General features: G+C 32.9%; 2 protein-coding genes and 1 pseudogene across 2 annotated transcripts; all 3 read left to right on the top strand.

Annotated features, from left to right (window-relative positions):
- The first annotated feature begins 34538 nt into the window (after positions 1–34538).
- LOC113401893 (glucose dehydrogenase [FAD, quinone]-like) lies at positions 34539–39735 on the top strand. The gene is made up of 5 exons (XM_064218585.1): positions 34539–34591; positions 34811–34964; positions 36113–36270; positions 37250–37364; positions 38404–39735. The coding sequence occupies exons 1-5, from the start codon at positions 34539–34541 to the stop codon at positions 39733–39735; spliced, it is 1812 nt and encodes a 603-aa protein (XP_064074655.1).
- A 4162-nt stretch (positions 39736–43897) lies between these two features.
- Positions 43898–47781, top strand: LOC113401892 (glucose dehydrogenase [FAD, quinone]-like; annotated as a pseudogene).
- A 1848-nt stretch (positions 47782–49629) lies between these two features.
- LOC113401922 (glucose dehydrogenase [FAD, quinone]-like) lies at positions 49630–68322 on the top strand. The gene is made up of 4 exons (XM_026642000.2): positions 49630–50276; positions 65707–65864; positions 66630–66744; positions 66989–68322. The coding sequence occupies exons 1-4, from the start codon at positions 49662–49664 to the stop codon at positions 68312–68314; spliced, it is 2214 nt and encodes a 737-aa protein (XP_026497785.2). The 5' UTR covers positions 49630–49661; the 3' UTR covers positions 68315–68322.
- Positions 68323–72089: the final 3767 nt, after the last annotated feature.

Here is a 72089-nt window from a genome sequence, read left to right as displayed (position 1 = left end):
ACACATGAGGCAGAATTTCGTTAAAATAAGACACATGCAGGTTTCCTCACGATGTTTTCCTTCACCGCCGAGCACAAGATGAATTATAAACACAAATTAAGCACATGAAAATTCAGTGGTGCTTGCCTGGGCTTGAACCCGCAATCATCGGTTAAGATGCACGCGTTCTAACCACTGGGCCATCTCGGAAATTAATTCGAATTTTAATTGTTATAAATATAAGATAAAAACATAGACGTGCATGCTGTGCGTGATGATAGCGCAAAGATTTACATGTTGTCTAACCATGTAAGAAGTCGCAGGTTCGAACCTGATCCCTAGGCCTATTGTTGTTCCCACTCATACGAGAAGCTTAAATCTCAATTAGGGAGGTAAATAAGGGAATTCCTATATTCTTTTTTTTTTTAAATTCTCAGCACAAATGAAATCGAGAATAGGCGAGAGAATCACGTGTCACAACTGTTTCTTTCTTGAACATTTTTTATCGTAAAATGTCTTACTGTCGAGTGTTGCTACTGTATTAAAAGAGAAACTGAATTGTGTATATTTAAATAGATTTCTCCGTACGCTTATTATATTAGTGAGTTACGTCTATTTTTAACATAATCATTTTTAAACCTTAACAATACTTCCGAATATTTTTGAGGACTTCAATTTGCCTTTGCATCGAATGCAAAAATAAAAATTAAAAAAAAATCGCTAAGTCGTTTTATTCCACATTATCCCATCCCATGGTGGCTTTATTGCAGCAATGTTCAACATATTTATACTGTGAAAACGGGATTGTAGTCTGAGGATTTGCGATGCTTAGTTCCGACGCTTATTGCTTTGAATCAGCTAAATAAACTAGCATGGCCTCCATTTAGCTGTTGAGCCAAATGTTTTGGATTAAATAAGACTTATTCAAAACGCATCGTCTACATAAAATATTAACATCAATCACAGTTTTGGGTAAATACATTGAAATATATAAAGCACAAATTATTATCAAAATTAATAGAGGTTTTGTGCTAACTCGTCTGGGTAGGTACGACTAACTTATTATATATTCTACTGCAAAGTAGCAATGCTTAGTATTGTTGTGTTTTGGCTTAAAAGGTGAGTTATCTGATGTAACTGTAATAGACACAAGGGGCTTAACATCTTAGCCTCAAAGATTCACCAATCTTGGAAGCTAAGATGTTATATTATGATGTTACGCCACCGCGCATCGACGTTGTAATGAATGCCTGTGTGTACATTAATTACATCGTCATGAGGTGGCCCATAAGCCAGTACGCCTAACGAAAACTTGCATGTGTCTAATTTCAACAAAATTCATTCTTCACATGTGTATTCCTCCAACCCGCATTGGAGAAGCGTGGTGGAATATGCAGCAAACTTTCTCCTCAAAGGGAGAGGAGGCCTTAGCCCAGCAGTGGGAAATTTACAAGCTGTTAATGTATGTATAATATGTTTAGGTTTAAGTCATTTTAAATAAAATTTAATTAGGCAGATTTCTCGAAATCCCTTAATATATTTCAATTCATTTTGATATTGCAATATCAAAAAAAAAATCATGTTAAGCAAAAGAGCAAGCGTTGTTATGATTTGATTTAAGTGTAAGAAGGAAAGCGACGAAGATTACTTGTTCATTGTCTGGGATTTACGGACGGTTACTGCTACAAGTTTAATACCAGGAATTAATTTATCGCTACAACCGACTTTTTATGTCTGGCAATATTTTTTATGTGATTTTAAAGATTAATAGAGAGACAATTTCGAGATAAAATGAATTTACGAAATTATTATTTACGATTTTTTAATAATGTTTTAGTTTTAGTTGATTATGTTATAGTATTAAAAATATGAGCGGGTAACCCCGAATAGAGTAGTGGCTGTCGCCTCGAGGAATGGCGGCCGTCATTCGTTTGACAGCTGCCGCCTGAGGTGCACACGTGCTAATCTATTGGCTCTAATCCAATTATAATAAAGTGTTAATTGTGTACCTTTTGTGTAAAATTGTAGAACAATAAAATAATAAGACTTTAGACGATACGAGTGTACTTTTATTTTCGAATTCCTGCCGTTACAACGCCCACTGTGGATAACGACACCCAGGATCGCTATGAGGCCCCTTCTGACGCTTCTTTAAATATATAATTATGACATATTTCCATGACAATCTTCTTCGTATTAGGATATACATGTATATATTTCGCACGTGATATTGGCGAAATAATCTGTACCCTCTTGGCATGAATAAAAGCCAAAATTAAAAAACATATATTTATATATATATTTTTCAGATATTTTTTATGGCATTGGAGACTTACCTGATGGAAAGAGACTACTACCGTATAAATCGAACAGTGGAAGGCTTGCAGGTGCATTGGAGGCCATTAAAGAATATTGAGGCTCTTTTCATGAAGGAAGTTGTATCGGTTCGGATAACCGACGACGAAAACCGGTTCCACAGATTAGTAATGCGAGATAGAAAATACCTTAAAAATCGTGCTGTTGAGGATTCCAGATATCCAGGTGGTGCCGATAAAAAATTGTAATAAACACTGCGTTGAATATTAAAAATCAAATTTTATTCAGTGAGACCTTACAAGCCTTCTTGCATTGTCATTTTGCAAGATTAATTAAATCTTGAACTACAGCCGGCTTAGAATGTACATTCTGAAGAGATTGACCCACAACTCGGATATTGAAGAATTTTATTGTTATATATTTCCTGCATAATAAATTAAAATTATTAATAATTTAAATACTCTTTATAATCCTAAATTACAAAATATATCTTAATTATATTCTTTGATTCAATTAATTGATATAAAAAATTCCGTCTTAATTATTAAATAGCCAAAGGAGAACAATTAATATTAAATTCGTTCAAACAACATTAAGCTCTATAACACCGTTTTACGGTAGCATTTGGAATATTGAATGATAAAACACTCTTTAGTTAACTATCGGACGCAATACACGTAGTACTCCGTCCAAGTTGTAAACTCTGTCTAACTCAAACTTTACTGAATAGTGAATACACGCTCTTTGATTCAACCGTTGTCGTACCTCGGACCATTTAGTTTTAAACTATTCCAATATCGACTAGATTAGTTATCAATAAATCTCATAATGTTAACCATTAACTGATTTCCTTTAAAAAGGACGATGAGAATATTTTTCACCAATTGTATTGTATATCGTTGACTGCCTCAGTGGACTAGTGGCTCACATGGCTCCAGGCTGCTTCAAATAACTAAAATATAATTATCATTGTACATGGAAAATGGTTAAAAAAAAAATATATATTTCCCGCTGAGTTTCTTTCGCCGGTTCTTCTCAGGTCCAAGGTGCTAAATTCCGAACCGGTGGTAGATTTTTGACAATCAATAAGCAAGTGTAAAAACTTCTATATTGAATAAAGATTTTTGACTTTGACTTTGACATAAGGCCACACAACTCGAGGTTCAGGGATCAAGTCCCAGGACAGACCGCTAAAAACTTATTAGGGTTTTCTAATACAAATTTTTACTAACAGCTTATACCCTGAATGTTTAAAGTGTGTATCCGGTCGTATCAGATTTGCCATCCCATTGGATCGTGAGAAAGATGGGATAGAGGATACATGTTTGCGCACACACTGGTGCACATATTATATGTCCTGCGTTGTTGGCTGGTCTGTACTGAGATTGGCGCCCTGGTGAAAATCGTCAGGTCGTTATAAAAATATGAATTAATTTCCAGCGTACGATTCGTCAATTACACCACTATATATTAAAATATTTCTTATATTTTGGTTTGTACGAGTAGCAAGAAATAATACTTATTGTTCACGGGACCTTGATTAAACAGGAAATTTTGTATAATCCTTTCATGATTGAAAAAAGTTTTCTTTGTAATTATACCTTAAAGTTTTATTTGTGTATTGATTATGATTGGTCTTTGGTATTATGACTTTGTGGTCTTAAGTGCAACTAAGTAATTACTTTGGAAATGAATTATATGATATGAATTATTATATAAACGTTGGTACCTACTATTGGTAATAGCTGTAAACTCTTGAATTGTTATTTACTAGAATTTCACCTAAACAAATAACATGCGCATTCATGTCCTCTGTAAAAGTAATTATAAAATACTTATTGTAACAGATTTGTAAAATTTCATTCGATATAGGGAATCTTTAATTGCAGAATACGTAATCAAACCGAGATAAACACTACTATTTTTATATACCTATTTTTATGTTATTTGTGGCAAACGAGCAGGAGGCTCACCTGATGGAAAGTGACTACCACCGCCCAAGGACATCTGCAACACCGGGGGGCTTGCAGCAAGGAGTACGCTCTTTTCTTGAAGGTGAAAAAACCGCCGGCAAAATATACCTAATTTTATTTATACATCGCCTGCTGTATAGAGGATAAACATTACCAAAAGGCCTGCTTGTGTGGCATAAAATGACGTCATATTTTATAACACATCGCAATATTGGGTGAACGGACAAATGGTTCACGTGATGGTTTTAACCATTCCTTACATCTACGACTAAACTTGGGAACTAAGGCATTATGTCCCTCGTGCCTATGATTCGTTGAAGGTACCTACCCAGACACATATTGCACAATGCCCTATGGCCAAGTGTTACCAACCTGTATTGAAGCAGTATAGTGGCTGCTACTTTATTTAAAATTATATCTTGGTAGGTTTCAGCAATGACAAGCTCACATGATTGACAGTAGTTCTTCCATTTTCAAAATCTATAACCAACGATGGCAACATACCATCAGGTAGAATATTTGGCTGTCTACTTCTTTCCTTGTATTGCATTCCTTAAATTTAAAATGATATATTTCCCTTACTTCTAAATTCAAATAAGTCAATTTGAAATCAACTGAATCGTCAATATTTTTCCAGATAGCTTATCTAAAGAAGCTTATAACTTGCGTCCCGGTACAGTCCGGCTACATCCATTTGTCGAATGCGCTATTGTTCGTTGAATAACAAGTTTGCATGAAACATGCTCTCATTGTAAGCCGTGTATGAAAAAATGACAATTAATCACCAACGGAAAGTGTGCTGGGATATGGGAATACGTTCCATTCGTTCCGAGTGAACGAGTGATAAAATTGTACAATGGCCGCCTATTCAGATATTCAAACCGACCTATTTCATGTCTTACTACGCAGTATGCCATGATTTTGTCGTTTCGATAATACTTTGTCACTGTTATTCTTAAATTAAAAAACATTATTTATACCCCTTGTAATATTCACTATACAATTATAAAAAAAAAAAGATCCTTATGAAAACTTAATAGACATCATCAAGGTATACCAATACACACACATACACATACTGTTACACATACACACACACAAGAATACCTTTACTCCAACAAATAAAAATACACTTCATGAGAACGTCAAAACTTTTAGAAATTACAAATTAAAATCGGATAAAATTACTTTAATATTTAAATGAGTAATTGAAAAGAAATATTCCGTAAAGGTTATTATTACAAACTTAATGTATTCATTTGCCTTTAAGCAATTTAGATTGCTTAATTCTTAGCCCTCAAGCTACGATAGCTATTCAATAGAATTCAAATACAGCTATAAACATCAGATGCTGTTAAATGTTGCGTATATTTAACATCTAAACATGTCCACGATACAAACAGCTTGTAACCGTAATTTGAGTTGAATATTCATCCACTCGTGCCGGATATTATGTCATGGATATATCTGTTGGATGGATTAGAATAAATTCCGGGATAATTTCAATTATCTGTTATGTTATGTTGACGCTTCGTTCTAGAACATTGAGCCTCTCGATACTAATCAATATTTAACGTAAGAGCCGCGTTTATGGGGGAAACATCTATTAGTATAGGTTGGGGAAGATTCGTATGCCTTGACGGCAAACGGCATAATAATTATGTCGTGTTTCACTAACGCACTAACTTCTTGGTATGTGTGGCGCGTATACCTACTAAATATTTCGTTGCTTATTTTTTCTTCGTAAAATATATTTATTTTACAAAGAAAACTTTTATATATTTAATTCGTATTTGTTTATTGGTTTTACCTGTATTAGAATATTTGAACTGAAATTCTACAATAGGAATTAACATTCATTAAAATCAGTGTAAGATTGAACAGTTTAGTATTTACGCCAGAATATCTAGATCCGCAACGTGCTAGTACTTCTGTCGTTGTGTGGAATTACATCTTGTAGCGATGGGTCTAGCAATTGTGGACAAGAGGATTAGCTACATACTACTACCGAATTGTAAGGATTACAATATACGACTCAGAGTTTTAGCAAATACCGATATTTGAAGGAATTTCTAAGTACTTTTAAATATAATAGGTAGTATTAACCATTTCTATACATTACCAATGCGCGAACAACTTTGGGAACTATGAATTCTATATCTCTTGGGTTTGTAGTGAAATTCGAAGAATTATTAAAAAAAAAAAATTCGACAGCCATATTAATTTCAAAACGCGGCTGTAAATTAATCAGCATAAACTTCAATTATTGTTATGTCAATGACATGGTTCTTCTCGATTCTTCGACTTCTTTATTTAAAAATAGCGTTTCGAATTATTTTTATCACTTGTGCTTGCCACCCAATATTATATTACTGTTTTTGTGTTTACAATTTTTTCCTTCCATATGTAAAATATGGCCGCAATGTGAAATCCGTTCTCCGATTAGGTCGTATTTAAAATGATTTTTAAAATACTTTAAAAGATTCGTGTCGGACGTCAATCACAATATATGTTTATTTAAATAATATACATATGAAAATTCATTTATTAATACACTATATATACTTTAGGTCTTTTAATATTAGAAATATGTAAACAAGATATTATTAAAGATAAAATGTTTGGTGAATTTAAGTTTGTACCTAGCTTAAGCTATTTTATTTTAACGCAAATTTTGAAGTGATACATTATTATATAATATTTGTTTAATAAAACCTAAGGCGCCTAAATGATCCCGGAACCAATCACTCATAGTTTACACGTCGGTATTGCGAATCACCGTTTTCGTAATTATATTACAGGCTTAAATAATATATTATTTTTTAATTTGACAAGATAATAAGTCATAGGAATAATCCTCACTTGCGTTTTACCAAATGAAAGCTTGTTTAAAATTAATTTAAATATAACGTTTCTAATAAGTACATTTGCACATAAAAAAAAAGACTAGACAATTAAGAATATACATTAGTATCCCGTACATTTAGTCCGTATAATTTAGAACTATTTAAAAATCATACCGCCGTTGGGATCGATATAGAGTTATACAGAAATATTTACAAGTACATCTTATGAATTAATCTTGGTTTCGGTTCCAATATACAAATATTATAATATAATACATATTTTGAAGAAGAGTCTTGTATCACCATTATAATATTTACTAAGTTCTATAACATTAATATAATTATATTCTAAGAATAATGATTACGTAAATTATATGGTTTCAAGAAAATAAAAACGATTATAGTTTCATTCACATATTTTGGTGGTTAGTCTGATTTATTATAATCCTTCGCATATTAATTGTATTAAATTATTACATTTCAAAAACGATTTACGTGATTAGGACCTTCTGACCTGAAAGATTTTTGGATTACCACTAAAGGAGTTTTTCATAGGTACGCCACTCCGAGGTCCGATTCCCGGCCGAGTCGATGTAGAAAAAGTTCATTAGTTTTCTATGTTGTCTGGGGTCTGGGTGCACGTGGTACCGTCGTTACTTCTGATTTCCATAACACAAGTGCTTTAGCTACTTACATTGGGATCAGAGTAATGTATGTGATGTTGTACAATATTTATTTATTTATTTATTTATTATAGGGGTATTTGTATAAGAGTCCGAATTTTTTTAAATTAGAAAGTAAATTTTAAATTTTAAGCGTATCTTTATGTTTTACCCCTAAGGGGTGTAATACACACCAATGTAGTATACAAATAGGACTTAAATTAACGTTATATTTTAAGTTAAACTGTAAATATATTCACCTTCCAGGCGAGCAAAGAAGTGAACAAGTATATGTGCAAATATAAGCACACTCTATCTTCTTTCACGAGTTTACCTGTTTCTCGAGGCAAGAAAGTTTACAGGCTACGGAGACTTTTTCAACAGAAAAACCCAAAAAGTACTCAACGGCTCGAGGTTCATAGTTCAAACCCTGGGTCGACCCTTGGGATCTGAAGCCATATAAGCTACACTGAACGAATTGATATAATAATTACATTAACTCGTACATCTAAACTAATATTATTAATACGAAAGTAACTCTGTTACCTCTTCAGACTTCATCCGCTGGTCTAAATTTAGATGAATTTTGTTATGGGGATAGTCTCAGTCCCGGGGAAGGAGATAGGCTAGTCTTTTAATTCGCCCCTTGAAGGGGTAAAATAGGGGGTGACGTTTTGTGTCCTATAGATAGAGTTTGATAGAAAGAAATAAAAATAAACAAATAAAATTACGACGCAAAAAGTTAATATACTCCATCATACTAATTACTCCGGATTCACAAGTTCTATATTTCTGAAATAAATCATTTACCGTATAATCTCTAATTTTATAGTGAAAAACGGATCAAGTCCATTGTGTATTTTCCAAGATTTACAATATAAAGATTAATCTCTGTAACGATACGAAACATCTGTACCAGCGACTTTTATAAGTATAATATGATACAAAACATACTTTTGCTATAAATTTATTCCCACGTGGGGGAGGATAGCATGCCATCCTTATCACAGATTTGTCTTTGATCTAGCTAGAGTGACCAGACAGACGTCGTAATTAATTTTAATTATTGCATGAGTTGTTTCTTATCTAGACTAATTAAATAGAAACAACTTACGTTAAATAAAAAAAAAAAAATAATTTAATATAAATTTTAAAATTAGAATAATAATATTAATATTATGTATATATATATATAAATATTAAATCATTAATTTTAATTACATTTGAAGTTAAATTTGTATTAGATTTGGAATCTATTCATAGTAAGACCGTATCGTATGCCGTGATGGGAAATAGCTTGACGCTCACTTATGCACCAAGTTGGGTCTCCATAGCCGGTCTCTACTACATTTTGTTTGCGTATACTACTAAGCTGCACCTTCCTACGTACAACTCTTTTATACGTGTGTGTGTCACTTAACTTAGTAATAGCGTGGCCAATTCTGATGATTTTTTAAGTGTCTGTTTTATGGGTCAATGGATGTATTCGATTGGGCCCGATACGCCGTCGACCCGCACGTTCGACAACGCAGTGTTCAAGTACCAGGATTAATTGAACAAAATAAATAACGTTCTTATTAAATTATACATCCACAATTTTATTGGCATGTTCTGCATAACTTGTGTGTGGAACCAGTTTTCGCCGGCGGTTTTTCGGAACCGATACGAGTTGAGAAACTTTAAGCAAAGAGTGCACACATTTCTTAAAGACCGGCAACGCAGCCGCAACGCCAATGGTGTTTCAGATGTCCATGGACGGTGAAATTCAATTCTCATCAAGTGAGCCTCTGCAAGTGAGTCGTTTGCAAAATATACCAATAAAAAATAATTGAAGTCGAGAGGGACAGCTAACTTATAATAAATAATAAGGTAAATAAGTTTATATACATATTTTGCAACACCCCACGTTACGTATTTACTCAAGTTTATGTTATAAAGAGATTAATTATAACTAGTGTATCTCCCACGAAGCTTCGCGTTTATTCAAAAGTTTTTTTATGAAACCTATGACAGGTTTTGTTTTGTTTTGTTTTCATTTCATTGTAAAATGTAAGTCACTACATTTGTTGCCAAAATGATGAAACCTTTTTTGAAGGATTTGATTTAATGTCAAACAGTATAACATTACTTCAGTCATAACTCAAGTTAATCGATAACAATTTACTTTAATTTTGTTAATGTTTTTCATTTTTTTTTTTATACAGTCTTAGAACCGCTCTCTAACCGACAAGTACATATCTCTCTAAAATCTTCTTTAATTTCCTGCAAATCTAGGAATGGAGTTCTTCTAAATGGGACCATAACCGTTCCTTAGTCACTGTGACAAAAATCTGCTTACGCTATTAATATATAAAATATGGATTCAAAGCGAATTCATTACTATTGGTACCAATGTGTAATGGTCTTAGGAACATAGCGTGTGTCCTACATATTCCCTCGTGTAGCGTTACGCGGAGATTATGGTTACGAGTTGGAATTTCACGTTACAATGGCTTCCTATGAAATGAAGGAGGGTTCAACTGTACTTATGTGGAATTTATTTCAGTGGAATACGAAAAGTAAAAAAGTTACAGTACGTGTTTAATTTAAGATTGCATATTATGCTGCTATTTCATTATATGACTTGATCTATTGTTATAAAAATATTTATCAAATATTTCAATGTCATATATATAATTCAAATTATATATGCAAATATTATAACTGCGAAAATAATTTCTGTATGTCTGTCTATGAGTCTGTTACGCCTTCACCACTGAACCGAATGAAATTCGGTATGAAGGCAGCTTGAACCAGCTTTGTTATATCTAACACCTGACAACCAACCTCTAAAACGTGAGTTAAACCATAAACAACAAGGAGTATACAATAAATCAAAGAACCTCTGTTGCAATGCCATAAAAGCAGAAATGTGTGTTCTTATTTTGAATTTATAATTAATTTTTTATTCAACTATATCTGTAGCAATAGTAATATAGTATATTATATAATATGAGAGGGGACCTGTGTTTGTTTTTTGTGAGGCGCACGACCAACGGCTGTAAGTGCTTTTCCAAGGCCTTGAACTCAAGATACCTCCAACTTTAACTTTTTAGATATCGCCCCGACCGGCTTAAACCTAGAACCTGGAGTTATGCGGCGTTATATAGCGAATAGACCAACGATTAAAGAACAAATGTACTATATGTAATTATAGCATATGTGACATAAGATTGTGACATTAGACATCTAATTCTATTTAATCAATTTTAAAACGCACACACTTACACGTGTGTGCATTTTAAAATATGACACACAAACAGAAAAACGCACCCAATAAAATACTAACTAACTTCAAATATTAGTAATGCAAAAATGTATTCTTTTTTTAATATTTACATAAGTGATACATTATTCCAAAATTATTGTTTTGTTTGAAGTTGCAACTGAAATCAAATTACTAAAGTATAGGTATATTCTATGCATTATTCGGTAATTGAGAACAAATTATGAATATACCAGACCATAGCGAACGTTCTTGGAATATGAATTTACTGTACGACTGGAACGGGAGCTACGATTCGCAAATCGATAATCGTTATAATATCGGTATTCGATATTAGACATATCCGAACTGTGGTTACGTTCGTAATTTTATTTCGAATTTATATACGAACTAGTTGTCAACGAATGATCGAAATTCATCCCAACTAATATTATAGCGAAATTTAGTTTGTTGCCAAGTCATTTTTGAATTGGTATATTAAGAAAAACTCGCATGTCAAAAATAAATTAGGCATATTACTCAATACAAGATTATACTGATGACAAAACTGCGTGGACGTGTGTATAAAAATTATAATTGTGAAAAGGAGTAATTATTTAATATCAGGCCGGTTTTTCTCGTTATAATATAATTCGAACCGGTTGTAACTTGACGTAAAGTACTTTTATCCGCCTACATGAATAAAGATTTTATTTTTAGTTTTCGATTTTGATTTTCAATGAAGATGTCAGTGATCAGTTATCAGATCAAATCAAAAAAAACCTAGACTAAACCGCCCTCAGAAACGAATTGCTAATAAAAAAATAAAAATTTACATTTTCGAGTTCTTTCAAAAATCAAGAATAGTCAAAACAAAAAATATATATATTTTCGAGCTTGACATGACGTGTGTTAACTTGTTTAAAATCTCTTTTCTCTTTGATATAATGTATTTGAAGCACGTAATTATATTATATAAAAAGTTTGGGATTCTGCATCCTATATAAACGTTAAATTGATGCGAGCAAGATGCTTTAAAAAGTACAAACAGTTCTCTAACGTATTGAACGTATAGAAATTGAACTAATTTCAATTAAAAAATTCTGATTCATGAATCCTTAAGAATTGTCTGAAGTCAAAGATCAGAAGCATCGCCATGGTTACAAAGAAGAGCTTCAAATATTTGAGTAATATAATTGTAGGCAAGAACCAACGAATTAGTTTTTGTCTAGAAAATTAATTAGGGAGCCTTGATTTACAACCACGTCACACTAATCTTTTGACGAATTCACTCGCCATTTGTAACCACTCGTTTTGAGAGATTAGTGCGACAGAGGACTAGAGCGACTATTGATACGAGCAGTTCGCAAAAGAACTATGAAAATATCAAATTAATTATGATGAGTATCATATTTTAGTGATGCTCTGGTTATAGTCCACGATCTCCGTGGTCGAGTAGTGTTTACACCGGTTTTCATGGCTACGCCACTCCGAGGTCCCGGGTTCGATACCCGGCCGAGTCGATGTAGAAAAAGTTCATTAGTTTTCTATGTTGTCTTGGGTCTGGGTGTTTGTGGTATCGTCGATACTTCTGATTTTCCATAACACAAGGGCATTAGCTACTTACATTGGGATCAGAGTAATCTATGTGATGTTGTCCAATAGTTATAATTTATTTATTATTTATACTTAAATGACTTGATGGTGCAAGGCCTTCTGGGTAGGTACCACTAATTATATATTCTACTGCCAAGCATCAATAACTTGTATTGTTGTGTTCCGGTTTGAAGAATGAGTGAGTCAGTGTAACTATAGGCACAAGGGACCTTACGGTTAAGGGGGCTTACGTTTTTTTTTTTATGTAATAGATTGGCGGATCGGCAAATGGGCTACCTGATGTGAAGAGATCACCGCCGCCCATAGACATTAACGCTGTTAGAAATATTAACCATCCCTTACTTCGCAAATGCGCAACTAACCTTGGGAACTAAATTCTTACCCCCAAGGTGCGCCAATATATGTTACACACCAAAAACCGGCAATATTTTATCAAATATGTGCCATCTGTTGTTAAGTAATCTCCACCGCCCATAGTTATAGGCGCCGGTATTTTTTTAACCGTTCCTTACATCGCCAATGTGCCCTAACAGCAACCTTTGAAGTTAAGATATTATGTACTCTGTATCTGTAGCTACACTCGCTCACCCTTCAAACCGGAACACACTAATACTAAGTTTTGCTATTTGACCTTCGTAGCTTCTTAAGCGGGCTCGCACAAAGCCCTGCCACCAACTAAATTCAGAGGAAATATTATTTTTATTTTCTTTACAAATTGTCCCTAAACCAAGAAGCTCAATGAGACCCCTGTTATGCATACCAGAAGTAAAATACTGTTAATGAAATTACAACAAAAAAAAAAATACAAAAAAGCTAAAAGGACTTAACTCGTTACATACTAAGACTTTAAAAGTGTACTCTCATTCCATCAAAAGAAGTTTCAATTTAAAAAGATATAAATAAAAAAAAAATAGAGCGTGTATCTAAACGATTACGACGTAACCCTGTTAATTCTACAGATACGCTAATACGGGCAAGTACCGTCGTAAAAATGACATATCGTCGCGCATTACGACTGAGTCACATGTGCTGCAGTGGTTTGTTTCGTGTTTACATTTGTTACGTGTGGAGTCGGCTTTATACAGGTATATGAAGTGCTACCATGACTTGAAATATATACTCCATTATTGTTATTCATTTTGACTGTAAGGTCGAATTCCGGTTTGATTCAAAACACTGATATATCCTATTAGGAAAGTTTGACTAACCTTACGAAGATACTTTAATTAGATTGTGCCTTTAAAAATCGTGTAGTCGTTTAATAATTATAGACTAAATAACCCTCTGTTTTTTTTACGTTCAATAATATGATCCGTTGCTACGATACAGTAATACCCCTAAAATAAATTAGTTTGTGGGTTCACCGATATGTCTTGGAGCTAAGATACTTTAATATATAATCCTTCTGTACGTGTAACTGAACTCTTCGTTTGGACTAATATTCATGATATTTCAATCTGAATGGTTTAGATTAAACAAAACAAATAATAATCCTATTTTAAAAACGTACCCAGACGAATATTAAAATGAAAGCGTGCCACCTAGCGGACGCTGGCTATAACTGGCAACTACGTTAAACATCGCGTGATGTCAAGTGGTGTGATTCGGCAGATTCATGGTGTTATCGGTCGTTTGATCGCTGCACACTCATTACCTGTCTCTAAACCGATACAGATTCACTGAACTACAATTACAACTACAACTGAAGTCTATGTGTGAGGAGTCCATTTTTTTTAAACTATTGTAGGTATTGACAAATCGCCCACCTGTTGGCTGGTGTTCAGTAATGCCAAAGACAATTGGCACTGAAAAAAATTATATTCATCTCTTATATCACCAATGCGCCACTAACGCACACTCTTCAGACCGGAACACAAGAATATACTGCTGCTTGCTTATAAATGAGGATTTTTTTTTCGTAAAGCCTAACTGAAAAAATCTTCTAAATTGATATTTAGTAATTGATATAAAACTAATACCAGAGATCATAGAACTAGTTGCGTGTCGGACCTTATTTGAACTTATTCTATTGTCATGAGAAGCGTTAATTTAAAACTCTCATCTAAAGTGAAATATAATCTGCCTTTTCGCGTATCTTTATAAAACTTATTCAACAAAACTGAAGAGACTTATTCCAGAATTTATTAGATAAAAAAACCTAATCGAAATTCACTATAAATATATAATTTATTGACTATAAATTGGTATAAATGTTATTGAATGAATTATTTTAAATACGCCAATTACAGCAGTATTTAATTCAATTAACTTTTATATTACGCTAGTTTACTGGTAAGCTGTTTAAATAATATATGGGTATTACAACTGTAATAAAATTAACTTAAATAATTGTCGATAAAACACAAAATAACAGTATTATGGATACAAATAATAATATTTTTATGTCATACTAGTTTTCGCCCGCGGTTAGTTCACTTTTTAAGGCTCAGTTGTCAGGCAAAAACATTTTGCCACATGTGTAGTCAAATGTGTTTGCCAAAGCACTTTAACTTTAAACGTTCTCCTCAAATGGAGCAGAGGGCTTTGCCCAGCAATGGGCAAATTAACAGACTGTTATTGCTTTACTACTTAGACAATAAAACAAAATTAAAATTTACATCCATCCACGCAAATAAAAGCAATTCAAATAATATACAAATACTACGAGTATAATTTTGATAAAATTAAGTATATATTTTGTTCTAACGAAATGGCTTCCGATGTTCCTTTCGCAAACTTCAAAGACGTTACCGAACTTGCTCACGTACCCAACATCTTGTAAGAGTGATGAGGGAACAAAAAGTCTTAGTTTGATACGAGGAAGTTTTAAGTGCATCTGAGTCGAAGTATGGACACTTATAACATGAACTTAAGAACTATATTTATCGATGAGCTCCTGCCGTTCAGTCTCTCATTTTGTTCGACAGTAACTTGGAGAACATTTAATGGAGATATATTTGTTTAATTTTTCTAATAAACGGTGTAAGCTTGTAATAACAATTTATCTGAGAGATATCCACGAGGCTTAGGAAGAAAAATAAAATGCAACCGAGAAGAAAGATGAAGATGATTACGTCATTGCTTCGCTCTCATTATCAGATCGGACGCTTCTTTGACATGTTTGGAGTCCAAGGAATCCAGGCGTAGGACCGACGGGTCTTCATGCTTACCAAAATACGTAAGCATAGGCACTTTTATTATGCTGATGAGAATAATTCGACGAAGAACCCCAATTATTTTTTTACTGGCTCGACTCAGGAAATTAGGAGCTCGGGATCTGGGGCCTTATAAACTAACCATTAAGTTTTATTTGATACGACAATAAAACATTTTGAATTTAGAACCTGAATAAATGAAACGATAATTATCTTGCTTTGTTATCAGAACAAATAATCTCTAATAAATGTTAAGTAAAGTAGAAACAGCCAATAAATGAGACCTTAAACTTACTCGATTCCATAACAAAACTCAGTGCAATTCCACCGAAATTAACCGTGTAGTTTCATTTTTCCCAACATTTGAACTTGTAATAACGGTACGAAACCACAACGACCGAACGACCACAATTTTATGGACTATGAACAGCGTCGAGCCAAAACTGTTATGGCCCCTTGTAGACGATTTAAATTTCATACTCAGTGTATCCTATTTTAGGGTTCCTTATCTAAAGATTTAATCCTTTTGTCAAGTCTTCATTTAGAAAACAAATCTTTAAAATATAATTTAAGCCTTTAAAATATATAACTACTGTATGGAGGCCGTCGAATTATATTATAGTCATCGGTCGATCCTGATTCTGTTCATAGTAAATATTACTTCTAGTAATTCCTGGTAAATTGTAATTAGTAATTTTTTTAATGAACTTAACTAATTGTTACTCTATTTGTAAATATAAAAATCGTCACCCCTTTGAAAACGAGATTGAATAAAGACATGTACATGTCATAGTTCTATTATTCACTACGTTTATGCAAACTTTAGTTTGGATTAACAAAAATGTTTTTATCATCATCTACATAATCCTTAAAACTTCTTTTATACTTTTAACCGTTTCAAAATAACATACAAAACCCACAGTACGCGTGTACATTGCACTCTTAGTGGAATTTAATATTCGAAACATACTTGTAAGAGCACATGATTTTGTGACCTATTTTCGGGATTCCATACCACCCCAAAACGTATAATTTCTTTACACTTTTTGTTGTATTCAAAAAGAAATCTTACATTTGTTGTAATAAAATTTGAGATTAGTGTTACATAATCACTATTTTAAAATCAAATGAACTTTTAATAAAATAAAAAATCCTTAAAATAAGAATTCGAAAAATATCCTTTTTTTTATATTAAAGCTTTGTTCAGATAGTCGAGCGTTTGTATCACGACGACGCGCGTTGGTACATTCAGATGACGAGAGTAGATCAGACTCTCTTTGTTGAATATAGAATATGGACGTGGAACTTTTGTATTATAAAAAAGTATATTATGTTATAAAAAATCAACAAGTTTAGTTAAGACATTATATACACGTTAATGTCAATTTTATCATTGCTAATATCATCTCTAAATTTTTCAACGCACGTTTTCCTAATGCAGCGGTACATGGCGTTAACACGCGTTCATATATAATATTATAATTTTATACAACATGAATGTCTAGACGCTCAATTTTAAAACGCGCATCAGATTTATTCACCCGTGAAAATAACCTTAAATATAAGATTTAGACGATAATATGAATAGCTTGGAATTATAATAAGGGAACCATGAACAGCACCGGCAGCATTATTCCGAAAAAATATTCGACCTTATTAAAAAAAAAAAAAAAAACTTCCCGCATGGAGAATTCCGCAATTTTGCTACGAAAATGAAAACTTTAATTTCTTATACGAAATAAGTAAAATAAATGTCGCAATTTTCGCCCACTGTATTACACGTTAAAATTTAAAACAAAAGTGTTCCGTAGCTGAGAATGCACAATATGCATCTTTCACACAAGCGTCGGATGTGACATGTTATTTAAGTTTTTGTTGAAATACGAAAATGAAAGTACATCGCATAATAGGAAATCTAGCTGATGATACGTTGAATACATCCATTCGTGATACAGATAATAAAAGGAATACTTTTTAATATGATAATAATTATTCGACTTTCTTCTTGGTCTAACTATTGAACTTTTGACTTATCCCTCGCAGGGTGTAGGTCTTGACACACTGAGCTCAAACCAATGATCGGGCCAATAAAATATCGTTGAGAATGTTATGTCGAGTAATTCTCAGTCGCCTATAGTCTGAATGTCAGCAGTGCTCAACCTCCTTGTAAAGCATGTAATGTCTTTGGACATGCGCCTGAACCCTTTTGTCTATATCAGATACGCCAAATCGGATTATAAGAGCAAGGTAATAAAGATTGCACTTGTATTTGTATATCGTAATGTATCCTAAGTTGTATCGTTTTCCTTAACGGGATAGAGGTACAGAAAGGATATAGAGTAACGCCACCCGCCCCCCTCTCAAATGCTGACGTAATCGCGGGTGGAAAATAGTATCAAATAATTGAATCGTCATCTTAAATCAAAATACTGGCATAGTTTTAAATCGACAGTTGGAATAAAAGTTGATTAAAATCAACTTATTAGATTCGCTTACAACTTTATTGGTTTTATAATTAAATCTAAAATCAAATGTATAACTTATACAATATAATATTAGTTGACAGTCGAATAGAGCTGAGATGTTCCGCTGGTTCCAAATCGTAAAATTAACCGAAGTTTGCTGGTCCAAGTCAGGGCAAACATTGATTTTGACCCGTGCTTGATTTGTATTTATAATTCATCTCGTACTTGGTGATGAAGGAAAACATCGTAAGCCTGCATGTGTCGAATGAGAATCTGGGCCTCAACTCGCATTGGACCAGTATTGTGTCCTAGAACTAGGGACAGGCTATCTTTTACTTTAACTATTTTTTAAATTTACTTTTTTTATGTTGGCAAACGAGCATATGGGTCACCTATTGGTAAGTGGTCACCACCGCCCATAGACAATGGCGTTGTAAGAAATATTAACGATTCCTTACATCGCCAATGCGCCACCAACCTTGGGAACTAAGATGTTTCGTCCCTTGTGCCTGTAGTTACACTGGCACACTCACCCTTCAAAGCGGAACACAACAATAGTGAGTACTGTTGTTTGGCGGTAGAATATCTGATGAGTGTGTGGTACCTACCCAGACGAACTTGCACAAAGCCGTACCACCAAGTTTTCATTAGTGATTTGTTTGAGGCCTATTCTAGAAACTTTATGTATTTATGTTACCTAAATTGTATATAGGTAACATTAAATAAGCCGTTGTACATAATAATGAAATTTAATAAATATTTTTATTATATTTTTTCACAAAAGAGAGACAAAAAATATGTTTAAACTTTAGATGCATTCATGTTGAAAAGAGATAGATTTACATATTCGCAAATAAAAGAGATACTCGTCATGTATAGAACGTTATTTTAGTGTGTGCGTTCGTTTTATATACAATAGATTTACAATTTAAATATTTAGGTATACGGAAGTAAAATTGTAAATCTTGTTCCTGTTCAATGTACTATGCTAAGATTTCGTAACGTGAGCTGAAATTCAAAAGTTGGAAAACTAGTTTCAATATCTGTACTACTGAGTTTCTGAATAACGTTTGCGGAATAGCGTTGACAGAACGGTTTCACGACATCCCAGTGACTACACCTACCATTTGCCCTTACTACTTGTTTAAGATGAAGAAATATTTCGTAATCTCAAAACTTTAATGATGAAATCATTACCATGAAAATACTCCATACAACCAGTACCGATTGATTTGTAAAGTGTTCAAGGGCGAGTAAGACATTTTATTTTCAGGCAAATTATATATGAATATAATTGTGAGCCAGATCACCCAGTGGTTATAACGCGTGCATCTTAACCGATGATTGCAGGTCAAACCCAGGCAAGTACCACTTAATTTGCATGTGATTAATCTGTGTTTATAATTCATCTCGTGCTCGGCGGTGAAGGAAACAGAAAACATCGTTAAGAAACCTGCATGTGTCTAATTTCAACGAAATCCTGCCACATGTGTATTCCACCAAACCGCATTGGAGCAGCGTGGTGGAATATGCTGCAAGCCTTCTCCTCAAAGGGAGAGGAGGCCTTAGCTCAGCAGTGAGAAATTTACAGGCTGCTAATGTTAAAAAAAAAAATGTTAATGATTATGTCATCCAGACCGCCTTCTTTCAAGATGGGCGTTCTCCACCGAGACTAACGAATCACGCAGGAGATATAATGCCGATCTGTAGAGAGATGGAGTGAATATTGAAATTTCGTCCTCCTTATGCTCTGAATGACGTATATACTTAGGGAGATAATAATGGAGTCATACCTCAGCTCGAGGCATAGTCAGTATCGTCGAAAGCGCTTTGGAAAGAAGACTACGGATGAAGCTACTAATAAAAATTATAATGTAACAAAACTATCTAAAGCCTTTGATTATTATTATGTCTAGATAGTCTGGAAAAGCTGAGAAGGCATTGAAAAAAAAGAAAAAAAAAATAGCGGCCAACTGTTGGCCACTGAGTACACTCACACTAGTAAAGTAGTATAATGTTTGGCGATTGACAAGTATAGGTGTCATGCACACTAATATAAAAAAGTCGGCTCGTTTATTTTCGTTCCTCAGCGAAGCTCTATGCTAATATAAAAATAATTTAAGGCTGTAAACGTCCAACTGTTTAGCTAAAGCCTCTTCTTGAGAAGGTTTCGACTTCATTCTAGTATGCTGCTTCGATACGAATTGATGGATCGTTGACAGCGTAGATTGCTATGATTCCATTTTCGTCGAGCAAGATACCATGTGAAACTGCTAAATTTATTTATTAGGCCAAACTGTGAAAATACTATCTAAGTATACTTGGTGGTTAAAACGTAATACATATTTTTTTTTTTATCATAAATAATACGTGTTATACATTTTATTTTTAGTGCCATTTAACTTTATATACTATCATATAATAATACTTAAGTCTGTAATCACTATTTGTAACACGAGATTCAATTGTTGATCTCGTTATCAAACCAGTCACCTGCTTTTGCGGAACTATGTTATAACACACACTGTGAAAGATGCAATAAATAAATTAAATAATAAAAAAAATATTGTTTGTCTCACGAAATATTTTTATTATTTGATATATAATCCATGCACATAGTAAGGGCATTCCAATTCTAAAGAGACCCAGTATAGTTTTCGTCGAACTAGCTTTGTATCTTATTTTGCGTCAATTTTATATGCAATTGAGAACACTGGCCAAGAATATACATTGGACTATTGGAAATATCTAAATAGCTTTTGAACAATAGTTACAGGAATTACATAGAAAGCGTACGAAACTATTTGAAGATTTTAGCGTACGGGTCAAAGAGTGAGTGGCCCAGTGTGATCACAGACACAAGGAATATACATATATATTAGGAATAAGGAAGGAATACGATTCCGCTCGAGTCTATTATTACTAGTGTATTGACAATTAATAAACGAGTTATAAATATATATAAAAAGGTTGCCATCAGGTCAATGACCCATTAGCTCCATTACACATACTATTCAAATAATATAGATACACAAATTTTTTTTTCTATGACAAAAAATTGTACACATTCATTAGGCTCGACCTAATTGTGGGAATTCTAACCGATAAAAATATCATTTAGGTTTTTAAAATCTAATACTAATATTATATATACGAAAGTAACTAATTTGATGAAATTTTGAATGAAACAAGTTTGAAAAAACATAAGTTTTTGTAACGAAAACCTAACGACCAAACTCTACAACGCGAATAAAGCCACAGGTGACAATTACATAAAAACATAATAATCAGCCTGTAAATTTCCCACTGTTGGGCTAAGGCCTCCTCTCCCGTTGAGGAGAAGGTATGGAGCATATTCCACCACGCTGCTCCAATGCGGGTTGGTGGAATACACATGTGGCAGAATTTCGTTGAAATTAGACACATGCAGGTTTCCTCACGATGTTTTCCTTCACCGCCGAGCACGAGATGAATTATAAACAAATTAAGCACATGTAAATTCAGTGGTGCCTGCCTGGGTTTGAACCCGAAATCATCGGTTAAGATGCACGCGTTCTAACCACTGGGCCATCTCGGCTCTAGGTGACAATTAGTATAATATAATATTATGAATACTCTAATCACTTTTTAAATAATAATACTGTTGCGTATAATTTATTTCGCACTTTGTAATCAGCGTAGATTTTTAATGTTAACATAATCTAGATTTCATTTCTCTAGCATATAAGAATAGAATTTTTTTGTAACATGCTTATTGTTGAACTACTACGAAATCATATTGTTCGACAAGGCCGTTCACGCCGCAGCCACCGATCGATTTTTTAACTCGTTGCTTAACTAAGCTATGAAATGGCAAATAATTATTTATATTTTTAAATTGGCATTGTTATAAAAATATTACAAACTAGCAACCAGGCCCGGCTTCGCACGGTTGCAATACTGGTACTAAATATACTACAGAAGGTCTTACAACGTTCACAGTTTTTAAGTTATTAGACAATACAAACCGCTATGTCCCTGCGTTTTAAATCTCTAATATCTTCGAAAATATTCATTTAAATGATATGCTGTAAAGGGCCATATTTATTTATATTAAATGCGCAATGTATTTAAGGTACTTAATTGGATACGGATTAATGTTGTATTGCTTAAAATCGCTTTGAAAATAAGCCATTATTTCTCGTAAAAAGTAAACGATAAAAAATGATTATTGTGGGTTATCCCTAAGAGATAGAGATATATCATCGTCGACTTTTTTGAAGACTTTTTTAAGATATACAATACTGTACTAGATTATTTTGTTCTATATCGTAGGGTTCAGCCAGCGTTTGCAATGTAAGCGCAAACAATTTATTTATTTACGACATCACTTTAGAAACCTCTAAAATTATCTGTGTTTCTCTACTATATTGTACATGTATTATACATATAAACTTCCCTCTTAAATCAATCTATCTATTAAAAAAAATTGCATCAAAATCCGTTGTGTAATTTTAAAGATCAAAGCATACATAGGGACAGACAGCGGTAAGCGACTTTGTTTTATACTACGTAATGACGATAAGGTGCCTTTTAAAAATAGTTTTTAATTGCAGCCAAACAATTAATTCGTATGATTGATGTAATTTCTCTCACTATATAAAATAAACATTGTAATTGCGTATTGCGAGCGACTGGCGATAATACCGAGTAACGTCATCATCTAGTTTTCGTGTCATCCTGTAGAATAAACATATCTTTAAAAATGGACTTCTGACAATAAAGATGGCATACGCCAACTCTATTCATTTTAATATATATATATATATGCTCCATATTAATTAAGGAATTACTAACATTCCTATTTACCCCGTTAAACTCATCACTTGTGTTAGGAGTGGGGACGACAATAGCCCAAGGGGTCAGATCGATCCTGTGACTTTTTACATCGCTAAGCCCGTAAAATAACCATTGCGCTATTGATTCTTAATTTTATTGATCTTTTTTCCTGCATTTGACTGCCGCATACTTGTACCAGAGCAATGTGTAATAAGCTCCAGGCTTTCTCCCTAATAACAAGGGCATCCTTTGAGAGTGTACACACTTTCAAATTCCAGAAAAATCTTCGATGGAAAAACCAAATAACTCTTTATCATACCAACGTCGCCTTTGAACCCGGCACCCCGAGAGCTGTGACCTTATATCTAGCCACTAGACTAGCGGGATAGAACAGTGATAATATCAATACACTTATTATACAAACATATTCGTCACATTATCACTAATGTCGGTATCCAATAAGGAATAGCAAATTACCCAATAATTGAAGATTAGATTGCTTGAAGGCATAGACAGTTGCGGACTTAGTAGTTACGACAGTAATGGAAATTGTATCGATCATTACTGGAATTAATACAAGTTCAAGCGCTTCATTAAATTTAACTTAAAGTATATTAGTAATATCTTTTAAAAAAAATTCAAAGATTCATCAACATGCGACTGAACTATAGAATGCTCTTGTCTTTGATTTTCTACAACAAAAAATAGTTTTTGTTAACTACGTGTCTGATATATGTGAGTCTGACTTAAACGGATGAACCCTTTTTTTTTTAAATAACTTTTTATTTTATGGTATTGTTTGACGGACGAGCAAATGGGTCGCCTGATGGCAAGTGGTCACTACCGCCCATAGACATTGGCGTTATAAGAAATATTAACCATTCCTTACATCGCCAATGCGCCTCTTGTGCCTGTAGTTATACTGGCTCACTCGCCCTTCCAACCGGAACAAAACAATACTAAGTACAGCTGTTTGGCGGTAGAATATCATGACTGACTGACTGACATGACTTGATCGAAAGTGTTCTTAGCTTTCTATTAAAGAAATCTGTAACGCTGTCCGAAGATCATCTACTCTTCTCTCGTTTTTTAAAAAATATATTTAAGATGCTAAAGTATTTATTATTCTTGTATACAAAATAGTTCTGCTAATATGTGTAATGTTATTTAACTTAGTAATACAGATTTATTGGTATATATTGGCACAAACAAATTTGACAATTTAGGTCAAACACAAGCCAACACGGTTTAACAGTATTAAGGTTAATCTTGTATGTAAACGAAGTGACTAAAAAATTAAAAAAGAAAACATGAAAAATTTAAACAGAAATGGGGTATTTCATACGGCACATGTTTTTTTTTATATGTAAAGCATTTAATTACTCATATAATATAATATTTTTTTGTTCTTTTGAATTGAAACACAGATACCAAGAATAACCGATGAGAAAATCAGTAATTAATTTATTCCAGCAATTCACATAATTAATGATAACAAATTACATTTAATTTACACTAAATGATAATCGATTATACTAGCACAGCGCTTTTTTATCTAAATCTATAATAATATCATAAATACGAAAGTAATTTTGTATATCTGTCTGTTGTTGTCTCATGGCCAAGCCTCTGAAGCGAATTAGAAGCAATTTGGTATGGAAGCAAACTATATAGTAATTTATCAAGTAATAAACCCTATTTACCAATTTTTATTTGATATAAGATTTACAAAATTCGTAGGCAAAGTTAAAAATATTTGTGTTTTCCTAATAAAGACACAAATTTCATTTAATATCCGATATTTTTTAAGTGTTTTTTAAATTATTATGTAGCTTAAACTGTCTAACTATCTGATACGTTTAGAAGGTAATCAGAATTAACATCAGAATAATAATTTATTATATACTTCAAGCACCAATTTATACACTTCATTTTCCTCCAACGGATAACTTCGAATAGCTGTCATCGAGTGTCAGAGTTAATGCAGTTAACATTAACTATTGAATGAATGTAATAGCTGAAAGAACGAATGTACGAATAATTGTAACATATCACTTAAAATTTGTATACAATGTTTAAAGACGTGATAGAACAATAAAATACATTGTCTAATTTATAAGCAATACATAAGACACAACTGATGTTGGAAATATTGAATTGTCATAAACTCGTATCGGACAAACTTGTGTGAACTCGTTTCATCTTTATTGGACTAATTCAAACGAGTTTTTTTATTACTTTGTACGATAGAATTCGGAAGTTTCAGTTTTGTTGATCAGTGTTGATATTGTTACGATTTATTGTATAATCGTGTCTATAGACTTCATGCTGAAATATATGTTTTGTAAATAAAAGAAATTCAAATGAACAATCAAACGAAACAAAGATTGAAATGTATTACATTTTTTTTTTTGAACGAAGTTCTTTTACCTGACTTACAAGAAGAGTATATACAAGTAGAGGATTATGCCCAATTTCCCTCTTACTTTTACTCTTTGTCTCTTTCTATTGTAAACGTTTTTATTATTTAAACATTTTTGTGCATATTTCACATTTCACATCTAAGGATTTTAACCAATTTGAACGTAAACATCGCTACGAATGTCTCTTTTGTTTCAAATGATTTTATATATTAACATTTTAATACCTCATGATGAAATGAATCAATGGAAACGATTATTTCGAAACGTTTCAATTTTGGATATTGGACTAGCTCGCTTATATTTGTTTTATTATTTTCCAATGTCCCCATACTTTGACTACAAAGGTACAGCGATATCATTGGGAATAAGAGACGGATACGTGCACATATTTCTCGTTTAACATTTCTCGCCTGGTTTCCCTTAGAGGTAATATTTTTATGTTTTCGGACCGTTCTACTTGTACGAATCCTGGTATAGCTTTCGTGAAAATTTAATCTGATTGTCTAGTCTGTCCGCGCCGTCAACTTTAATGAAGATTTTCATCTTTGATGAAGGTTATGTTAGTACACGTTATTTTGCTTTCAAATGAATAAAACCATTTACTTTCAAGATGTACGAGATGTAAATCACGTCTGGATAGGTACCGCCCAGCCATAATATATAGTCAAATAAAAAAATAATTAGTTGTGTTACGGTTTTCCAAAGACAGCCGGTGTTATAACAAGGACAAGGGACACAATATCTTAGTGCCTCAGGTTGGTTGCGCATTGGCTATGTTAGTAATGGTTAATATTTTGTACTACGCCAATGTCTATGGGCGATGGTGACCACCTACCATCAGGTAGGTCATTTGCCAGTCTTCCTACAACTACATACGTAAGTGTTTTTAAATATATAATATATTTGATTAACCAAAACCAATATTAAACTTTATTCAAGAAGGCATTTCACTTCTACTCATAACGTAATATAAACTCTAGTCTCAAGACTATTGCCTCGTTGATCTAGTGTATAAGGATGCAGATCCTTAGGTTTAGGCTTCAAATTCCAGGTAAAGCCAATAAGTGATATGTGTTCATAAATAGGAAAATAATTTAAACATTTAGCAATTTAAATGTAATTAGTTTGATGAAGTACATAGTAGGTACGAGTATCTTAACAATAAATTTTCAATTTTGCAACAAATCCAGTAACTTCCATAATACGATGTAGAAGTTTGAAGGAGTTATACAGGAAACTTACCCGAGAAATGATACTTATAGATCATCTCGATTAATAAAGAAACTTGTCCACGAAGTACTTCATAAAAGCGAACACTACGTGCTAAAGACTCGGAAGAAAGCTAACATAAAGAATCTTTATTTTTTCTCTCTTAATCTCGAAACCATTTATTTCCAATATTTTTTTAAATATTTATTTGGTGGTAGGGCTTTGAGCAAGTCCGTCTGAAAATCGGAAGCGTATACATTCCCGTGCCTCGAAAGGCATGTAAATCCGTTGATCCTGCGCCTGACCTCTTTCTGGTCGTTTCGAAGTCGTCGTATATATTAAATTATGAGAATAAAGGAATAGGAAGTCCACCAATGTTTGTGAACACACTTATGCACCCAAATATGACCTACGTATTTGGCTGGATTCCCATGAGATTTATTAATCGCTGTGGTCGAGATAAGGCCTTACAAAAACAAATTCTGACATTTATTAGTGTAAATGTATTATTATCATGCTGTGTCTTGACTTCTTTGTAAGACTTTGTGCAAGCCCGTCTTGGTAGGTACCAATCGCTCATCATACTTGGTCTTGGTTGGACATAATAGCTTAGTACTCAAAGTTGGTAACACATTGACGATGTTAGGAGTGGTTACTATTTCTTACAGCACCAATGTCTATGGCTGGCGTTGAATATCAGGTGACCCTTTAGCCAGTCTGCCCTGCCTAATTCATAACAAAATATATAACTACCACGTGCATCGTGGGTATTTGTTAATTGAAGGATAAATAAACAAAGAGAAATTCTTGATTTTTTGGACCACAACTCTCCAATTTTGCGGGATTCTTATTTATTTTGATTAATACACATCTTTATATCAAGCATACTTTTGAACTGTTGTGACTCGTGTTTTTTTAAAAAATTCCATGTGTCCAACTTTACTGACGGAAATATTTCGTTGTTTTAGTAAAGATCTCATATTTCTCTTCTATCTGTATCTGATTCCGAAACTACAACTTTTTTCTTGAAGGTTCTCCACCAAAACAGCTTCTTGCTTCATGTGTCATTTGCTTTCCTTATTCCAGTTGGGAGTATCGACTATTGGCTTTATCATGTCTGTCTTAATAATTACTTGTATTTATCTATATATTAATTGGCTAGTTCTTTAAGTGCTTCATCGATGTTTTATTATCGTTATCAAGAATACTATAACACGTACTTATACTTAATAAAATTAAAAAGCCAAATAAGAAAGCAGTTCTAAACATTTTTTCACTAGTCAAAATGTATATAATTCCTGAGTATTAAATTATATTAATATCATAAAATTTTATTAATAAACTGCATCCGTGCGAAGCCAGGCCAGACCGCCAATGTCCATATAAAAAAAAAACAGTAAATCGCTGTGTTTATATTTTATTTTGAACTTTCGTTATTTACATTTCATACAATCTGAACTGCAATGAACTAAACGTGATGTACAGTCAGTCACACAAATGTCTACTTTTTTAATAATTACTACATAATTAATTGTATTGTCTGACGTTTGTAACAGCTAATGTTTTCTACACTCCATTTTCAACAAAACATTGTATACATTTAACTTGAAACCTACCATATACCGAATAAAATTAACATTCCATTTAACAGAGTATTAATACCTTTATTTAATATTGTCTGAATCCGAAAAACATTTTGTAACCTATAGGTAAATATTTAGAGATATTGTATAAATAATACAAATATTTTGTATTCAATATTTTTTTTTCATATTTGGGAACAAACACCGATAGCTGAATTCTAAATTCATGGTTAGTTTTCGAGGATGATTCTCCGTATCGATAGTAGTCTAGTGGTATGTACGAGTGCATCTTAAGGTCCTGGGTTAAATTATTCCTACACCTCATCTTTTTTTTTATGGGGTAGGTAGGCGAACCAGCAAATAGGCTACCTGATGATAAGAGATCATCATCTACATCCATAGACATTGGCGCTGTTAGAAATAATAACTATCCCTTACTTCGCCAACGCGCCACCAACCTTGGGAACTAAAATGTTATGTCCCTTGTGGTACTGGCTCACTCATCCTTTAAACCGGAACATAACAATACTAAGTATTGCTGCTTGGCGGCAGATTATCTGATGTTTTATGATTATCTGATTACGAGTGGGTGTTACCTACCCAGACGGGTTTGCACAAAACCCTACCACCAAGAAAATCTTCATCTCTCTCTTATTATCATAGTGTTATCGGAATAGAGAGATCGCACATCTTTATTTGAGGACAAATGTGCAACTGCCATTCTGGCAGTAATCAGTCCAAAATACATTGTTTTATTGTTTTTGATCACGACTGTACGTCATAAATGCCATACCTACGTAGTTAATCATTTGTTTTTTCAACATTTGCATAATTTCCCAAAAACAAATAGCATACCGTAAACATTCAGCAGTGCTGTATTGCAGCATATTAATAAGCTTTTATTGAATAATTCAATGACGTCACACTGACAACATGGTCCAATATTTCAATTTTAAATGATAACAAACAAATATATATTTTAAATATTAGGTCCTTACATACGAAATTGGCGTTTTGTACGGGAGGAATATAAAGTCAATTTTTTTTTTGTAAAATATATTTACTTAATCAAAGTATGCACCGTTGTTATCTATGCACTTTTGCCATCTCATCTCATCAAAAAAACCATGAGGTCGAGAATCAAAAAACTCTTTGAAGCCGGTTTGGACTGCCGCATCGGCGTTGAATTTTTTCCTTGTAAGAAGTCCAAATTCTGGAAAAAATGGTAATCTGCTGGAGCAAGCACCGGGGTACGGTGGAGATCGCAAACATTCCGATCGTAGCTCATCTAACTTAGTGGTTGTTCGTTGTGCAGCTTGTGGTCTTGCGTTGTCGTGAAGCAGCAAGAGCCTAGAGCAATTGACCAATCTCGGTTGTACGACAAAACGCTAATTTCATATTTAAGGATCTAATATATAAAGCATTTCATACTGTTGAAGGTAATCATTACAATCTACACCAATAATCTAAATTCGAAATTGATTCTGTCTGTATGTCTGTCTGTTTGTTGTTCTTTTTCAGCCAAACTATTAAACCTAATTTTATGTAATTCGGTATGAAGTACATAGGCTACAACGGCATAAGATAATTTTTACGCCTAACATCCGACGACCAAATCCTGAAAAAAAAAACGGAAACAATTAGTTACATAAAATTATTTTAAACGTGTGTTGGTGGCTGGCTTTTCTTATTTTTTTGTTTGTGTTTGAGTGAATGACGTATGGTTGAGATTGTTGCCGGTACACATCGACTAGGTTCCAAGAGTCTTATAATATAAAAAAAAAATGTAGTAAGCCAGAGCGGGCAGCTACTGGATGACAAAGAGCTAGGAGTTAATAATGGTACATTTCTATATATATATCATATAAATTTTACATAATATATATCGATCACACGTATATGTTATGTTTGGTGAATAAAAGTAACTAAGTATTGCCGATTTTTCTCTGGCTGGCAAGATTACGTCCAGCAGTGGAATAACAGGCTGATCATGATGATGATGATGGTGATGAATCTACATTCTGAGGTGATGATAGCTTTACAATTTAATCTTATATATTAATATAATAAAATTATTTTTATATATTTAATATAATAAAATCTTTTACAAGGAAATCATTATTCTACGAGGATTAAGAGTATTCTGATTTTGATACAATTCGTTTTGATAAATCACTTATTTTAATTAGTTTAGCGATTCAATAACATTGCTAACTAATTTTATTTCCTTATTTTAGCAATACAGACGGGCTCATGAGCCACTAGTAATAACTTATATGTTGTCAAACTTGCCGTCAGCTACTTCAAGTCATCGGACCACCTGGCTGGATGGCGCCATACACAGCGTTTGCGCAACCGTAATCTCCACTCAAGGACTCGTTCCTGAATAGCCCACTGCCTAACTTTAATTGATATTATGTTATCAACACAACAAATTATCAATACAACAATCACAACAAATTAAAACACAGCTTAATTGATGTTTGCAGAAGTATTTTATGCTTATATTAGGTATGACGAGCGATAAGAAGCCACTGTCTTTATAATTAAGCAGCTGTTCCGTGCGGTTTCACCCTCGTGAAACGTTCGTCCGCGTTGATTGTAGCGCGATATTAACCTTAGTAATAGCCTAATATGTTCTTCGAGAATTGGGCTGCCAAATGCAAAGAGAATTTTTATGACACACAATCAAACAAATAAACATCTGCTTCAGCTTTTTATAGTTAGTATAGATTCGAAAATTATCAATCTCTAGATAACAATTAACATGATATGTTTACTTCAAATGACTTTCTTGTGTGCGGGGGTGGAGGAGCAGGAGTTAATAGACTATTACTTGAGTAAATAATAAGCTAATTCTATTCCAAATCAGAGCTAAGTATGCCGTTTTTGTTTTGCGTAACAAACATCCACTATTTTTATAACAAAACAGCATCAATCGTTTCGGATTAAATTTTTTTGTCCGTAATAGAAATTAAATATTTTGCGCTTTACAAAAAACGATTAAATAAATCCGTAATTACGTTTTCCGTTAATTTAAAACATTGTGTATCATAATTAAATTGTTCCGGGAACGATAACTGTGAAAATAAAATTATGCTCGTGGTTCACCGTTATTTGGTTACGGTTGTTACGACTATTGAACGTAAAATGACGACTACAATCAGTTATATTTATTTAAAAAAACGATAACTTTCCTTACGTAACTCGATAATGCCTCAATTACGTCAGTGGCTTGATTGTCTTGTATGGAAATAATAATACATATATTTATAAGTGCAAAAGAACCACCCATAGACATTATAAATTTAATAAAATACTTTTTTACGGGAATTTTTATATAATCATATAACATATTCGGCTTGCAATCTTAATAAAATTGACACTACAAACTATTTATGTATACGAATATTCTTGTTTATATTTTATATAAATATATAACTAAACTGATAACCTCCTTCGTTTCTAAAGTCATCTAATAATAAATCAACGAACACAATATGATTTCATCATAATTCGAACAAGACGTAGTAATCAGGGAAAATCGCTTGTGGTAGTCTATCATTACCGATAAATATTTAGTCAAACCAGCCTTGATTGCGGTTTCTTTTTATTGCAACAGATATTTCGCGTTTGATTATTATCTCTACTATGAGTATCATATGAAAATTCTGAAGTTGAGGATTCTATCCCGGAAACATCGCTGGATTTTCTCGTGATTAACGTTCACGATTTTGCGAAAAAATCATTACAAATGTCGACCCCTGTAATATCATTGTGACTATTATTAGTTCTATATAAGATTTTAAATTAACATGGTTATTTTTATTACTAACAGTATTTAAAACGGGATATTTACCATGTTTTTTATTTTTATTTAGTGTAGCTCGATATTTCGACATTATCTACGAATGTCTTGTTCTCGTGAACACCAAATAAAAATAAAAAACATGGTAAATATCCCGTTTTAAATACTGTTAGTATTATTAGTTCGTTTATTAATCTCTACTTAATAAGGGGGCCATATGTTCCAATTAGGCTTCTTTGGAAGAAAATTAGTCACGAAATATAATATTTTGACACTAACTACGAAGAGTTTAAAATTCCAAGGTCATCGGAAAAATATGCCGATTCAAATGAATCCCAGATCGGATCATTCTCATCTCATTCTATGAAACGTTTGTGATGTAAAAATTCACTTCTAGGTTACAGAGTTACTCGCGCTTTTTTTTTTTAAATTAAATATACCATGACATACTAACACCAGCATTGTCAAATACTTTATAACATCTTGAAGTTATGAAGTATTCCAATTTCATACAAATAAAAAAAAATCAGATACAACGATTATCGGCTACATTCATTTACAATATTAATGGAATTCTACTACTGACAAAAAAAAACTATAGATTTAATTCAGGTTATGGAAATGAGAAACATAAATAAAGGCTTTAAATATTTCGAAACAATTTGTTTATCTGAGGAAAATATAAACATATTTTCTCTTTAATAATAAAGATATTCAATACTAATATCGAATCGTTGGTTAGTAGAATAGGAGAACGGCTAATTGACAACAATTATGTTTCGATTCGATTGCGATATAATTACATTTTGTTAGTAGAATTACATAACATAACATAACATAATCAGCCTGTAAATTTCCCACTGCTGGGCTAAGGCCTCCTCTCCCGTTGAGGAGAAGGTATGGAGCATATTCCACCACGCTGCTCCAATGCGGGTTGGTGGAATACACATGTGGCAGAATTTCGTTGAAATTAGACACATGCAGGTTTCCTCACGATGTTTTCCTTCACCGCCGAGCACGAGATGAATTATAAACACAAATTAAGCACATGTAGAATTGATCCTATTGTATTATAGATGGCTATAATCGGTTGCAAAATGTTAAACAAGCATACATCGCTACATTTCATTATTAAAGCAATCAATAAGATTTGTTACAATTTATTGAATAATATGATATGTCGAACATATGGGCGACATGATGGTGGTCACCACCGCCCATAGATAATGGCGCTGTAAGAAATATTAACCATTCCTTACATCGCCAATGCGCCACCAACCTTGGGAACTAAGATGTTATGCCTGTAGTTACACTGGCTCACTCACCCTTCAAACTGGAACACAAAACTGGAACTGAAAAACTATGAATGCTACAATCGTTTGCTGCTGCTTGCTATTTATATTGCAAGTTAGGTTAAGTTAGAAGATAAGTAGAATGTTATGTTAAGTTATGAAGTTTCTCTTCATGGTGTACTAGTTGCCTTCCACGGATTCGTCGGAGTAGGAGAAGACAGTATATGTTTTTGTACCCCTGACAACCTGTAATATGCAAAATTGCATAATGATCGATAGAGTACTCAAGCTAAAACATAATGTACGTACGGAAAATTTACACATTACATTGTTTTTTACTTAACACATTCAAAAGCGGTTGTTATAAATTTAAGTAATGTATAAAAAAAATTATGTAGCAGATTTTACACAAATAAGTATTAATTGATGCGTTTAGAATGCCTAATGTTTAAGAAAATACCGTAGTTAAGATCAAGTTCTGATTGCGATATTATTAAAAGTACAACAATTACTTACAAGATATTCTATGAAACTGTTGTCTAAATCCGCAATTAGCTATCAATGAGTAACAGTTTCAAGTACTCGTTAGTCTTAATGAGAAATTTTCGCTTTGCCTAGAACTAGATTATATTAAAAGTCATCAATTTACCGGCATTTTTCCTCTAGTGCCAATTTTGCTCAAATTCTGAAGAAATAACTCATAGTAAGTACATATCATCGTTTATAAACACGACAAAAACTTAATATATTTTCAACAAGTAAATGGCACCTTGCGACGTTTACATCGATAAGTATGCCTAATTACAATTTTAATAAATTTATTCATAGCTAATTACTTGTTTAGTAATTATTTTTTAAATAACCTCTTTATATGCATATAAGCAGTTACATTTTACTTATCTACACAATATATATAAACAAAATTATTCACTCGGTGGATATTCACATAATTTGCATAAGTGCTCAGTGAAAATAAATGTCGCAATGGATACGGAACAGATTAATTTATAAAAAGCTTATCAATGTCCATAAAATAATCGCGATTATTTAAAGAGGATAAAATGACTCCTATTTGGAGTCCCAGGGATATAACCACTCCATGTTCTTATCAGCACGTTCCTTTAACAGAATGTTCTCCAACAGGATATATGTTCTTATCCCTACTAACGCAACTTTTCGGCAGCGCATCATACAGTATATCGTACATTGGGGGAAACTTGTATCCCAATCAAACTTTCATGCTATCATCATCAACCTCATTTAACTCTTCGATGACTTATCCGATAAATAATCAATCAAATATGTCACTACCACAAACCAATATTGGCCCAATAAAATATCCAAATTCTTCGAATCAACATCATTCAATAAATTTTGGCAATGGAAGCTTGTTATCCTCTTTAAATCTTTCACCAATCAGACCCAGTGGACAATATGCTGGTTCACAATTGTTTGATTCCAATATGGGCCCAAGAAGACATAAGCATATAGAAGAATATGATTTCATAATCGTCGGTGGTGGATCAGCAGGCTGTGTGCTTGCAAATCGATTGTCAGAAATACGAAAATGGAGAGTAAGTTACGATATTTATTTTGTTTAATTTGATTTTTATAATTAGCAAAAACTTGTTATTGTATTTTTTTAGCGTTTTTAATCTCAATGAATAGCTGCATCCAAGCAAAGGAAACATCTCCTCTTAATTCTGTAAGAACCTCCTTAAAGCTTAGAGCGCTTGAAACTTTTTTAATATTTATTAAAAATATGATCTTAAAATAGCTGGAGTTCAAAAGAGGCTTAAAGAGAAGTTGTTTTTTAACTTATTAACAAGTAGATTTTAGCTATAGGTATTTCAAATTATTAATATCCCCATACCTACTAATAAGGTTGAGTAACACAATTATCTTAGAGATCTCACGATTTATCTGTTTTTAATACACGCGAATCTTATGGAAGGTCGCAGTCTGAGTGCATTTAACTGTAAAAGGAAAAGAAAATATCAAAACAACAGTATGGATGGATATTATGGATTAATCATATATTAGTAATTTAATAAAAATAATATGTCATATGCATTAAAACAGCGTATAGTATTTAAGTATTAACATAATCATTATATTAAAACTACTTCTGAGCAGCCGCTACTGACTCAGATCATTTAGACCAATTTTGTTTGCGTGTACTGTGCAAAAGATTCTTTGAAAACTTAAAATATAACTAATTGAAATCTGTTTTCGTTAAATAGATTGAACATCGTTCAATTATACATCGATCTAGCTTCATTCGTTTTAATAAAAATATATTAAGATTTATTTAGAACTAAACAGATATTATAGTTCATAAAACACAATAACTTAAAAAGTTTTAGTATTTAGAACAGAGACCCCGCAGCGTTGTGGAATATGCTCCAAACCTTCTCCTCAAAGGGAGAGGGGGCCTTAGCCCAGCAGTGGGAAATTTACAGGCTGCTATTGTATGTAATGACCCCGTATCAAACTTTGGATTGTCGTAAGATTCAGCTGGCGAACTTTCTTGTTACGCGCATCCATCAATTGTGAGTTTGAGGGTCTCAATCAGTATGAACAGGAGCACAAGGAAAGCTCTTAGGCAAACCACCAATCGTTAATTGATTACATTTCTGGTTTAAATAATGGGCATGATTCTTGCGTTACATTTATTTAAGACCTATAAATCACTAAGGGCTTATGACTGGATTCATTATAGATACTTTTACTGGAAGCCGGTCCGGAGGAGCCAGATATTACTATGGTACCAAGTTTTGCTTTAGTACTCCAAAGATCTAATATAGACTGGAACTACAGAATTCAACCAGAGAATATGACTTGTAAAGAGGCACCAGGGCATTCATGCAGTTGGCCGAGGTGAGTCTAAATTATATTCTTTACTTGACGTACTTCTTTCATTGAACTCAACAAAACAGACTATCAAGCAGGTCACTTGATAGGATACTGCTTAGTGGTATTTTCAAATCATATACTTGTGCATTAAAACCTCTTTTTATATAAACAATGTTTCAATAGTTGCCTCTTTAGTTAGTTCAAAGAAGCTGACACTAAGGTATTAAGTCCCAAGTCGGACCAATATGAAAGTTGTAGAGTCTTACTGTCGATAAATTCCCAGTAGCATTATTGCCTACAGTCAGTTAAGCCGTAGGTTATACGCAGATGGCTAATCTGCCTCGGAGAACGCCACGGTGACCAAGAGAGCATAATCGTCAAAATCTTTCTGTTAGTATCGGTATTATACGACTACAGATAATAAGAATAGATACAAAAATTAAAAATATGTCTTTTAACTAGCTTTCGGATTATATTTATATAGACTTTTGATTCAAATCAAAATATACTTAATACGACTACGAATTTACGACCATTTTTAAATCGTTATTATAGAGATTTAAACAAAGCTATCATTGGTTCGGAATGTAGATTCAAGCGAGACGTACCAGCTAGAAACGTAGTCACGGTCTCGGCACGGTCGCCGATTATTGGGAAAGTCCTCTGAATAGCTCATACATTATTTTACATGACATGGTGACCATGTTGTGACCTATGTGAAAACGCTCTAAACAGTGTGCCGTCAAAAATTACGCTAGTTATGAATGCTCACTCAGTTAGTTTTTTATACAACAATAAAAAAATATGTCTTACATTGCAGCAGACCATCTGTTGAAGTGGTATGTACGAAATTACAGGCTCAGATATTGGCACTGATTTCAAAGAAAAACTTTATTAAAAAATATACATAATTATATAATGTATATTTAGATGGTGATCTTAAAATCCGACGAAGTCCACTTTAATATTCAATTTAACTAAAAAATCATTTTCGATATTACAGAGGTAGAACAATGGGAGGATCTAGCGCCATTAACTATATGGTATACATGAGGGGAAATCAGCTCGACTACGACGAATGGGCAGAAATGGGCAATCCAGGTTGGAGTTATAATGAGGTGATATATATATATAGTTTTTCTCTTATTCACATTTTATAAAATTATTTCATAACACGTGTAAACGTACAATTACTTTGACAAAAAGAAACACTTAACTAATTTAAAAAAAAATCAACAGAAACAATTACATTCAAAAATATTTTTTATTTTATTTTATTGCCGAGATGGCCCAGTGGTTAGAACGCGTGTGTTAGATTTTTTATAGAGAGTTAATACAATATGCCAGGATATTTTAAGAATAATTTCTATATCTTTATTATTTTATTATATTTTAAGGTTGTAAGACAATAAAAGATTATATGAATAACAATTAACATTTATTTAACCATTATAGCATCTGTAGAAATAGTAATATTATATTATTTAATATTTACATAAAAAAAAAACTCAATTCATATATTATTATCAATAATTTAACAACCAATAACAACAATTATAATTATATCACAAAATTATATCGTACCTTACTCGCTGGTCCAACGGAAAAATAATGCCCCATTAGGAGCTTCCATGACTTATATAAGCCTCACTACAAATCACGTGATTCACAATAATGAACCAAAAAAAGTCAAAGTACCCTCGTATTGAATATCAATGTTATCAATACAATTCAAAAATCATTTAAATCTAATTATTATTACACAATTAATTAAAACATACAATAAATAATGTAAACCTTTTTATAATCATCTAATTATATAATAATTTCTTACTTAATCTATCACGTGCATCTTAACCGATTATTTCGGGTTCAAACCCAGGCAAGCACCACTGAATTACATGTCCTTAATTTGTGTTTATAATTCATCTCGTGCTCGGCGGTGAAGGAAAATATCGGGAGGTAACCTGCATGTGTCTAATTTCAACGAAATTCTGCCACATGTGTATTCCACCAACCCGCATTGGAGCAGCCTGGTGGAATATGCTCCAAACCTTCTACTCAAAGGGAGAGATGGCCTTAACCCAGCAGTGGGAAATTTACAGGCTGCTAATGTAAAATGTATGTAATGTATGAAAGATATTTTATAAATTACAGGTTCTTCCATATTTTAGAAAATCTGAAAATAATCGAAATATAGAAGGGAATGATACTGTTTATCATGGAGTTGGTGGACCTCTTAATGTAGAAAGATATCCGTATACTGATGCAAATACACGTATAATAATAGAAGCTTTTCAAGAAAGAGGACTACCATTAAAAGACTTAACACTACCAGATAATTTAGGAGTCAATTTAGTACAATCTACTTCTTTAAATGGTCGTCGATTTTCAGCAAATACAGCATTCATAAGACCAGTACGCAATGTACGATCTAACCTTGACATTATTGTAAATGCCTATGTAACAAAAGTCATTATTGATCCAATCTCTAAAATAGCTCAAGGTGTAACTTACTTTAAAAATGGTGTTTATGTAAATGTATATGCTAAAAGAGAAGTTATAATTAGTGGAGGATCAATAAATTCTCCAAAATTACTTATGCTCTCTGGCATAGGACCAAAACAACACTTACAAAGCAATAATATACCAGTACTAGCTGATTTGAAAGTCGGTGAAAATTTACAAGAACATCCAACAACGGATGGTCTTTCTATAGCTTTCTCTAATAAGACCACTCCAACGTTTAATTCTTCTCAAGTATTGAATGAAATTAGTAACTATAGAAAACAAAACATTTTTAACGGCGGACCTTTATCTACCACAAGTGCTGTTAATGCCATCGCATTTATTAAAACCAAATACGCTTCTGTTAATGCACCAGACATTCAATTTCATTTTGATGGCAGAAATATAGAAGAGTTCTATGCAGATACTCAAACATATATTCAAACAAGTATATTTCCACTGTCATTCAACAATGGTGTTTCAATTAGACCGATTTTACTTTCACCAAAAAGTAGAGGATATATACTATTAAATCAGACAGATCCAGTGTTCGGACAACCTTTGATATATTCTGGTTTTTTTACAGTTAAAGAGGATTTAGATACTCTAATTGAAGGAGTTAGATTTTCTGTAACTTTAGAACAAACAGAGGCATTTAAACGTAATGGCGCTAGTATAGTTAAAACTCAACTTAAGGGTTGCGAAGAATACGCTTGGGGATCATATGACTACTTTGCATGTTTATTTACTCATTACACGGGCATACTTTTTCATCCGGCTGGAACTTGTAAAATGGGACCATCGTGGGATAACGATGCTGTCGTTGATTCAAGATTGCGAGTGTATGGGATTAAACATTTACGAGTTGTTGATGCATCTATAATGCCTAAAGTAGTAAGAGGAAACACAAACGCACCTGTTATAATGATTGGTGAAAAGGCATCGGATATGATAAAAGAAGATTGGATGACCAACGTTTAATGTCTTAAAAAATACAATTACTGATTTTTTTTGAAGTGACAATTTTAAGTGGAGATGTTCGGTATTGAGTAATGCGCAACGCTTTATATCTGTAAGAATCTTTGTACCATATACTAAGTTCAGATTTTTTTTATTTGACGACGATATATTTTTTCGAGTTAATAAATAATTAAATTAAATCATCATTTTATTTTATATGACCAATGAAAATCTATAAAATTAATTTTAGGAGAATATAAGAATTATTAATATCAAGTCTTTAAATATATACAAATATGAATTAAAAATAGTTACTGTATAAATCATAGCCGCGTGGAAAGGTGGCAAGAGACAAAAAACGAACCAGCCCTTCTAGTTCTAGGTGGAAACGTATGTGGATTTTCTTGTTTGAATTATTCATATTACTAAGATAATAAGCGAACAAGTAGTATTTCATATAAAGGTTGAGAGTAAGTCTAACAATTATATTTAATTTTCTTAGCTCTGTATTCAATTGTCTTTATTTATACTACTCGTAAATGTTATAAAAGGCTTGAGGTTGTCACGCTGTTCCTGGTAGATGCATTTCTAGCAAAATTATGTCCTGTTAAATTGGCAATTGTGCACAAACTAGAACATGAAAAGTCTATTTTGCTTGCCTGGATTAAACCTGATATCTTCGGTTGTGGTTTGAGATCCGAGATCTCTCTTACACCAGTAACTTCAGTATAGGTATGTTTTTATGTAATGATCCATTACTTAAAAACATCAACACAGTAGTTCTAAGTTGAATAAACATTGTAATGGCATAAGTCATGTATTAAAGGTTTTCACGATACTATTTTTTTGTCATTATTTATTACTTTTACAGAATAAGAAACTTTTATCAAAATAATTCTTAGTAAAAGACATCAACAGATTACATTTTCGTCATAAGGTATATATTTTTTTTAACAATTAACAAGAAAAATGTCGGAGAATCCAAATTTGCACGACTCATAAACCAAAGTCGCTTCCCACTGTGTGTACTCTTAGATTTCTTAAACTACGCAACGGATTTGAATGCGGTTCATCAATAAGCAGAGTTATTCAATAAGGAAGGTACATATGTATAACACGAGTACATGCATATCATATTAGATACTTTGGCTTGGATTTTTATGTTTGTTCTTCAATCTAAAAATTGTACATAGATATTTACGGTACCCACGTAAAGATGGGACGCGAAGCTAGTAAAGAGGCATTTTGTATTTATATACAAAACGAAATTCTGTTTTTTTTAGTAATAAAACTTAAAAGACAGCGACCTACAATTAATGAAACAAATTATGATTAAATTATTTTTACGTTTAATTATATATGTATTGATTCCGCTGAACTAAGCTAACGCTTTGGTCTACCGGCTCTTCAAATGTTTAACATATTAAAACAGTCACCTACACCTGAAACTACCCGAAACGCTTCTAAAGAGAGTTTTTGAATTTAAAAACTCTGGTATATTTTATTTTTGTACTAATATTGCTAAACCTATAGGTTTTTAGTAAATAAAGATGTTTTTGCTCGCCATATCGTTCAATGATCTAAACAACCATAGTAAAATAATGTTGAACCACGAGCATAATTTTTGTATCATATTTATCCTATACAGTGCATTTTAATTTACCGACACAATATTTTAAATTACCGAGAAACATACTTAATCTATAAATCATTATTAATATCATTATATTTGTAAATGAATAATGAAAATAGATCAAGTAAATAGAAAATATTCACAAAGTGATTGAATTCGATTCGTTTACTTTTACTGACGTTTACGCGAATTATTATATTATGTTTACGTGATATTGCAATTTAAATATTTTACAAGTTAAATATTGGCGATGATTGTCACAAACTGTTATACATTTTAAATGTGTTTCATTTCAATAAATAAATAATATATTTCGATAATATTTTATTACATTAGGTGTGGTCACTTCTTAAAATAATAGATTATCTGTGCGCTTCATTATGTTAGCCGGCCTTCATGTTCGGAAAATCAGATGGATCGTCGATGAGATCGACGCCTGTCTTGTTGATTTTGTCGATTTTCGCAAGTAGGAGTTCGATCGCGATAACTTTATAATGTAATGTCTTGATTAATTCACATTAAACATTCCTTATTCGTTCTAACTGTGTATAACATCTTGTTAAATCAATTTGTAAATACTAGCCCAGAAAAATTCAGTTGCAATGTCCGTGACCAAAATGTGGTAATTAAATTGATAGGCACTAGGCATAGGTGAATTTTGTGAGTAATAACCACCGTAACAGCGTAAATAAATATAAAAAATAACAAAGGAGAAAACACACTTTGCCTTAAGAAACACCCGAGTTTCGAGCACATATGAGTGTACTTTCCTAATATATATTTACATTGAGTGAAATTCGTTGAATTGTACGCACTGTGAGCATACACGAATATAAATAATTGAACCAGCAAAAGACACATAGAGCAGGGCCGGACCGTGAGTTTACCCTGGACTAATACTACTTAGGGGACCCATTTAAGACACCCTGAACGTAGACTTGAATTAAATTAATTGAATGGGTTTGATTAATTGCAGGATTCGCAGGCCTGCATGCATGCACGATGTGTTTAATTTAATAAAATGATGGATTCTTTCGCATTATCGTCTATTTTTGACTTTAAATTGACTTGACTTAGCTGGGGCCCCTTGAATCCACGGGGCCCTGGGCTGAAGCCCAAAAAGCCATATGGCTCCATATGATCCGGCCCTGACTTAGGGCAAGAGATATTCAAAAAATACAACAGATATAAGTTGGAAATTTTCTAGACAATATTATTTATAATTAACTCTGAACACAATATAATTAAAAATAACATTACGACTCGAAAAGTTAAAATCTTATAATATACTTTTATAGTCTAATCTCTTATTTTATATCTATAACATACAATAGCTTAAATGTATATCAAAGTTTAAGAGGAATCTGGATTAAAACTCAAGAAGAATAACTTAATATCCTTTGCAACAAAAATTGTAACCTAAACCTTTATAGAAACATTTCAACGACGGTTTTTTTGATTGACAATCCCTTGTTGTATATCAAAAAGACAGATAACAAACGTATAAACATAAAATTAAAAATGCTTGACGGTCATGATTGCTGTCAAAAAAGCATTAAATCTATCTGTTTACAACAATGGCAGAGTAGCTGTTAAGACAAGGGTGCCAGTGGCAGCAGTTTTGTAAAAGAAAATACATATATTGCTATCTGCACAGTATATTTTATAACACAGATAAAATACTGAAACAATTGATTATTTTTTAATGACACTTCTAAAAGTATTAATAGAAACCGGTGCTCATGGCAATCTTAATAAAATTAGTATGACATGGTCCTATTAACCTTATTAACCTTAAATATTCTATAGATCTAGATATATAGAATATTTAAGGTTAATTTCAATTTAAATTCATTTATTCATGGATTATATAAGACGATTACTGATCAATTATTTTACAAGTCTGTTGCATAGAATTATATCGTCAGTGTGATATACTTCGCCTAATACTTTGGATGATTCAGAAAATTTTCATTAGTATACGTATAAGGATACGGGAAACAAATAAAAAAATAGAAAAAGTCATTTTCAATATGACATAAGCTATGTAAATGTGCAGTTTAACAAAAGTTTACTTAAATTAATATACAATTAATAATATTTCATAGAAGAAAGAAAATGACGCCTGTCTGGATTCCAAGGGATACAAACGCCTCATGTTACCAAGAACAAGTGCCATTATTAGAATGTTCTCCTGCAGGATACATATTTTTTTCACTGCTAACGCAACTTTTTGGAAGTGTCTCATATAGTATATCATACACGGGAGCCAACCTATATCCAAACGAAACGCTTATACAATCATCGATCCCAACATCACTTAAACCTTCAATGGCTGCAACTCAAAATTATCCAATCAATGTTCTATCAAATATATCACTACCCCTAACAATGCGAAATTCTACACAAACTGATTTATTCGAAAGAATTAGTCGAAAGAAGATTTATTCGAAAGAATTTGGGAATGAAAGATGGTCACCAACATTAAATCCTAAACCACAAAGTCTGTATAGGGAACTAAATACTGATCCACAAATGAGTGGATCAAGTATGAGTCCATTAACTGTCGATACTGGTACAGATACAATAAAAGCACAAAGTTACATAGAAGAATATGATTTCATAATCGTTGGTGGTGGATCAGCAGGCTGTGTAGTCGCAAATCGATTATCAGAAGTGCGACATTGGAAAGTAAGTCATGATTGTTTTTTGTTAAATTTAATCTTATAATTAGCGCATCCATCCATATACTTAGGAAAGTAAGTTCAGATATACATTTATTTTTTTAATCTTGTATTCAGTCTTGTAATTTTTATTTATATCTTGTAGTTCTTCACACTCTTCACTTTTAACAGTTAATTTATTTTTACTTCAGAATTTTGGATATCAAACTGTGTCATAAATAACTTTTATATAAACATTATCGACGACTGTCTATACTGCTAAACTGCTGTCACTTAAATATTTTTATGTTTAAGTTAGTATAGGCAACTACAAAAATATGTAAAACTATAAACTACATTTTTGATATAAATAAAAATAAAACTTTAAATTGAATACTACATATTTCTGTAAACCAAATTATTTCTTATTCAAAATATTACAGAAAACTCTTGTATTTTTAAAGTATGATCTAGTTTTTAATGACATAGTTCCTAGTGGTAGTGCCACGTTGCATACCTTCGGGTAGCAGCCGCATGGGCCGGCACGCCCGCGGAAATCCACTCTCTCACTAAAAATCGGCTTAAAGTGGTAGCTAAGTTGCTCCGTTTCGTCCGGTATATGAGAGTCCCGAAGGCCCGATTCCCCTCCCCGCTAAAACGTTATGGTAATGAAACCAAATTCTGCAAATTTGATTTCATTTTCCCATCAGCTAATTACGGCGAAGAATCCCTCTCTATGTATCCATGCTCAGGATGTACACCACCTGTACAAGGAAGCCTAGGCTATTCTCTGAATTTTGGGGGAGTGAAGCAATATTGCGCTCGTCACTGTTCGAGGCAAGTAGAGCAGGCATCATAAGGCAACCTCTTTCACCCTCGCTGTGGACTTCTACAACATAAGAGGGCTGAAAACCAACTAAAGCTCTATTCACTTTCACCTTGACACAGCTACACCAGCCTTGCTCTATCTTACCAAGATCCAGATATAATATCACTGTTCTCTCCTACCCGGGGTACAAATTGGAACATTCCTTTGTACCGCGGACTTCGCTGCATATATTGCATTGAAAACAAAATAATGAAAAAAATTATATACAATTATTTTTCAGGGGTCTAGTTTGATCCAAAACATAATACAATAAAATATTTTCGATGAAAAAAAATATCACAAAATATCCTCGAATCATTTAACATTTTCATGGTTAAATACATGCATTGCATAAATCTGCATGTATTGGATTTAAGTCTGCCACATGTGTGGCTACAAATTAGTACTGGTGTAATGCGGTGGAATAAGCTCCTAACCATCTCCTTAAATGTGACATACATTTAAGGAGATGGTTAGGAGCTTAATCTGCATTTTGAAAAAGTCCAAAGAAGGATGCTTATAAATATTTTAACTATAGGTACTTTTAATTGAAGCCGGTCCCGAAGAGCCCGATATTACTATGATACCAAGTTTGGCGCCAGTAGTCCAACAATCCAATATAGACTGGAACTACAGAGGCCAACCAGAACATATGTCATGCAGAGGTTCAGAAAGTCATACGTGCGTTTGGGCAAGGTAAATGTAGTCTTATTTACGTAACTTTACTGCCTTTTTTTAAATGTGAAAATGTTTCACTTCTACGCTTATTATGGAACGTAAAAACACTAAGCCTGATCTGGATCCCTCTTCAATCATATCAGACTATCGTTTGTTTGTAATATCGTTTATGTGAGACTAAGGGAATGAGAATATACTCCTACATTTGAGAATAACTTGTGCACTGCAATATTACCTGACTAGCTATAGGTATATGCCTGGCTAATCTAATGAAAATAGTCTTTACAGAGGCGATATGATCTGAAGATCAATCTAGTTTTGGTTAGCCAATTCAGACAATTTCAACAATTATTACGTAATCCAAAACCATATTTCAGGAGTAAAAATAGTAATATTTAACAGTAGACTATCCGATGCAAGGTATTAATAGTATCATAAATAAAAAAAATACAGATACATATTTTTTTTATTTGGTAGCAGTATATTCTGAGAGTATATTTTAAATTTAATAAATAAAATAATGTTCATCTAAATGACAATCTTAAAATTCAACGAAGTCGACTCAACATAAATTCATTACAAATTGTGTTTTCTATTTTACAGAGGAAAAACAATGGGAGGAACCAGCGCCATTAACTATATGGTATACATAAGAGGAAATCGGCTCGACTACGACGGATGGGCAGAAATGGGCAATCCAGGTTGGAGTTATAATGAGGTGATACAAATATTGTATGTTTTACTTTAGCCCACACTTATTAACGTAAAACTATTTCATTACGCGTATAACTTTTCAAATTAAAATTCATTTTTTTTATTTAAAAAAAATGTTTCGTAAATTACAGGTTCTTCCTTATTTTAGAAAATCTGAAAATAATCGGAATATAGAAGCGAACGATACGGTTCATCATGGAGTTGGTGGACCTCTTAATGTAGAAAGATTTCCTTACACTGATGCAAATACACTTATGTTAATAGAAGCTTTTCAAGAAAAAGGACTACCATTAAAAGATTTAACACTACCAGATAATCTAGGAGTCAATTTAGCACAATCTACTTCTTTAAACGGTCGTCGATTTTCAGCAAATACAGCCTTCATAAGACCAGTACGTAATGTACGATCTAACCTTGACATTATTGTAAATGCCTTTGTCACAAAAGTCATTATTGATCCAAATTCTAATATAGCTCAAGGTGTGACTTATTATAAAAATGGTGCTTATATAAATGTATATGCTAAAGGAGAAGTGATAATTAGTGGAGGTACAATAAACTCTCCAAAATTACTTATGCTATCCGGTATAGGACCTACACAACACTTACAAACCCTTAATATACCAGTATTAGCTGATTTAAAAGTTGGCCAAAATTTACAAGACCACATAACAACGAATGGTCTTTCGATAGCTTTCTCTAATAAGACTTCAACGGCACTTAATGCTTCTCAACTATTTAATGAAGTCATCAACTATAGAAAACAAGATATTTTTAACAATGGACCCTTAGCTACATCAGGTGTTTTCAATGCCGTCGCATTTATTAAAACCAAATACGCTCCTGTTAATGCACCAGATATTCAAATTCATTTTGATGCCAGAAATGTAGAAGAGTTCCTTGCAGATCCTCAAATATATATTCAAAGAAGGCTAACACCTTTATCTTTGTCGAGTGGTGTTGCTATATGGCCTATCTTACTTACACCCAAAAGTAGAGGATATTTACTATTAAATCAAACAGATCCAGTTTTTGGGCCACCTTTGATATATTCTGGTTTTTATACAGTTAAAGAGGACTTAGATACATTAGTTGAAGGAATTATGTATTCTTTAACTTTAGAAGAAACTGATACATTTAAACGTAATGGTGCGAGAATTATTAAAACTTCAATTCAGGGCTGTGAAGAATACGTTTGGAGATCATATGACTATTGTGTGTGTTTATTGATGCAATATACAGCCTCAATTTACCATCCAGCTGGAACTTGCAAAATGGGACCGTCTTGGGACAAAAATGCTGTAGTTGATTCAAGATTGCGAGTCTATGGAATGAAACGTTTACGAGTTGTTGATTCATCTATTATGCCTACAATTGTGAGAGGAAATACAAACGCACCTACAATAATGATTGCTGAAAAGGCATCGGATATGATTAAAGAAGATTGGACGATCAAAGATTAGCACAATTCAATGGCAAAAAATATCGGAATTAAATATGTGCTGTTTTAATTTATTCGACGGTGTGCTTAAATCAACTGATGTTGATAAAACTGTAATGTTATATACCATTTTATTTTTGTAACGACACTTCTTCGGGTGGGTTTTTACAAAAAATTCTATAACAATGCCCTTATTACTGACCTTACCTGACTCAATGCTTGGAACAAAAGTATTTGTTCAAATTATAGTTAATTTTAGACTATTTACTACTTTGCTGTTGTATCTTAAAATACGAAGTAGTATAATAACTTATGCCTTACTTGTAATGACTTCTACCATTTTAAACCTTTATATTATTGCCAGTACATAATCTAGAAATAATTTTGTAAAATTAATTATTGAAAAAAAAAATTAAATATTTAAAAAATGCATGAAAAAATGTATGTAATGTAATGTAAAGATGTTTGAATTCAAAGTGACAATGACAGAATTATTCCATATTAATATATCTTAATTCGATGGTTATTTTATTTTTAATAAATATAAATATTAAAATTTGACTTCTAAAATTAACCTGAACGTGACCTTGAATGCAATTACAGTTACATTGCCAATGCCAATTACATTGAGATAGAACCTCTTTCGAGCTACACTGAACGCAACTCAACGCAACAAAATGCATCATCAAAATTAAATCAAAATTTCAAAACCCTATAAGAGATATGTAAAAAAATATAATAAATCCAAACAAGAACTTTTTTTACTTTGAAGTCTGTTAAAAAAAAAGCGTGAACTCAGTATGTAAATACTGGGTTTACCACCAACTTAGACATTGGCACCATAGGAAATTTTAATAACTTTTTACATAATCAATGCGCCACCAGTCTTGGGAAGGAAATGTTGTGTCTCTTGTGCCTGTAGTTACACTGGCTGGATGATGAGTTGGTAGTATCTACCCAGAAGGCCTAGCACGAAGTCCGACCACCAAGTGAATAGATATATTAATTAATTTTGCCTGTGGTACCCTAAGCAATGTCCACATAACTGCCTGTAAATTTCCCACTGCTGGCATAAGGCCTCCTCTCCCTTTGAGAAGATGGGTTTAGAGCATACTCCACCACACTGCTCCAATGCGGGTTGGTGGATACACATGTGGCAGAATTTCGTTGAAATTAAATACATGCAGGTTTCCTCACGATGTTTTACTTGACCGCCGAGCACGAAATGAATTATAAACACACATGAAAATTCAGTGGTGCTTGCCTGGGTTTGAACCCGTAACCATCGGTTAAGATGCACACGTTGCTCAACAAAATGTACAATATGTAGAAATAGGTGTGGATGTTCCTAGTGAGTCTTAGAAAATACTCTTGTTACATAAAACTTATAACAGAAATTATTTGATTGACGACCTCCGTGGTCGAGAGGTGGGTACACCGGTTTTCATAGGTACGCCACTCCGAGGTCCCGGGTTCGATTCCTGGTCGAGTCGATGTAGAAAAACTTCATTAGTTTTCTGTTGTCTTGGGTCTGGGTATTTGTGGTACCGTCGTTCCTTCTGATGTCCATAACACAAATGCTTTAGCTACTTACATTGGGATCAGAGTAATGTATGTGATGTTGTCCGATATTTATTTATTTATTTATTTGATTGGTAATTTTCTTCAAATATATGTCATCATATGCTTTGTTAAATTAAATTAAAAAAAAACGTCTTTGATAAGCGTCAGTTTTCTTAATAATCATTTCGAAAGACATGACCGAATTGCACTAAAAACCATTGTATAAAACATTTCAAGTACATAGTAAGCACCCACCTCTTTCACTAACTACACTGCAATCATTTTATTCTTAGCGTTCACGCGAGAAACACAAAGACTTAAGTCTAATATATTTAATATCATGAAATATTTCTTTTTAAATCAGTGAAGTGATAGTTTCGTGGTACAATGGAGACAGTTTGGCGGCCTGCTGATATCAGCAGTATTTGTCCTGAACAGCAAGCACCTCTAACACAATGTTCGGGAACAGGCTTCATGTTTTTGACTCTCGTTACTCAATTATTTGGCGGTGTATCATATAGTGTACCGGAACTTAAGGAAAATCCATACCAAAGATATTTGCATCCACAAAGTCACCCATCATTTCCAGAAAGTTCCATAGGGTCAACCTATGATTATCCTTTACAAGCCTATAAATCTAATTTCAATTTTGAAACATTTCATCCAATATCATCGTATCAAGGAAAGAGTTACCAATCAAAATCTTATAACCCGTACAGCCAACCTAGTTATAACGGTTTTAAAAATGACTATTCCAAATTCAAATCTAAGTTACCAATTTTCGACTTCGATTTTTTGAAAAATTCATTTGATGATTTAATTACTGCTGGAGCAATGCCAGCACAGGTTGAAACGAAGTCAAAAATGGAGTCAATAAGAACTAAGAGAGAAAGAAGATCAAGAGAGAAGAGACAGCCCGAAGAATATGATTTCATTATCATTGGAGCTGGTTCCGCTGGATGTGTTCTAGCAAATCGTCTGTCAGAAGTAAAGAAATGGAAGGTAAATAATATATTTTATGTTACGTGTAAACAAAAAATTATAAAAAGATAATAATTATTCAATTTAAACAGTATAGCTTTACTTTATAATATAAAAGTAACGTAAATACCATTTTTTATGTATATAATCATTTAAAAATAAAAAAGTTGTTGCATCATTGGTGCTAAAACTATATGATATAATTATAGGGGTTTATTCCACTAGCGTGTTAAAGCGAAGCAGAAGCGTTTAATTGTTCTTTCCGATCACTAGAAATAAAACAAAGTCCCCGCTTCTGTCTGTCTGAAAGCGATAAACTCAAAACCTACCGAACATTTTCATACGCCTTTCACCAATGGACAAAATGATTCATGATGAAGGTTTAGATGCATAATTCATTGTGAAACTTCGCTAAAATATAACCATAATTGTTGAAGACGTCGGAAAAAAATGATCCGATTGTGAGCCTTAGTGACGTGCGATGCGTAAATTAATTCAGTTATATGCATGTATTACAACATACACGTTTTATGGTATGGTATGGTAAGTATTTCATTTACATGCACTAAGAGTGTTTGCCAGCATCTCAAGCAACTAATCATTGGGATAGCGGCACCAGTTATTCCGTATATAATTTATTTTGACATTATTATTTAAATAAAATTAGAAAAATTCGAACAATATGACATTTACAAGCCTACTCTCTTATTTACTGTTTTTTTTTTTTTTTTTATTAAATAGTTTGGCAAACGAGCAAATAGGCCCATTGGAGATGTAAGTAATCATCTGTAATGGGCCACCAAACTCGAGAACTAAGTGATTATGCACCATGTACATTGGCTCACTCATACTTCAAACCGAACAGTTATACAAAGTATTGATGTTTGGCGGTTGAATATATGATTTCTCCCCAGGCGGGCTTGCACAAAGCCCTACTACCATTCCAATTCGCTTAACTCTTTTTAATATAAAAATAAAAAATAATAATACAAAGAGAATTGACAGGCAATGGCAAGACCGTTAAAGAACCCCAAGCAAATATAGAACATAATTTTAGCAATGTTGTGACCTTAGCAGTGAAGCTAATATCATGACGTAATAATTAATTACATCCCCGCTTCTAATCAAGTGTAAATTACATATTAAATACATAGCTATGATAGAATTTAAACGTAAGCGTGAGTGTGTCTGTTCCTTTAGTGTGAGAGCGAATACCGTTTTTTTATCCGATAAATACTAAGATCTTAAGTAACATACGATCGTTATAACAATGGTAAGCTACTTTAATGAGGTTAATATGGTTATTATTATTGAATACTATGAGTTCCCGGTAGTCTAGTATGAAATGCTGTTAATAAGTACAAACCCCAAATAAGGTCAGCAAAAGTCATAGGAACTTTCTACCAAGAAATTCTGACAAGCATCCTAAAGTTTGGTAAATTGCAGTGTGAACACTAATTAATCCTGCCCTAAGTCCTTTTGAAAGTGTCGGGTTGCTAACCCACCAGATCTGTAGCGTAAAAAAATATATAGTGCAGTCTTTCTTAGCGGGAAGTAGCAGGAGGGAGGAATGCAGACGTTAGGTACAATTTTTCCGGGTATGCAGACTACAATATATCTCAGTGCCAAATTTCCTTCCGATACGTTCAGCCATCCTGGTGTGCATTATAAACATACATTCATCCAAAACTTTCGCATTTTTAATATTAAGATAGTTTCGATACTTGAGCAATATAATCTTCTACGCAGTAGAGATTCTCTAATCTCTATTGAAAAGGCCACTGTAAACGAATTTCGTCAGATCATCATTAGAACTAATATTCCATGTGATAGAATATAATGATAAAATACTCACTTAAAAATGTTACGCATTTGAAAGGGGACACATATACTTTATAAGTCGAAAGTATTGAATCAGTCCCTTCGACTACAAAAAATGAGTGACCTTGAATAGCCGATAAAAACTGTTAGTCATGTTAATTCCTCGATTTATTTATACTTTTATCCAATATTAACTAGCCGGAAAAAAAACGACTAAAACGCAGAAGCTAGACAAGGAAACTGTATTATATACGCAAAATAATATATTAATAACAACATTTTGTTTTTCTATGATATTATTTCGTATGTGTCCTATGTCTAACACTCTCATCTATACGGTCATTGTACAATTATAGATATCGTCAATCGAATAAATATTTACAAGACGAAAATGAGGACATCACGGGTCTATTGAAAGCGTATATTATAATTAATAAGGGGGTTAAGACTGCATAAGAGAACCTCAAGCCGTTTGCTATCACGGAATACGACTACGACGGTTTTAACCTCAAGCCGTTTGCTATCACGGAATACGACTACGACGGTTTTAACCTCAAAGCGCACCAATAGATAGTACTGCTTTAAAATTGATATAATTCGTTTCCACAACATTTTATCATACAGTAGAACCTCGATTATCCGAACTAATTGGGACTGAGACTAGTTCGGATAATCCGAAATCATATCAAATCAAATAATCCGAACTAGTTCATATAATCGAAATATGGGACAAAATCAAACAAAAACAACATTTTTTTTTTTATAAAACACCTAAAAAAATTAATACAAATTCTATGTTTTTTTTTATATAAAATCGTTGATTCTTAATTGACGAACATCTGCAACGCGCCAACGTTCGGATAACTCAGGTTTCGGAAAATCGAGGTTCTGCTGTATATGATTTTTGAAATATCACTGTTAATATTAAATTTGATAAACAATTGTACAAGAAGTGCCCAATTTTATTATAGAATCGCATACACAATGCTTCTATTGATATTTAGACATTACGAAGACGGAAACTGGGTGTTCTAAGTTTATTATTCCATTTATAGTCACTATGAATACCTAATAAGCAATGATTATAATAATGCAAAGAAAGTATAATGTTGTTCTATTATAATAATTACCTATTTCAATGAAGTCAAATGTACTTATATAAACTTATTTATATAAGTACATTTGACTCAGAAGCGTATGTAACAATTTAGCTCCAAGTTTGTATTAAAATTTTCATTTCTTAAGTTCATCTTTATAGGAATATTACCTGAAAAAAAAAACGCAAATTTTAAAGACTATAAAAGTATTTATTTTAACAACAGATTGTAAACGCATTATTGAGGGTAGGGTATGGGACCTAACATCGTAGTTCCCAAGATTAGTGGCACATTGGTGATGACAGGAATATTACAGCACCAATGTCTATGAGCAGTATCAACCATTTAGCATTAGATGGCAGATTAATCCTCCGCCGAAACAAAAAAAAATAAACTATGAACGGAACACAAATATTTTTTTATTAATAATCTTATCTTATGAGCCGATATGGCCCAGTGGTTAGAACGCGTGCATCTTAATCGATGATTTCAGGTTCAAACCCAGACAAGCACCGCTGAATTTTCGTGTGCTTATTTTGTGTTTATAATTCATCTCGTGCTCGGCGGCGAAGGAAAACATCGTGAGGAAACCTGCATGTTTCTAATTTCAACGAAATTCTGCCACATGTGTATTCCACCAACCCACATTGGAGCAGCGTAGTGTAATACGCTCCAAATCTTCTCCTCAAAGGGAGATATTATTATTATAACACCAGTACAAGTATCATACTGCGATGTATATATTATAACTATATAAACATAATATTTCATATTAAATTGTCAGCTGTATTCTGTAACAAGAAAATCGAATATCACCGCCGAACACGATTATGATGTGTCAGAATGTGATAGTGACATTGACTATAAAAATTATAAAATTTGTAGGATACACGTATCAAAATGGCGTATCACTGTAAGTCAATTGTCAACATTTCACAAGTGAGATACAAAGTGAAATCTTACAGAATGGCACTGTTGGTCGTATCGAAGCCGTATCGGAGCAGCGTGAGGGAATCCAAATTTCTCCTCAAAAAGAAGTGGAAGTCTTATCCAAGCAGTGGGTTTTTAAGACTGATTCTAAAATATTAAGTCCTATAAATAAACATTAAACAATTTGAAAAACGATTATGAAATAAAGCCTATGCAACGACGGTTTGTTCAAACTCCTTAAATTAGTATTTCCTTTGCAAAAACTTTTCAATGATAATAAACTCGATATGTTAATACTAGAAGTGACACCATATTTATTTTTATTAAACTAGTCTTACTTTATTTTATATTTATTATAGTGATTTATTGTTTACTGGCTGTTGTTCAAGATTTAAACCTTTCAGTATAGATAACCTGTATCAAGCTTCTTCGTCCTTCCAAAACTAATATAAGTTATGTATACGAAAAAAGATACAACTTAAAATTAAAAAATCTTAATCAAAACAAAAACCAAATAATATCCAAATTAATTCACACAAACATGAATGGTAAGCTCTGTATTTTATCAAATATATGTGTGTGTGTGTGAATATACAAATGGCGTCTCTACATTTTATGATTAAAGTAACAATGCTGCATCCAGCGCTATACATCGATGGCAAAACTAAAACAATGACAGCGAATCCCAAAGCGAAAAACTTTCACAATCGTTTTCTGTTGTTAGTTCTTGGCGCTGTTTCTCGTCTGGTAATACTATCTTAATAGAGAACGTTTTAAGATATACAAACTAGTGGTTGATTGTAACTTTGCCGCTCTAAGTATATAAAAACAATGTCATAATGTTATGAAATTTGCTCCTTGATAAATTTAAAGCTATAGTATTATCTCTTCTTCTTCTTCGTGTACTTCATTACTGAAGGTCGTGCTTGCCCTGAAATGCTTTTCATGGTATATATAGGTACGGAATTATGGTCGTAATTGATTCTTATTATTTTTTCTGAAATATAATCTGTAGTATACAGTTGTACACTAAATATAATATACAGGTACAGTGGTTAGATGATTGTAGGTTCAAACCTAAGGAAGCACCACTGAATTTTAATGTGCTTAATTTGTATTTATAATTCATCTCGTGTTCGGCGGTGAATGAAAACATCGTGATAAAACCTGTATGGGTCTAATTTCAACGAAATTCTGCCACATGTGTATGCACCAACCCGCATTGGAGCAGCGTGTTGAAATAAGATCCAAACCTTCCCTTCAAAGGAAGCCTTAGCCCAGCAATGGGAAAATACATGCTGTTACTTTACTTTATTACTTGTCATGTATATAACATCGTGTCAATTGCTTAAAGTAATAATCTCATACTAAAATTATTGTAATATTGAATATAATATATACTTTGTAATAAGTACGTATATATTATTGTTAAATAGATCATATAGTTACGCAAAGTACATAAACAACAAGTAAAACATTGGCATCTATGTTTAGCCCAACTCAAGCCAACTTGACGAACTTTGAAACTAAGAGATAGTTCTCTATCGAATGTTTAAGCTAACTGACCAGATATAAGTTTATATATAGCTGTGCCCGCGACTTCGAACGCGTTTGAATTTAACAAAAAAAGTTATTGTTGTAGCCTTAAGCTACTCCTTATTACATCAGTTAGTGAAAGTCCCGTTAAAATCGGTCCAGCCGTTCCAGATATTAGCCTGAACGAACAGACAGACAGACAAAATTAAAAAAAAAAAGATATTTTAGTATATGTACTGGGAATACATACATGTGCATTTAGTAAAAAGCTGCTATTTTAATATTACAAACAGACACTCCAGTTTTATTATATTAACGCAATTGTAATTTTTTTTTTGCCATTGGTGGTAGAGATTGGAGCAAATCCGTCTCGGGAATCCAGTCATCACGTATTCTAACGCAAACAACAATTATTAGTGTTAATATTTTCCGGTTAAAGGGGTAAGTGAATCAGTATCATCACAGACAGGATCTCAAGATTGTTGGCGTATTGGCAACACCTTCCTTTATTTACTGTAAAAATGCAAACGAACAATATAATATATAAAGAAATATTAATAATTCCTTAGCGTTTCATAAGATACTGGCTTATCATCAAATGAAACACAGTCCATAGTATTGGCACGAAAGAATAATGAGTTGGGTTTCCATTCCAGCATCCAAACACCCAAACGAATCTTCAATACAGACCAACAATAATCGTTAATTTTATATGATTTTGTGACTTTAGAAACGTGCATGACATTTCGTCAAAGCGTCATACAATAACTTGCAAAATTAGTGCAAAACAGAACGTGTACAATCGTTTTTACTATTTCGTTACTATTCGGTATCGAAATCGTTAAAAATTGATCAACATATTTATCAATTAATCTTATATGTGTCCTAAATGCTTCTATAGATATTAAACATATTCTCATAAAACTTTTATATTCAATAACACCGTATACTTCTACTAATAATTTAGTGATAGGATTTTGTGCAAGCCTGGGTACCACCCTCTCATCGTACATCAACATCTTAGTTCTCAAGGTCGCTGATGTAATATTGGCAATGTAAGGAATAGTTAATATTTCCTGCGGCGCCATTATCTGTGGACCATAACCACTTATCAGGTGGACCTAAAAAAATGAATACGAAAGTAACACTGTCCATCTGTCTGCCAGTTGCTCTTTCACGGCCAATCCACTGAATCGAATTCGATTATATTTGGTATGAAGCAAGCGTGAACTATTTATGTCTAACACGTTACGACCAACCCCTCACACCCCTAACCCTTGAAAAATTACCTACTTACCTTACTTGAATAATTGTAATGCATTTCTTCCGGATTCATGCGAAAACTTCAATTTCGATAAGACGGATATGATAAATTTAATACGTAATATTTATTGGATTGGCAAATGTATATATTTCATTCGAAAAAAAAAATAGAATTGTATAAAATCCATTTTCGTTTTCCGTACGAAGTCAGTACTCATAGATTGTTTTTTGTTTGGAGTTATAAAAAATCTCGTGAACAGAGCGGACACTGTATCTCGTTATTAGAATGGTTGTCCAAACTTGTTGATTGCGAATTACATGCACAAATGGATGTTGAAAAATATGCAATATATTTATTTCGTTACGGTGCAAGGCTGTTGTAAGAAAAACCACGCACAAATTGCAGTATTTTTGGCTACTATATACTCAACACCCTTTCCATCCAACTGCCTCCTTCTAGTGGTTAACTAGAGCGCTGTTCCTCGTGCTGCCGTACTCATTAGTGATGAGTCTGGGGAGGGGGAGCTTATTGACAAGTGGTTAACTTAATAGACTGCAGGGTTATTTAAAAATCCAATATCTCCGATTGATCTGTTTTTTGGTATACGTATGTATTCCGACGCACTGATAACCAATAATCATATGATAGGCAAAGTACCCATAATTTAATTTTCAAGGTCAAAGTTAAAAACAAAATGGTTATCTATCTGTTCATATCCAACAAGTTTTTGGATATTATTTTACTTCATTTCAGTTGTAATAATTTAAAACGGAATGTTTCAGACATTAATGTAATGAAAAAAATGTTTACGATCACATTTTCAAAATTCTAAATTAAATTAAGCAATAGACGCCAACGCTGTGTTACTTTCAAATTTAATATGAAACTTTTAAAAGTAATATTTAAATTTAAAGCTTTGAAAAAATTACGTAGATGCATAAATGACATCTTTATAATAAAATAACAAAGTTAGAGACAGAGACACAACAAGAAAATAAATTGTTATTAAAAATCTCGTGTGAGTAAAACGATAAGCTTAAATAACGTTATTCAAAAACGTTTATATTAGAAAGAGACAGAGAAAAAACGGAAAGGTCACCTGAAAAGGTCATAACGGTTTTTGCTTACGTGAGGATTTCTACCAGTTCACTCTACTGTAAGTCGTGTAAAAAACTTCATTCCAAAAATAAGACCCCACGTAGTCTTTCCCAATAAAGAATCCAAGAATTATATTGATATATCCCAAACGATAATAACTCTGGTACAGTATACACTATAAACAATCTTTAATTAATATCATAGATACTTACTATCATATATACGATACTTGTTGGTAGGGCTTTGTGCAAGCCCGTCATGAGTAGGTACCACATACAGACAACAGACCACAGGTACATCGGATATTCTGCCGCCAAACAGCAGTAGGTACTCAGCATTGTTGCGTTCCGATTTGAAAGCTGAGTGAGTCCGTATAACTACAGGCACAAGGGACATAGCATCTTAGTTCCCAAGATGTAAGGAATGGTTAATATTTCAGTCACAGAGCCATTGTATATGTCTTAAAAAAAATAGATCTCAGTGATATCGTGTCAACACAATAGCCAAGTTTTTTATTTGCCTTTAGTAGTCCTGATTAAATTAGGTACAACGTACTACACGAAAATTTACTTCCGGCTTTTATATTGATAAAATTAATTTGTTAATTGTATAAATAACAGTATAACGCAACTCCGTTCGCGTGATAATAACCCATAAAACAGCTTTATATTTTTTCATATATGCAAGTATTGCCTAGTGACACATTCGATAATATTTAATACTACTAGTTTTTACGACCTCCGTGGTCGAGTAGTGTGTACACCGGTTTTCATGGGTACGCCGCTCGAGGTCCCGGGTTCGATTCCCGGCCGAGTCGATGTAGAAAAAGTTCATTAGTTTTCTATGTTGCCTCGGGTCTGGGTGTTTGTGGTACCGTCGTTACTTCTGATTTTCCATAACACGAGTGCTTTAGCTACTTACATTGGGATCAGAGTAATGTATGCGATGTTGTCCAATATTTACTAGTTCATCCCAACTTCTTACGTGTAATGTTAAGATTTTATCCTAAGATAATTTTTAACCAATGAGACTTACTTTGAGATTGAGAATTGAGGACGTTTATGTGTGTTTATCTTAAAAATATTTTTTTAAGAATATAAAAAAAATGAGACAGAAAATTAAAATAAATAAATATTTATGATGGCAACATTGTTACTTACCATAATAAGTTAGAAACATAAGTGAGAACTATCCAGGTTACCCCATAAGTAAAAGGAATTATACACCGGAATTTTATAAGTGTCTGTTTATAATATGTATCGGAACTGATTATGTTATAGTACGATTTGTGGTATACCTGTTAATCTCATGATCCAGAACCATTTGCACAATAATTTCTGTATTAGATAATCAATTCATCTTATATATAATAAAATAGTTTAAAAAACAAAAAACGTGACGTCACGTGACTGTTTTTTTCGTATTCCTGACAGCAAACGCTTTCATTTATTATCCATATCATGGGGGTAGATTTCAAACAGACAGTCGGCCATCTTGGGGAGGCCACCATATTGGATTTATAATGACGTTTCTTAGCTAGTCATGTATTGTCATCAGAACTCAGAGCGTGTGCAAAATTTCATCCTAATCGAAGACCGGGAAGTGGGTCAAATTAAGATTCCAAGATTTTCTTACATTCATAGTTACAAAGTAAAGCTAATATAAGCGTGTTAAAAATGAATGGCCCAGTGGTTAGAACGCGTGCATCTTAACCGATGATTTCGGGTTCAAACCCAGGCTGGCACCACTGAATTTTCATGTGCTTAATTTGTGTTTATAATTCATCTCGTGCTCGGCGGTGAAGGAAAACATCGTGAGGAAACCTGCATGTGTCTAATTTCAACGAAATTCTGCCACATGTGTATTCCACCAACCCGCATTGGAGCAGCGTGGTGGAATATGCTCCATACCTTCTCCTCAACGGGAGAGGAGGCCTTAGCCCAGCAGTGGGAAATTTACAGGCTGATTATGTATTTATGTAGACTTCAAGACCCATTAGCCGAATATAATGAAAGCTGGCAGATATTATGTATGTCTTCCTAGTCAAGATATCTTACCGGGGTAAAAAGTCTACTAGGGCTTGCTAGGTAGGATATAAAAATCAACCCTAGATCGTTAAGGACGGAGAACGGATGGCATCCATATTGAAAGCGTATAAAACTGTAAAACAGTGTAGTTTAGGCTAGTTACCCTTAATTCCTATCTTACCAAATTTAAAAGCGAGCAATACCGCAAGTATTGCAGAACATAACATGAAAGCGAACTATTGTATTTGTATAAAAATTACAAATAAATATATTGGGTTCAAATCGTTACGAAAGACGATTGACAATTAGTCACGTACGAATTTCGCTTTAGTAACGCCATCTATTGTCGTGGAACAGAAACTCGTTTATTCGTTTATAATTAAGGTAACCGAGTTTTAGTTACGTCACTTACTTAATTCATTGTAATATTCCGTGGAGACCTTGAATAAACTTTTTTGCCGTTTTTAAATTAAACGACTACACAATCGCCTGTTTTGTTGTATCCGATGGTTTTCTTAACTTAATATTGAAGGCACAAACATAGAACGATTGCATAGAATTTGTGTACATTGTAATATGATCTTTATTTAAGTATACGTACTTTATTAAATGCATAATACGTATATATAAACACTTCATCAGCCGAGCGGTCGGGGTTTCAGCCAAAACCATCTTGGAGCACAGCTTAAAAATGGCAATACACCAGCAGAACAAAACCATCGCTGAGGCTGTGCTCATCCTGATTCGCGACAGGGCAGGGTCCGCTGTTCCATAGTGTTCTATAGTGTTTATAGTTTTAAGTTTGATGAAGTGCTAGACATAATTTATTTTATAACATATTTGTATAAGAAACGGGGCATAAAAAAAATTATAAAAATAAATGTTGTAATTAAAATCTATATAAGTTAAACCAATAAGAAAGATGCATTACTATTCGTGATTTGAATATCAGGTTAGGTTAGGTTAGGTGTTTGTTTTTTATACCGACTCGTATACCGTGACGGCAACCGATGACACTTGTGACGTCATGCCTCTTCTCCGTCATTGTCCTCGACTCCCTTATGTGAACGCAGTGCGTATACTACATATACGTTTATTTACAAAATTATTATATAAAGAAGAATACTTTTATTTTTCTAATAAAAATAGTAAGTAAACCGCTCATGACATTAGTTTAGAATCGGTATTTGTGCTAACTATATGTTTTTCGCAAATATCACGCTGCGCACGAGGCGTGGCGCATACAGTCTTTCATAAACTGAGCCATCCAGCCAGACGCTACAGTAAAACTATGCAAACCCAATCGATGATGATTTATCGAATAGAACATGCAATTACCGCCCATCAACTGTGCAAATAAAATAACATACACGCGTTCGAAGAAACTGTGCAAACGTACTGCACAGATAACTCATTATGATATCTTGTTGCCGTGTATAGCCATCATTATTCGATGGTGGACAAGCCTATACAGAGCACTAGTAAAACTAATTTTATTAACTTTTATTAAAAAAAAAAATACAGAAACTACATTCATTCAGGTATTTCCATATTTTCAATTCGAACATATTGTACTTTCAAGATAGTTTTTCAATAACGGAACTTTTTTATCAAACATATTTTGATGTTTATTTTTCAAGTACAGTTAGTTTGCAATTCGTTTAGATTAGGTTTGTTGGGAAATGCAAAACTTTCTATAACACACGTTTAAATAGTTAAATGTGTTAGCCTATACATTCGTTTGTTGTTCGTGCCTGTTGAAGTAATCATTCTAAAATAATATCCAAGCATTTACCACAGCAAGTAATAAGCCTATCTTGCTTCGACTTACAAAATTTTATGCCGAGATGGCCCAGTAAGAGTCGAGATGGCCCAAGGGTTAGAACGCGTACATCTGAACCGATGATTTCGGGTTCAAACCCAGGCAAGTACCACTGAATATCCATGTGCTTAATGTGTGTTTATAATTCATCTCGAGCTCGGCGGTGAAGGAAAACATCGTATGGAAAGCTGATCTGTCTAATTTCAACGAAATTCAGCCACATATGTATTCCACCAACCCGCATTGGAGCACACTATGCTCCAAACTTTCTACTCAAAGGGAGAGGAGGCCTTAGCCCAGCAGTGGGAAATTTACAGGCTGTTAATGTAAATGTAATGTATATTTATTACCCGATTTTATTTAATTACAAATGATCCATATATTCTGCCAAGCGTCTCGTGACGGTTATATTTTTTAATATTAAATATAGGTAAACCCTTGCGCTTACGGACCCTATTAAATCGATACACAATCGGCATATTTAGAAATATACAAAGAACATTATAATAAAGCAAAAAATTTGCTCGACTCTTATTGTTTTTCTTTTTCCATAATATAATGGGAGGAGACGTAACCAATCGCAAAAAAAAGAGTATCAAAATTAGTCACCAATTACCGAATCTATTGATGATACCCTACATTTTGAAGATACTAAAAATCATTTTCCTACATTTCACGATAGTGCCCTGCAGGGACGAGTATATTCTAACAGAATAACTCAATCGATAAAAAATAATAGCAGAACACATATCTACATTTTGCTATAATAATTGATAAGGAGTCAACAGAATAAATATAAATGCTTTATCATAAGATAACCAAAGAGTTCCAAGCTGAGTGGTAAGAACACGTGAATCTTAACCGAAGATTGTAAATACAAATTAGAAAACATCATGAGAAAACCTGCTACATGTGTAACCCACATTGAAGCAATATAGTGGAATAAACTCCTAAACCCACCAGTAAGCAGTATATATACATATATATTACACATCCTTAAAAGTATTATATAGTATAAGTTACACTCCTTTATACATGTTCTTCCGAAAGCATTATTGCTCCATATTGTGCTATTTGCATATTATGTCATTCTCGTTTTATATTATAATTATACAAAGACGATGAGGTTCAGACAATTTTGATATATTCATAACAATTTTTAGGACATCATAAAATAAGCCTTTGCTTCAAATTTAAACTTTTAAGACTCAATTCGGCTGTGCATTCACAGTCAGTCAGGACAAACGATTTTATAAAAAAAAATACTTTCATTTTAAAGGAAATGAAGACGTAAAATTTTTAAATAAATTTTTTACTCTCCGCTATCGAATACAATACCTTTGTCAATGTTCTCATAACTTTCGTAGACCGTTAAAATATATATAAAATACACGTAAAAATACACGTAACACGTGTAAAACACGTAACGTTACCATAACAGATGCTATAATCATAAAACACATGAAATCATGATAGCACTGTTGGAAATGGTATACATAGAATAAAATTTAAACGAAGTCATACACTGTTACTCGGTGAATTTCACAAGTTACGATATTTTTCGATGGTATGGTTTGATAACAGGTTTTGGTTATAAGAAGAGTACATACATTTCAAACTAACAAACATTAACAGACTGAATGGAGTCCTAGTATTTATTAATTATTAATTTTAGTTCATTATTATTGTTATATAATAACCATTTTCCGCTTACCCACTGACTGACAAATAGACTACCAATTTAACCATACCTTACACACCAATGTACCACAAATCCTCAGAACTAAATGGTTACGTCCCTTGTGTCTGTAATCACACCAGTGCTTACCCATTAAACCGAACCACAACAATACTATGTAGGGCTGTTTAGCTGTAGAAAAAGTGTTTTACATGAAGTTTTACCCTAACTGACTTGCACATAGCCCTATCCAGAAAATAGCGTATATAAGATTATATATTAATAGTGAATGATAAAATAAAGAGCCGAGATGGCCTAGTGGTTAGAACGCGTGCATCTTAACCGATGATTTCGGGTTCAAACCCAGGCAGGCACCACTGAATTTTCATGTGCTTAAGTTGTGTTTATAATTCATCTCGTACTCGGGGGTGAAGGAAAACATCGTGAGGGAACCTGCATGTGTCTAATTTCGACGAAATTCTGCCACATGTGTATTCCACAGAAAAAAATCTGTTTCGTGATTCCACCACCCAGCGTGGTGGAATATGCTCCAAACTTTCTCCTCAAAGGGAGAGGAGGCCTTAGCCCAGCAGTGGGAAATTTACAGGCTGCTAATTTAAAATGTAATATATATTTGGCATTTACAATCTGGTTTACATTTTAATAAATAATGTACTCTGGTCTTTTTAACTCCAGGTCGCAATTGTGTGCGCCTGACGTAAAATCTATCAATGTTTTTCAAATATGTTACATCACTATAATAAAATACGTTTTAAATATTGGGCTTCAAAAACGTTAGGTTTACAACGAAAATAATATACTCTAAGGGAGGTTTCGAGAGTAGCAAATTTAATTTTGTATCTCACGCCCGCTCCAGCAATTCATTCAATTTTAATAGTTCAGACTCAATCAAACTTTTCGTTTACAGTTTGGAGCACTCATTTTTCATGTTAATTGTTACTGGTACTTTTTGTTCCGTATTTAAAAATATTTTTTGATAATATTCGTATTTCACGAGTTACGTATAAATTATTTGGCTTATATTGTACGATGTACTCGTACAATATAACCCTAATGTTCTAATTTTAAGAGAAAATAATTTACTTAGTGATGTATCAGATAATCTACCATTAAGCAACTTAACACTTTGTATTGTTGATGGAGTCTGAAGGGTAAATGAGTTAGTGTAACCAGAGGTGCAAGGGATTTAACATATCAGTTCCCAAGGTTAGTGTCGCATTTGTGTTGTAAGAAATGGTACGGAACCAATGGTCTAGGTACTGTGGTGACCATTTATCATCATTTGGCCCATTTAACCGTCCGTCTACCAGTGCTGTAGAAAAATGTCTTTACGATTAGAAAATAAAGAATATTTAAAAAAGCAAAGAAACAACCTCTAAACGTCCCATTGCTGGCCTAAGGCCTCCTCTCCCTTTTGAGAAGAAAGCTTGGAGCTTACTAAAAATATATATGAATACGAATATAAATATTTCAATAATTCCAATTATTATAAAGACAAATTAAACTCATGATAATTTGGAGGCGCTTGCTTGAACTTAAACTCGCAATTATTGGTTAAGATTTACGATTTACGTTAAGATTTACTTAACAACAGAGGATTTCGGCTCAGATACAAAATTTACAACTTATTATTCAACTTTATGCTTATCGATACTCAAAATAAAACACCGGTTCGAAAAAGACCTAAGAAGAACCGGTAAAAGTAACTCATTGATAATATTGTATACAATTTAATTAAGATATCTACAAGTATGAACTAATAACTGGGTATTTTTAGCACAAAAATAATTCTTCATAATTTTTATGTTTTCAGTTACAGAGAAACTTTCTGATATCTGCGTTATGTTTGTGTACCTCTAATACAGAAAATGAAACATGCTGAACTTACCCAAACCGCCAAATAGACGGCTACACATTTTCATAATATAGTAACAGCCAAAATTCTATAGAAATATTTTGAATGATTAGCATGTTTATTTAACGAATATAAATATAATTCAAATTATTATTTATTTATTACGTTTTATTAAATGGTAACTTCACTCGAAGAAAAATATAACATACCTAATTATTTATCCAGAATGCAGATATGTGCTATATTGAAAATATTGGCTACATTAAAAATAATATCTACATAATACATTTTAATTGTTACAGGTGCTTCTAATAGAAGCAGGACCTGAAGAGCCAGATGTAACAATGGTGCCTGCATTTCCCTCCGTTCTTGGAAGATCTAGTATCGACTGGAATTACAGGACACAGCCAGAAAAACTAACTTGCAGATCCATCAGAGATCAAACATGCGCCTGGACAAGGTAATATATTCCGTTGTGACTTAACTGTATCTCATAATTAACAATCATATATATATATATATATAAAAGGGCATGTGACCATATAACATAATCTCGTTACCTACGAATACGTTGTAAAAAAGAAAAAATAACGAATACGCAAATTTTACAAAACGCCTTTTAAGGACTGTGTTTAAGCCAAATATATTTGCACCTTTTCATAGTAACGAAAAGGGCCCATTAGGGATAGGGTCGGTGAAGATAAATCACGAGTTCAGGATTGCTACAACTCAGCGGTCGAGTAATGGCTTTTCTTAAGCCGTAAACTATACAGAATTCATGAAAGGGATAACGGGACTAGATGACAAGTGAATACTTAAATATAATAGTTGGAAAATTAACGGAAGTAGACATATTTTTTAAGATATCAGTAGCAATGTGTGCTCATAAACGTTAACTTGTGAAATGCGATAGTTATCATGGAATCTGAGTTTGTCTAGAAAGCTTATTCGATTTTAACGAAACAATGTTCTAGCCCTTGCAACTAAATCTGTGTAGATAATATATATCTTACGATATCACAACTTTGCAATCAAATTGATCGTATTAAAATTATATATTATATAATTAAAATTACAACAATGTAATTGTTGGCCATAAAAAAAAGTATATAGATTTGGACAGACAGACAAAGAAAACAGCGAGTTTTGTATATTAGTACGATAAAAATATAACTAAGACAATTTTGTAAATATTAGTATTACCATTTTAAAATATGTTTTACAGAGGCAAGACTATGGGAGGATCCAGTGCAGTCAACTACTTAGTGTATATGAGAGGAAACAAACGTGACTATGACAACTGGGCAGAACTCGGCAATCATGGATGGAGTTATCGAGAGGTAATATTTAATTTACTAATCAAATCGCATTTCTTCTTATGGTTAAACATAACAACTTATAACAATGTACAATTACCTAGTTTCCTATGAAGAGTAAATGAAATATAAGTGTTATTCATGTTTATCAAAACATTGCTATTTATCGACGACGATTCACTTATCTCTTTGCAATACATTAAAACGCATTAAAATTCAGCTACTTTGGACAAAATGTATAGCTTTATAATTTTATTTCTTTTTGCAGGTCTTACCATACTTCAAAAAGTCTGAAAATAATAGAGATATAGAATCTCATGATAAATATTATCATTCAGTTGGTGGTCCCTTAAACGTTGAAAGATTCTCGTATGTCGATGTAAATACAATTATGTTAGTTGAAGCCTTTAAAGAAAAAGGTTTACCAATACGAGATTTAACTAGAGAAGATAATATCGGAACTGATATAGGACTATCTACTTCTAAAGATGGACGACGAGTATCAACAAATATTGCATTTATCAAACCAATACGAAATGTCAGACCTAATTTACATATCGAAGTAAATGCATTTGTTACTAAAATTATAATAGATCCTCATACAAAAACTGCTCATGGAGTAAATTATATCAAAGATGGTATCGAGCATAATGTGTATGCTAAAAAGGAAGTTATTCTCAGTAGTGGAGCAATAAATTCCCCAAAAATACTTATGTTGTCGGGTATCGGTCCTAAGCACCACCTAGAAAGTTTAAATATACCTGTACTATCTGATTTGAATGTAGGTCAAAATTTGCAAGACCATGTAACCACTGAAGCCTTGACTATATCTCTATCAAACAAAACTTCAACTTTAGTAAGTGAGCATGAATTATTAAATGAGGTTTATAAATACCAACAACAACATCCTAAAAAGCATGGACCCTTGGCAACAACTAGTACTTTAAACGGTATCGCCTTCATCAGAACGAAATATGAATATGAAAACGTACCAGACATCCAATTCCACTTTGACGCAAGAAACGTTGAAGAATTTTATTCAGATCCCACAACATACATAGCAACGAACATACTGCCTCTATCTTTCTATAATGGTCTTGCAGCTAGACCTCTCTTACTTGTACCAAAAAGTAGAGGATTTATTCTATTGAATCATACAGATCCAATTTTTGGACCACCATTAATATATCCAAGATTTTTCACGGTAAAAGAGGACTTAGATGTATTAGTAGAAGGTTTGCGGTACGCTGTTAGTTTAGAAGATACAGATGCGTTCAAGCACAGTGGTGCAAGTTTTGTTAAAATACCAGTACAAAGCTGTACAGATTATATTTGGGGGACATATGACTATTTCGCATGTTTGCTTATAGAATATACTGGCACGATATATCATCCAGTTGGCACATGTAAAATGGGCCCTGAATGGGATACAGATGCAGTTGTTGATCCGAAATTACGTGTTTACGGTATTAAAAAATTGAGAGTAATTGACTCATCTATTATGCCTGTTATAATTAGGGGTAACACGAACGCACCAACGATCATGATAGCAGAAAAAGCATCAGACATAATCAAAAGAGAGTGGTTATCGTAATTAAGAAACTAATAAAATATAAACGTAGAAATATTGTAAATAATCTAAGTTTAAACAAATATTTAAGAAGTATATTAACAAACAATCATGTTCTTCTTTATTTAAATATGTTAAATAAAGAAGAACATGATTGTTTGAGACACATGACGAGTAAGAAGTATGTATATGTGCTATTGTAACATAACTAATGTAACGTAACTATTTAAGAAACGTCGTTGTTATGGCAACCTATTTCTTATAAAACTACAAACCATGGACTATACCTTTCTGGAAAGGTAATTTAAGGTCAAATATCAGGACACGTTACTATAACATGTTAACATGTGTTCCACATTTTTCTTAAGGAATCCAATTAAAGATTTTTTTTTATATTTGTGTCTTGTCTATATTTTAATTGTTATAATTAAGTCACCATGGGATTTTTATAATAAAAAACAATGATGACAAACCTTCATTACAGCATAAAAATATTATACAATGATTTTTTAAAATAAATGTTTCGACTTTTTATTTTCATAGTAGTGCGTTCTTATTATTTTCAAAAAACTGGTATACGATGACAATTTGCTTCTTGTTATGTGATATAATAAATAATATCACATAACAAGAAATTAAATAGTTTTAGCTCATGTGCACACATCAATACATTTGTTACGTAAAATAAATTAAATTAATGTTTATATTACAACGCTTGGTCGATTTGAAAACCTATTAAAACATATCATATTAGTTAGCAATTCTTTTTAAGTAAACAAAACTAAAACATTTATTACATATTATTTGAAACATAGAATATGTCAAAAATAGTCTGTTACTAGGTTTTGAAATATGGCAGTGAAATACTACAGGGGCTTAAATAAAATTAATTAAATTATGAAACATGTAACAAAAGTGTTGACCTAATTTGACTTAAATCTGTGTCAGCTCGTAAAAATTCGTTCAAATATTTTGTAAAATGAGAACGTAACGAGTACAATAATAATTACAAATAAAGTTAAAAATTAATTATCACAAATTATATAAACATCAGTGATCTAACTACAGTCCTTGTTTTTTTAAATAACAGTATTAAAAGTATATACAAACCTACACTAAAAATATACCTTAATATGTTATGTTTTTTAAACGTGCATCCTAAGAAAGAGCGTGCTGCAAACGCGGATCCACCAGAATAATAAAAATGCTCGCAGTTAGGACGCAGGTGACTCAGGTTCAAATATTTCGAGTATTTGTTACGTGCACGTCGGAACAGTATTTCGTCAATCAGAACGCACACCAAGGATCCATAGAGTTAGTGAAGAGAAATTGACAATAGCAATATTTGACATAATATCATAGTTCTCGACGTAGGTGGCGCATTGGCGACGTGAGGAAAGATTCACCTTAAACTAGGATCCGCATCATATACTCTTCCCCCATATGGAAATACTAAGTAATTTTGTGTTTGAAGGTTGAGTAAGCCAATTTAACTAGAGACAGGCCTTGGTAATTTAAGTGGTTAACATAACTTATGGAGCAACTTTCAATAGTGTGATGGTGACTACTTACGATCAGGTATCGACATATCCACTAGTCAGTTTACCAACTTATATAAATAAATAATGATAAAGGTTACTTGTATTTAAACCTTTATTTAGTATTAGGACTCTATGTAATCCCGTTAGGGTTGGCACCACCCAGTCATGAAATGTTCTACCGCCAAGCAGCAATACTGAGTGTTGTCATGTTGCGGTTTGAAGGGTAACTAAAACAAGTGTTACTAAAAGCACAAGGACATAACATCTAAGCTTCCAAGGTTGGTTGAGCGTTGGCAATGTAAGGATGTTTAATACTAACTGCGTCACTGAATCACAATGTTGTGACCATTTTCCATCAGGTGGTCCGTTTAGCCTTCCGCTAACTAGACTATAAAAAATAACCTATCGGATAATAATGCCTTTTGACTTTTGACTTTCTTACCATCATCGTCATCTCGACAAAAGTTGTTTTAGTAAGTTAGGTCAGTCGTCAGAAATAACAGATGTATCGATTATATAATATTAATAAGCAATGAAATTCAGTGAACTGATTTATCAAATTTAAAAATACATAAAGCATATATATACTTAAATTATCATTAACAATTAAACTCGGGCCTTTGTTTAGTGTTGCCATAAAAATAAACTAAAAGTAAAGCGATGCAATCCTCGTAACGAGTGTTGGGTGAGCAAAAAAGGGCGATTACACCGCCCTTTTTTGCTAAATTATAAAATTAATCTATAGTACAAAATGAGTGTCCGGATCAAATGAAAGTTTTTTTAACAAAATATTGAATAAAATATAAGGCAATTTTATACATTCACGTATTTATAATACCCGTTATAAAGAAATATCGTAAAATATAAATTCTGAACATGACCATACCCAATTGAACTGCTGTGAAAAATCATTGAATATTTTGCCTAAAATTTAAAATACAAACCAATTAAATGGTAGTTTTTTTTTCCAGGAAATAAATAACGACCACTTCTGATTAGTTTTTAATTATTTATACATGTTTTCGTAAGCAGTTCGTTATGAATATGATACAGTTTAATTTAAGCTACTATGAAGGTATTATATATGCCTTTTTTAATGATTAAGCAACTTAGCAGGAAGTGTTATTGTGGTACAATGTGAATAGACACAGGTGCCATTTCTATTCTCTCACTATTACAATTTAATGGGACCGAAATCCAACCCGACGGGCGAGATATGAGGCACAGGATCAACGGCTTACGTGCGTTCTTAGGGAGTGTAACAATGTCTTAAGTTTGGACAGCTACTAAGAATTTTCCGTCAGAAAAACCAAACGGCTTTTTTCCTTCAAATCATGTTCTATTTCTCATATACATTATATCTTATCTCCAATATATCACAAACAATTTTTGTTTATTTAATTGAGTTTAGCAGTTTGATGGCATGTTTTTTTATTTCCGAGAAGCATCACAACTAAAATTTCTGAATTTGTACGTATTTTCTCTATTAACGTGTCAGATCTTCCTCATGTAATAATTGATCTGGATAGATTAACTCTCGGTTTAGACCTTGGATATCGAGATCTGTCACCGCAAAAGCTTGCTAATTATTAGCTAGTCACTGTGTCAAGGGCGATTAGTTGCGAAAACTTCGAAAACCATGGTAAAAAATGGCACAATTTCAACATAATTATTGACTTAGCGGAGAATATTTTTTATCCGGAAACAACAAAATGGTGTAAAAACATAAAAAGTATATTGAACTAATCTCACTTTGTTTGTTATTGACCTTAATAATATTGACATTGAAGAAGCTAATACTTGGAAATAAATCAATGAACAAGAGAGCTTTTCGAATAACGATTCCGGAAACAAATCGACAATCTCCAAGCAATATAGTTCTTATAGTATGGTTATTTCTTATCTAGACCTGCTACTTCAAATTTTACCTATATTACATTTTAAAATTCCACAACTCTGATAAAATGTTGAATCCAAATGATCATTACATATAATTTATCTAGAATAATTGACGCTTTTCAAGTTTCATATGAAAATTTAGGTGTCTGGCAAAATTTTACCCACCACGAGTTTCTTGATAACGATTTCCGTAACTATTAAACATAACATTAATTATTATCAGTACAATTTGATTACTTAAAAAGTTTTTGGTTAGTGGTTCTTATCTGGTCTTAAACCCGCAATAATTGTATTGTACTTAGTCATATAATTGCAACGCCAAATCTTGTTCTGTAATGATGGGGATTGGAATGAGAGTT

This window comes from Vanessa tameamea, chromosome 23 (assembly GCF_037043105.1).
Source record: "Vanessa tameamea isolate UH-Manoa-2023 chromosome 23, ilVanTame1 primary haplotype, whole genome shotgun sequence".
In the NCBI taxonomy this organism is placed as follows: domain Eukaryota; kingdom Metazoa; phylum Arthropoda; class Insecta; order Lepidoptera; family Nymphalidae; genus Vanessa; species Vanessa tameamea.
The sequence above is the reverse complement of the archived record's forward strand: the minus strand, read 5'-3'. Positions and strand labels throughout refer to the sequence as shown.

Excerpts from the sequence above, each read along its gene's own strand:
- LOC113401893 (XM_064218585.1), top strand. The coding sequence starts at position 34,539 with ATGTTCTTATCCCTACTAACGCAACTTTTCGGCAGCGCATCATACAGT. Across the intron at positions 34,592-34,810 it reads AGCGCATCATACAGTATATC|ACCCAGTGGACAATATGCTG; the intron begins GTACATTGGGGG and ends TTCACCAATCAG. Across the intron at positions 34,965-36,112 it reads CAGAAATACGAAAATGGAGA|ATACTTTTACTGGAAGCCGG; the intron begins GTAAGTTACGAT and ends GATTCATTATAG.
- LOC113401922 (XM_026642000.2), top strand. The coding sequence starts at position 49,662 with ATGGAGACAGTTTGGCGGCCTGCTGATATCAGCAGTATTTGTCCTGAA. Across the intron at positions 65,865-66,629 it reads CAAACATGCGCCTGGACAAG|AGGCAAGACTATGGGAGGAT; the intron begins GTAATATATTCC and ends TATGTTTTACAG. Across the intron at positions 66,745-66,988 it reads ATGGATGGAGTTATCGAGAG|GTCTTACCATACTTCAAAAA; the intron begins GTAATATTTAAT and ends TTCTTTTTGCAG.